Raw genomic sequence first — 65,844 nt, forward strand, 5'->3', positions numbered from 1 at the left:
GACTTCCACTACAACCTGCCGTTTCTGAACGTCGCCAGCTACATCCTGAAGGGGTCCGATCCGGGGCTGGGGCGTGCGCAGGATAACTTTCAGCTGACGATGAACCTGGACAACCTGAACATCTCGAACAACAGCCAGCAGGAGCAGGCCGCACCGACGTCACCGACCGCCATCCCGGGGCCGAAGATAGCGCCAGGGGCTGGGGGCGCGCCGCGCAAGATCAACAACATGATCCTGAACCATCTGAAGACGATCGTGGATAACTTCGACAGCCTGAACAACAACATCAACGGTCAGTATGGAATGGATCACCTCGCATCACCTCATATCCGACTTAGCGAACGAATTCTTTTTCTGAACTGCTCCAATTTCTCCAGATAAGAACAGCTACGGCAGCGGTGGTCCTCCAAACAACAATAACAACAACAATAACAACAACAACAATAACAACACCAACACCAACAACAACAACAACTGCCAGCCAGAAGATACGCACCCACCGTCGTCGCCCGAGGTGCCAACGATTGCGGCTGCGGGGTCGACGCACCACCAGCTGAACAACCAGTATGTGGAGAAGAACAACCTGGAGTCATTCCGGTCGCGGCTGGACGAGCGCATCACCAACCTGCAGCTCAGCATGAGCGAGATCTACCTGATGCGGTTGAACCTGAGCCTGCTGGACTTCCCCAACGAGATACCGAACACGCTGCTCAACAACCATGCCCAGCACAGCCACACCGTGGACGACAACACGCCCAACATGAACTGCAGCTCCTCGCAGAACAACATCAAGCTTATCAAAAGGTATACCGACGCAAGGAGGGGGCTCTGCTTTCGGGTGGTGGCACTCCACCTCACTCTTCGCCTCCAGGTTCAGAATCTCACTCACACCCCGCGGGCTACTGCATCTGAAATCGTTCCTTTCTCTTTACATCACACCCCGGCACCCGATAACCCAAATCCAACCTCAAACACCGCTCAAACAGAAGCTTCAAGGAGTCGCTGTACGAGAAGGAGAAGAACATCAACCGACTGATCATGTATTTCACGATATGGCGCGAAATGCTGCTGAAGGCGGAATTTGTAAGCATACCACCGCGATGTGTCCGCGCAGCGTGACTAATCCCCGGCGAACTCCGGATCCGTGTGCCAGTTCCGAAAATGAACTAACAAAACCACATCACAGCTGGGTGCTACTCGGGAGCTGGGACTCACACGCGTCGACCTCGTCGACATAACCCGATGTCGGTGTTGGCCTCCCAATGTCTCTAGCTTTCCTCTCGCCACCTGCTGCTCTATGACGATTGCGTGCGAAAAGTCTATAAAATCCGGCGTTGCGAAAGTGGCTTAGAATGGGCTAACCTACGGCTTTTTCGGTAACAACTACATCTGGTAACCTCTGTTAGACGCTGGTGCGCTGGTGCTATGTAGGGGCTGCTTCGGAAAGCTCTTGCTGACCATACCTTTATTGCCTCTCATTAACTCTGTTTATAAACAAAGATACATCGATATATTTATCTTGAACCTCTCATGTAACACATTGTGAAGCAGATATTTTCATCTAACCATTTTCAAACTATTGTTCGGTACAGGTGCGTTGTAAACTCCGCTTATCAACACTCTCCGGTTGCTTTGCTACTAGGTCCGTGCAAATGGTCTCTGCTTTAGTACGGGTTTTCGCTCTGCATTATTTACTTGTTTCCTTTTGTTCTGCCTTTCGTTCGTTTTAATAATACATCCATCTTCACCATCTGTATTTACATGTTTTTTTTTATAAGTGTGTGTATGTGTGTCTCTGAGTGTGTGTGTCTATGTATGTGGCACATGTCTGACGTTCGTATTTTCTGCAGGGCGAGAGTCGGAAGTACAAACTGAACAATAATTCCAAAAGTAACCTCGACCAGCCGCCATCTTGCCTGCAGGGCGGGAGCGCGGCGACGGCCGTCAGCGGCGGTAGCGAGGGAAGCCGCGGGCCTGCCGGAGGCGGGGGTGGAAGTAGTAGCAGCAGCAGCGCCATGTCCCCACCGGCACCGATCGGCCTGTCCTCCTCCTGCTCCTCGTCGACGGTGACGGCGGCTGCGCCCTCCGCGACGGTCCAGATGTGCAGTTCGCCCGGCTTGGGTGGGGCGGCGCCCGGTACCATCGCCTCCACCTCCGCCACCGCCACCAGCGTCGGCTCGTCCACCCAGTCGCCCACCGGGGCCACCATCATCGACTGTGATATTGCCGGCGGGGGACCGGACGGTGCGGGGCAGGCGGTGGTGGGCAACGCCGGCGAACCGGACAACTGCATCCGCCGGTACCAGAACGTCTTTCAGTCGATAGCCAGCAAAATGTCGGACGGGCACGGGGGGCTGGTGGGGCACGCGGGGATTGCCGCGCAGCTCGCGTCCGCCTTCCCCGCCACCGCCGTCCCCGGCAGCAGTAGCGGCCCGCGCCGGAACTCGCGCAAGCGCACGCAGCAGCAGCTGATGGCGCCCGACGCGACCGATCCGGAGCTGGCGCCGATGCTGATGGCGAAACAACCGATGCTCGCCCCGCCACTGAACTGCGGCGGTTCGGGCGGCGGCAGCTCGCTCACGCTGTACGAAGAGTATGAGCAGGCGAAGCAGGAGCAGGAAAACCAAAGATACCACGCGAAGGAGCCGGACGTACCGATCAACCTGAGCAAGCGGAAACCGTCGCGCGACAGCCCGTCGCTGTTGCCGCCGCTCGAGCTCCCCAATGGAACGAAGCTGGGCGGCGGAGGTGGTGGTGGTGGCGGTGGAGGCGTTGGGTCGTTCGGGCCCGGCGGGCTGTTCGGTGCGTGCGAAGCGGACGACATCAGCCACAGGCTGGAGCTGATGGGCGCGGGAGGGGTTGCGCTGCTGGATAAGGACTGCTCCGACAAGTACTTCCTGCACAAATCGAAGCGCGACCGGTTGGAGCTCGACCCGAATCACCTCTTCGACTATGGCGCACAGGACCCCGGGATGGGGGCGAAGCATCCGAAGCTCAGCATCTACCATCAGTCGCCCAGCCCGCACCATAGCAGTCCGGACGACAAGCAGGGCTTGCTGGGAGACGCATCCAGCTATTCGATACCGCCGGAGTTCTTCCTCAAGACCGGTGCTGGTGGTGGTGGTGGTGGTGGTGGTGGCGGCGGTGGCAGTGGTGGAGGCTCTGGTGGAGGTACCCCGGTCCTATCGCCTTTCAATAGCACCTCCATGCTGGACAACATGAACCGGCACCTCATTCAGCGCCAGCAGTCGCTCGCGGTTGGTGGTGGTGGCGGCAGCGGTGGTGGTGGCGGAGGCGGCGGCAGTGGGAGCAGCAAGAAGGACAAGGGCATGGGGTCGCTGGGAGCGCTCGAGCTCGGGGCGGACATTGGCAGCAGTCGCAGCCGGTCGTCGAGTACCGAGAAGAACCACATCAAGCGACCGATGAACGCGTTCATGGTGTGGGCGAAGGACGAGCGGCGCAAGATCCTGAAGGCCTGCCCGGACATGCACAATTCCAACATCTCGAAGATACTGGGCGCCCGCTGGAAGGCGATGACCAACCTCGAGAAGCAGCCGTACTACGAGGAGCAGGCGAAGCTCTCCAAGCAGCACATGGAGAAGCACCCGGACTACCGGTATCGGCCGCGCCCGAAGCGCACCTGCATCATCGACGGCAAGAAGATGCGCATCTCGGAGTACAAGTGCTTGATGAAGAACCGCCGGCAGGAGATCCGGCAGTTCTGGACGCGCGACTACGACAGCGGCACCGACCAGAAGTGTTCGCTCAAGGACGGCGCGAAGGTGATCAAGAACGAGGCCATGTGAAACCGAACCTTCGCCGGCCCGGCACATCATCAGCAATAGCGCACTTAGAGCGCACCGTGCCGACTGCTGGTCGCTTCCTGCAAGCGTTTTTCTCACCTGCTTTCCCAGACGAACCTGCTCATAATCGTGTAACGTGTATTCCGACGTGTAGATGTTAAATGCTTCCATGGTTCATCAGTTGAATGTAGAAATAAAGCAAAATTATACATGCATACAGTAACCACCACAGAGTCTGAGTCTATGTTTTCGCTCTTAGCTGAGGTATCACATCCATCTAGCCTTTTTATTATTCCAAAAGTAAACAACTACATGTCTTCCAAATTATGCAAGGTTCACTGCAGTCAGTTCGGCTCACGACATCCAGAACGCCACACGACAGGGAGGTTGCGATTTCCATGACATCCCAAAGAGCTCTATCTGGAATATACAAAAGGAAGTGCTGAAAAACACGCACTATGTGTGCACTTACCCTTCCTGCTGTCCATGGGACGCCGACAGCTGTGTCGATAGCTCTGCTTCGCCGACTTCAGCCTATCCTAGTGTAGTCGTCTTAGGCATCCGGTTTGGCTCGAATAGTTCCTCTTAGTTCTCAACCGTCCATCACATTCATCCGTATCCATCCACTCACACAACGGCAAAAACCCAATAGCATACCTGATCAACAACGTCTTTTAATTTTAGTATTGCCACGCCGACCAGGCGATCCTCGCGTGCGAAGCAGTAGTCCTTAACGCATATGTGTAGCTCGAAGAATTCCAGCTGTTCCTCGTTGCCGATAATGCTGCGGGGGTGGGGAGAGGATTGTTTGAGCAAGACATCGCAGCACGGGGGCCATTGCAGACGGTATACTCACAAGTGGAAGGTGTCGTTATACTTCGGCGACCAGTTGTTCGATTTCGACTTGGTAGCGAACTTTCGTTTCCTATCGTTGAGGTGTGGTCCAATCAGGTTAACCTCGATGAATGGCCGGAACATGCCGGACGGGACGGTCCATTTGAGATCGTTGGCAGCGATTACTGTGTGGTGCAATAAACAGGGTGGGGGTTAGATTGTCTATACGAGGTTCACTAACGCCAACTTACCCTTGACGGATATTTTCTGCTCTCCGTTCTCCGGATTCGATGAGACGTCTATCTGAATGGATACTTCTCCAACGGACGCATCATCATGGCTAACCCCTTCTGCGAGGTTGGGAAAGGAAGAGAAAACATTCGAGCGATAAACAACGACGTTCCACTAGTTTCAAAGTTCTTGGATCATACCTTCGGAGGCACCTTGCCCGGAGACGAACGACTTGATGAGCGTGTCCGTCGTTTGCGTGTACAAGCTCAGCGCGTACTTGAGACTTTGCAGCTCTGGTGACTTCTCCAGGAATGGCATCTTCAGCCCATTGCCGCCGGCGTGGAAGTATTGCTGGATGGTGCCAAGGGCAACCTCCAACACCGCACACTGCTTTGGTGACAGATTTTTCTCCATCTGTTGGAAGATAGGGGGCAATAAAAGGATTTTTGTGAGACAATCTTGTCCACACACAGACGCAAACACTAGCGATACTAACCTCCTTGGAAATGTCCATGACACCGCTGAGCACATTCTTCGCGTCCTGCTTGCCGGACATGTGATTCTTGATGAGACGCGACATATCCTCGATTTTGGCATTCGCTGCCAGATTCTTGGCATTGTCGGTGAGATGCTTGAACACCATCTGAGGAAGGAATGGCATATGGGAGCTCGTTCAAGGACATGTAAGAGAAGAACTTACCGTTCGATCGGTCATCGGAGGAAGCACAATCGTTTTCTCCAACGTTCGAATTACTATCTTCCATAGTTCTTTTAGCAGTCTTTTCAATACGGTCTTTTCACAAGACTGAGCGTACATCGACAGCGAACCGTCCAACAGGTCCATCAGGGGGCGCAGCACCTCGTCTGCCTCGATTGCGATCAGGTTCGCATCGTCCGCCGGCGGCGCGTGGAACAACGAGCTCTGCTGTTTCACCTGCTGAAGCAGATCGCCCAGCTCCCGAACACTGCCCGTAATTCGCGGTTCCAGACTGCATGGAAAGGGAGAGCATAGGATAGGTATGGTACCGAAGGTGGGAAACGTCATCCGCTAGCTCACCTCTTTGCGAACTGCGTCGCCAGGTCGTCCAGCGCGGTGTTTAGGTTCTGCTGCAGCTCCTTCAGAATGTTGGCCGCATCCTCCTCCAGCTTGTCTCCGCCCATCGACTCGAACATCTTCTCAAGCTGCACCCGGAGCTGCTGGATGTTGTTCATAAGAATGCACGCCTGGTGGAACGGGTGGTTAGGGGTAGCGAGGGTGGGGAAAAAGAACGAACAGAAAACAGTTAAGCAACGGCAAGTGGCAACGGCAGATCCGTGCTAAGTGGGTGTATCGGTAAGTGGCTTACTGTTCGCTCCTCATGCATAATATCGGGGAACTCCGATTTGACGATATCAACGTACGCAAGCAGTACTTTAACAATGGTCTTAGCAAAACGTCGCATGTAACGCTTCCAGATTTCTGGATCGGGACAGTCGAGTTTGCTCACCACATCGAAGCACTGTGTTAGCTGCGTAAAGACATCGACGACCGAGTTTGAGAAGAGAGCATGCTCACTACTTTTTTGGAACTGAAAATAGAAACGGTTACACGAGAGTGGCATGAGTAAGGTGTGCACACGCACGATCGACCATGTCGGCGGTCCAGTACCCCATCTTTCTTGTCACGCTTGAACGCGCCGTGCAAGTACTCCAACGACACGTCATCGTTCTCGTTCAGCCACTGCATGACGAACGGCTCGAACCAGGCCGGGTACTCCGGCACGGCACCCTTGTACGGTGGCACCTCCTTGACGTAGTTCGTATACAGCCATTTCACCTTGAAATGCAGATTCATGTACGCGGACGACTTGCACAGCCGGTGCTGCTCGTGCTCCTCCAAGGCGTACTTCATGTCGACGGCGAACAGGCTCCACATGGTCGCTGCAGACACCTGGCAAGCGGAGGCAACGGGTACGGGATTGTAAAAGAACGTTAATGGTACGCGACGAGCAACCGTTTTGCCCACACTCCACACAACCACACATCTGACCCACCTGCCCGATGTTAAGCTCTTGCGGGAATTGATTAAGTACAGCGCTATAACTATTTTTATCTTCCTCAATAACTGATACAATTAAAGCTATTAGCTTGTGCCAGAAATCAACGTTCTCTAGTTTTGGTCCGTGGTCTTCGCCCTCACGTTTGGCTTCATTTGGGTCAACCTGTAGGAAGTAACAGACGAATGGAAGAAGGTTAGTGGAACCTCGCTACCAACCAACGGGGAGATGTGTGCCGCACCTGAAACTCTCGATTATACAATTCGTAACAGTTCTCGAATAAAAATTGATAGGTTGATCGCAGACAAGCCTTAACACAATCCTTCACCACTGTGCTTGCTCTAGGTGGGCTGGAGAGTTCTTGAACCTGTAAAGGCAGTTTGAAGTCGGTTAGATAAGATCCTGATGTGGCCGTACCACAGATGTATGGAGGATTGCGTACTTTCATACGGAAAAAGGTAATACTGGTTAACAAATCTACTGTAGATTTTAGATCCATTAGCTTCTCCTGGCTGGAAGCGGGGAAATTATTTCTATACATGGACAGGTCGATCCGGAGCGAGTTGTGCAGCTGGTCCAGTAGCTTGACGAACTTTTCTTTCTGCAAGCAAACGAGTGAAACGTGGTGAGAACCGGCCGAGAACGAAACCGCGCCAAAAACTTACGCCAAAGTTACTGGCGGCGAAGCGATCACTAGCCGATACCGCGCTAGAAGCCGTAGTGTGTGCATAGTAGGCGTTGATATTAGCTAATAGTGTACTCATAACAGCCGGTACTCCAGCGCACAGGTACTTCGTAGATAGGCAATGAAAGTGCGTCATGGCTTGATAGATGTTCTCGATGCCGTAGCGCATCGCGAACTCATCCACGATCTCTTCCGGCGTCTCGTCGAAGTAAATCTTCCACCCATCGTCGCCCTTGGTCTGGGGAAGATTTACCTGCAAATGGATGGATGCGTACGGGTTAGGGACACGTCCAGTGTAGGAAAAGACGTGTGACCGGCTCACTTACCGCGCCTAGTGCCTCCTCGCACAAGTAGTGGAACACATTCTCGTGCAGGCAGGTGTACTGCACATGGTACGGTGCCACCTTCTCCTCGCCCTTAATCTCTACGGAGATGTGCAAGCGGATCGCCCCGGACACGGCCGATTTGTCCGTACGCTTCTCCAGGTTGTACCATACGTCCATCTCGCCGGAAAGCGTTCGCACCTCAATGATTGTCTGTCCGAGAAAGTCGTCCGACTCTCGCGTTAACTTCTGTCGCAGTTTTGATTTGAGATCGTTATCCTCGTCCCACACGCGCACCTTTATGCGATCGGACGAGTTGTGGCACTCGCTGTTACGGAATGACAAAGAATGCGGGAATGACGCCATCGACCCTGTTTCGAGCTACGCCATACGGTCGATACTTACAAGTTGAATTTTTCATTCCACACCGGGTTCAGCTCCTGTGGCATCGTGCGGGTGCGCTTTTTCACCTTGCTCACCTGCACCGTTACGTACGGATCGCTGGTGCCACTCTTATCCTTGGCTATCAACCCCTGAGCGCAGATGACCGTGATGGCTATCTTCGCCGACCACTTGCTCGTCCCATCCAGCACGCTCTGCTTCACCGCCTTCATGTGCCCGGCGTGGCTCTTCTCCTCCACGGCAAACACCTTCCTGTGAAGGTGGAATAAGCCGCGGTAAGCATTAATCGATGAGGTTGGCGTTACCGATGACAGATGCCCATTTCACCAATTACTTCTGTAAGAGCCTACGACCTACCTTATTAGCTCAAATATTTCTGGACGATCGCGTTCCCGCTGCTTCATACGCTCCTTCATTGCGGCTATCACCGAGTTGGCCTTGTCTTCGGCGCCATGTTTCGAGCTCTTTTCGGAAGCACCAGCAAAGCACACTAGAACAAGCAGAGAAAGCAACGGCTCAGTACCAATCCGTCCAATCCGAATCGTCCACTCGCTGGTTTTTCCGTCAACCTACTCTGCAAACAATCTGCATTGAGCAGGTCCTTGCACTTTTCGTGACACTTGACCGCACACTCCGTACACCGGACGCCCTGCCGTGCGATGCCCCACAGCAACCCCTCACACTCGTAGCAGTACGTCGGCGAGGTCGCCGTCCAGAGAACAAAGTTGTGCGGTGTGGTCGAAGAGATGGGATAAATCAGCGCCTGTAGCGCCTTTTTGTACACGTGCATTTTCTGCAAGCGAACAGCGATCATTAGACAAAACATGACCTGATGACAGGTGCGACAGAACGCAACAAAAAACCCGAAACGGGACTTACCAACTCCTCGTCGTTCAGGGTCGCTCGCGGCACGGCAGAAGTCAGACCAGCGTTACGCTTCGTCGCAGCCATGGTCTGCGCCATGGGGCGGAAGAAAAAGACATAATGTGTTAGTACACCGACTCACAGCACGGTTGGCGGTTTAACGAACAGCATATCAAAAACTTCGTGCGGTGTTAACGTGTACAAGATTGTACTCAGACGTGCAGATTCATACAGAAAAGATTCAAAACTAAAAACTAAACAGAGTACTTAAAGAGAACACTTACTTTGAGGACCTGTTGGAACGTTGGAAGAACATTTGTTTGTATGGCGAGGAAGATTTTTGTTTTACGGCGGAAATGACGACGGGGCGGGCGTACAGTAACGGATCGGTGGACAGTGGTCGATTTTTTTATGTTGTTTGATTGTTTGATGATGTTTGGTGGTGGGTTTGTTTTTTTTTCAATCCAATTTTTATGATGCCGCAGTCAAAAGGATACACACACATAAACACACACACACACACACACATACACAGAGACGGAACATTTAGATAGAAGTACGGAGCGGCCAGGATTATGGAAGGACACCGGAAGAGAAAAGAGAGAGAAAGGTTTGTACGATGCAGTATAAATATTGGAAATCAAAGTGAACTGTCGCGTGTGTAGTAACTCCTTCCCGACTAGCACTAATCGATGTTGTTCATCACTTAACGCACGGTAACGCTTCTCGATCGATCTCGAACACGTTACCGATTGGTTAATGGCATCGATTAATGCAGGTCGGGTTTAGGAACCTCGAACCCAGCACAACAGCTCGGTGATATAGTAGACAGCAAAGGGAACGAGTCAAACCAGGGACATTCACCCTTCCGCTCTGACCGACCGCGCACACTTACCAGCTCGGAGACAAGCGGGATGGATTTTCTCCTCGGTCGAATGTCGGGCATACTGTCGATGTTGCTGTAGAAGGTGTTATCGCCCAGTCTGCAAAAAAAAAAGGAACAGCACAAACCAAGGGTAACAAAAGGCCCGGAACTTCTTCAGCGCCTTGCCAACACCTACCCATTGTTCCGTCCGCTATCGACCGTACCGTTACGCTTCTGTAGGAAAACAGGATTGGCAGGATTAATTGTGGTTGGGTGCTCGTCGCATCCGTTCTTGCGCATTATGGTTGAAGCGGCGCGTATTGCGCGCGATAATGTGAACTAGGCTACGGTTACTTGCATTTGCGTCTCGCAATAGTACGGTAAGTAATGTTTTGAAGAGGTTTCAACTTCGAATGCTAACAGTTGAGAGGGGGTCGGGGGCGGGGGGGGGGTTCGGGATGAGATAATATACGGTTCTGAACTGAACACCAGTCTCTACAGACAGTACCGAACCAGCAATAATGGTCTAGCTAAAGGAGATGGAACTTAACAGAGATAACTATTCTTACCTCTACAAACTCTCCGAAACTGATTCCGACCAAAATAACAGATATTAACACATAAACAAAACATAAAGTATTCCCTCACACACCAGGTACAGCAATAAATGTATAGAGATAGTGTTAAGACAGTTGTTTAATTGGTGATCATAAAGTACGCACAACACACGAGAAGTTTCATGGCTCGCACAACCCAACGAAGGAATACGGAAACAAAACAGTACAGAAGAGTGGCAAAGGTAAACGCAGTACGTAATTTTAAGTTGTGTTCTTGTTTGTATGTTTTTGGGGTTAATTTTTTGTTTGTTTGTTAGTTTTCTTTTCAGGCTTATTCTGGTTTACTTTGATTTAGGATTGTTTTTTTTTGTTGCTCGTTTTGTTTTTCTCTTTTTGTTTTTCTTTTTCTGTTTGTTTCTGTTTGCTTAACACAAATCAAACTCAACAGCGCCGAAATACCAATCTCATAGCATAGTAAACTTTTTCCCACCGAAAACGGATGCCTCAGTGGCGTCATTTACCTCGGGCTCCTCGTTCTTGCCACTTACGTCCACCTTTTTGAACAGACCGGGCTCGTCGTCGAAGGACTCACCGACTTCGACCACTTTCTGTTTCTCTTCGATACGCTTCTCCTTGAGCGTTTTCAGCAGCTTCCACTTGCTGCCACCTTCGCCATCTGGTAAACGGTGATGTTTGTTGGAGAGAGTTAGTGTGATGCTATGATTAGTGAGACGCGTGCTCCGCTTACCCTCACTCCCCTGAGTGCGAAAGAGGCTTTGCCGTCTCTGCTGGGATGCCGGCTCGGCGTCCCTCTCCGATGCCACTGGTGTCTCCGGCTGGGTACCGTTGGTGCCGTACGGGGCGTCCTCAGCGGTAGCGCCATTGTAGCCGAGTTCACCGTCCGCAACGTAGCCGAACGATTCCTCCACGCCCAGCTCGTTCATCGGACTCTGCTGCGGCATGGTTGGACTGACCTCGTACGAGCCACCGTGAGTCTCCCTCGGTGGAGACGGCTGTTGCCCGGCGTACGGCTGGTTCGGTCCCGCCCCATTCGTGTGCATGTCGAATGCGGGCTCGTGGAACGCCGGCTCAGTGCCGGGGGTAACATCTGCGGGCGAACAAATTTGCTCTAAATTAGGCAGTGGGTTCAGAACTAGAACTAGCTGCAGGCAGGCGACTTGGTCGCAGTTCGTGGCAAAACTCACCTTTGTCGGCACCGGGTGAAAGCTCCGGTAGCTGCGCCTGCGTGGAGTCGAGGTGCGCCGGGGCGGCGGAGGCGGCGGTCTGCGTCGGCTGAGGTTCCACCTCGTCCACCGACGCCTTCGACGAGTCGAGGCTGAACGAGCTCTTCATCGACGCGAAGAAGGACTTGGACTTCGCACCGATCGTGCCATCGCTGCTCTCCTGATGGGTGAGGTTTTTGTTCACCTTGTTGAAGAAGCTACCCAGGTTGACGGTGGTCGCCTGGAAGAACCCACCCTTTTGGTCACCCGCCTGACTGCTCGGTGGCTGCTGTGGAGGCGGTTTCGCCGCCCCAGTCGTCGCTGGCAGGACTGGCTTAGTCGGCGGAGGTTGACTGACAGCTTGACTGCTCGCTGGCGTTGTGGAGACAACACTCACGGTGGTCGATGACGCTTGTGAGGTGGTTCTTGCAAAGTGAGCTGGCTCTTTGTCGGAAACCGCAGCCGTGACGGTAGGCTTCGCGTTCGATGTTGACACCGTTGCTGTAGGTGGTGCTACTGCTGGCACAGTCGATGGTGCCGGTTTACCAGAGGCTACCACCACCTTCACACTGGCCGAAGTAGTGACCGTAGTCACCGCCGTCAGTGTTGTTGGGGCTAGGGGAGCCGTCGCTTCCGCGATCGGTTTACCCTCAGCAAGAGCGGTTAGGGTAGGCGTCGGGGTGGCCAGGATGGCTGGCAGCGTCGACAACTTTCCGGTGAGTGACGGTGCCATCGAGTCTTTGGGTGGATGGTCGGTGCTAGCCAGCATCGGCTGGCTGAAGGCGATGCTGTCCGACGCCTCGCTGATACCGGACGAGTTCATCGACATGTGCAGAAAGGAGGAGCAGTCGGAGTTGTCCGGCATGTTGGAGATGGCTGACATAGTGGAAAAGTCGGGCAGACTGACCGGCGCCTCGCCGGCCGGCACCGTCAGGGGCAGCTGAGAGAACAGTGCCAGGCTGTCGCTCGTGTCGGCGAACCCAGAGTCGGTAATGTCCAACGACGGGAAGAACAGCGTGTCGCTGAGCGTGGGTATGCTAGACTTTCGCGACAGGCTGTCGTATATTGCTTGCATTTCGGGTGAATCGGTTATGGACGTCTGGCCGGGCAGCGGCTGGAACGTCGGTGGACTGGTCGACGGCTCGGCCACGCTCGACCGGCGGCTAATGATGGCCTGGATGATAGCTGCCGTGTCTGTGGTGTCTGAAACGGTCGACTTAACGACCACCTCGCTAACGCTCGCCTTACGAGAGGATGACGTGACGACCGTCTCCGAGCATACGATACCGGCCCCAGAGTGCTTACGCACATGCATCGTCTCGACGACGCTGGTCGTTGGCGGTAGGCTCTGAGATGCAACGCACGTCGTCATCTCCAGCGCTTCGGTTATGTTAGGCCGCAGGCTCGGATGCAGCGGGTTCCCGTTGGTCAACCCTACCAAGTTGCTGCAGGCGAACGTTGAAGGAATCGTTGTTTTCGGCTCTTCCACCGTCGTCGTGGTGGGTTGTTTCACCGCCGAGGCACGCTGATTGGCGGCCTCCACATAGGCTGCCTCAGCCGCTGCGTAGTGGTTGACCAGAAGCGCCGACTCGTGGTAGTCCACCGGCAGTGGCGCTTGTTTCCCTTGCGATGGCACTTTGTTGAGCTCTGCTACGGTGTTCGCTTCCGTGTGGCCAACTAACTCGCCAGCAACCATCATGCCCGCCGCTTGTAGCCCAAAGGGTGAGAACTCGCTCAACTTCTTCGGCGACGTACCCTCCTCGTTGACCAGACCGGCATCCAGCGTACTGGCGTTGAGATTCAACCGGAAGTCGCTCTCGGATGCGCTGTCCTGGATCGTGATGGTCCCGTTCTCGACCGTCAGTAGATCGTCCTTGGTGAGCGTCGCAATACCCTCGGGCAAATACTTGGGATGCAGATCCTTCTTGGGGCTCACACGGGGCGCCTGCTTATGACGCGCCAACAACAGCTCAGCCGTCTTCACCGGGTGCACCACCTGCTGCAGGTCGTCGTCGAAAACGTCCATCAGCTCGCTGCAGTTCTTCGCCATAAAGCACCGCACCTTGTCCATCTCTTCGCTGCTGAGCGACGCCACGTCCTCTTCGCTCATGATCTTGTTGATCAGCTCGCGTACCTCCTCGCTTTGCATCTTCTCGATGCGCTCGGCCGAGAAGCGCTTCGACTTGGGCGTGCCGAACTCGAGCTCGATCTGCTTGGCGTGGTTGAGGAAGGAGGTACGCAGCTGCTCCTCGATTATCGCCGCACTGTCCGCCGGCTCGATGTTACGCAGCAGACCCCGGTCGGCTTCGCCCGCGGACAGGAACGGATTCGTCGATATCCGTGTCGGTTCTGGTTTCTGCAGCGTCGCACCCACACCTCCAGACTCTAGCTGCGGCTTGTGCAGGTGCGCTCCGGCCTGCGGTATCAGCTTCACAAACTGCTCTTGCAGCACCTCCGGCACGGAGGCGAGGTTTCGCTGCAGCATCAGAAATTCGTTCTCGTAAGGCATCTGAGCCTGCTGTTGCTGCAGCTGCAGTCGTTGCTGCTCCAGGACGTGCTTGCCATCGTACATGGCGTGCTGACCGACGTGCTGCAGCTGCATTCCCGCGTGATACATATGGGCCGAGCTGACCAGCTGTTGGTGGAAGAGGTTTTCCTGGTGCTGCGCCTCCTGCTGCAGCTGGTGCCTATGCATGAACTCCTCCTGCTCCTCCTGCAGCGGTATCATGCCGCTGTTCAGCAGCGCCTCGTTAATCCGGTCCCGGTACTCGAGGTCCTTGCGAAGGCGCGACTGCTCCTGCAGCGAGAACTCGTGGTGCTTCGCGTAGTCCGGTATCATATCGAGGTAGGCCTTCCGATTTTCCTCCATAAACTGCAGGTTTTGCACGATGCGCTGCTGTGATATGTTGAGCGACTGCAGCTTGAACACCTTCTCGGACATTTTCGTGTACTCCTCGTTCAACAGGTTCAGCGCGGCCCAGGCAAACTTCAGCTCCGTATCTAGCAGGTCGATATTGGTCGCGATCTTGTCGGTGTAGTCGTTGATAATGAAGTCCTGGTGCAGATGGTGCAGGTCCTTCAAGCCCTGGTTGCTGTACATCTCCTGCGACTGCTTGCTCCACAGGAACGCCGCCATCACCTCGTTCTCGTCCATGATGCTGCTGCTGCTGTTGCTGGGGCTGCTAGGACGCTCACTTCTTACTGGATCAGTAGTTCGCTCTTTATAAGCTTCCCACACCTCCGTCACATATTTCACGAAAACACTGCTCTGGAAGCGCTGTATGCTCACTGATAGTTTTTGCACCACTTCCCACACCTACGCGATATGATGTTCGACGGGGTGCCAGTTTTATGTTTCATTATAACTGTACTCCTACGCCAAAGATTTGATAGATGTTAGCTTAACTGCAAAGTGAAGGACGCTGAACGGGTGCCAGTGTAGCCTCGGGCTGCAAATTTCTCGCTTCGCGTTGATAGATGCTGCTGCCCATTGATCGATGAGTGTTTCACCAATTCTTGCAACAAGCTACTTTACGGTCTTTTGAGCTTGAACTTCCTAAAACTTCATAAATCGGTGCACTTGACGATGAGGTTTATTTCGACCATAACAAAACAAACTTTCAGCAATCAGGTTGCAGCACATGACGCAGAGTTCTTGCAGAATATGCTTCTTCTTTGCAGGCACGCTCCTGTCTTCAGCGCTTCAATTTCACTGAGGTACATGTGACACTTGGTAACGACCGTTTCTGCCGCATTCTGCGGGAGGAGAAATCTAAGGGTGGTACTACACCCATGACTCCGTACTCCCGCAACACTATTTCTTCAGGGCGACGAGACAATCCGTCACAAGGACAACTCAGAAAGCCAGCCTAGGAATCGATCTGACGGCAAAATCGAATACTTTCATCTCAAGCGCTAGTCTGCCTGCCGAAACCTTCGTCAAAAAACTGTTTTTAGCCAGTTTGAAGTAGCAACTTTTCTGTTGGTACGATGCTACGTTGTTCTCCATCTTATTTCCCCCCCATCATTGCCCCAATCCCAGCGGAGGTTTTAATCTCGCAGCAAACAGGACACTCTTATAAGCGCTCTTTTGTCTGCTACCTTTATCTCTCTTATCGTGCCCGCACTCTCAGCCCGTCGAGTCAGTAGTAGTCGGAATCTATTTTCGTCCTGACGTTTTCTCCATGCACCGTAACTCAATATACTTTTTTTAAGGATTCCTCAATATTCCACTCTCTCTCTCTCTCACCTACAGCATCTCTCTCGCTTCATCGATCACTCCTTCTCGCATCATCTCGCATTGTTAGGTGCATGGTTTTTTTGTTTTTCATTACGCCCTACGCACACTCCATTTGTCTATAACCTCATTTAAATTCTAGTGCATATATTCTCCAATTCTCACTGTTTGTAGTCCACTAAAGGACACTATTGACTGTCCTTCAAGCGCTATATGAGCTTTTGGACTCTCCCTCTCACACACACACACTTTTTCTCAGTAGCTCTTTTTTAAGTACCCTATCTCCCTCTCTCACTCTCTCCTACTCTGTAAGCCAACGTTAGCAGTCACGCTCCTTCTTATCGAAGAAAAACGGAGGTAAGCACACGCGAAACTAAACTGGAAATAACGAGAAACAGATTACCAAACACCATGCGTACTGATGGCCCCCATGGGTGCTACGTTCGCTGTTAAAAATATGGTAAATTGCTTGAGCGGTTATCGAACGACACCACAAAAAACGGCAATGAATCTCCTCAGAATTTAGAGCACGTCCTATCTGCACTGCTGGGGAAGTAAGGCCCGTGCCAAGGTTCTAATCGGAGCGTAGGTGCTGGGGAATGTGTGGAGTATCCCCGTTTCCTGAAGGGTAGCCTGACAGCGCGTAAGGTAGACAGTCTGGTCAACGCCATCACGCCACCACCATCCTCGTAGGACGTGTACCTTCAAGACTTCCGCGGGAGTTCCTCCGCCAAACCCGAGCCAAAACGGGTAGCATATGTGTGCCCTTTATCAGAACACATACAAACGCACACAAACACACACATAAGAATGCACAAGAAGGGTATCACCAGTAGGCACTACGCTTTGTAACCGTGACACCCACGGTGGCAGTTACCGAGCAGACTACACCGACGTGTTGGACTCGGAGAGGTAGCGATACATCGCCGCCAGCTCACGGGGAACGTAAATTATGCACTGATATTTGCACCTCCGCGTTCAGTACAAACACCAAATAGTCTGTCTCGTGGCAGACGAGGCGGTGTACACGGCTATACGCCAAAACGGAGCAAAAAAGGGGGCCTGGTTGTGCCCCCAAGTGGCACTTGCCAGCACGATGCCACTGAACCTGGAGCAAACGCCAGCACTCACGCCAAATCCTTCGCACCGGAGGCAGACCTCGGGAAAGCTTTCCCGAGCGTTCGCCAACGTTCGACTGAGCTCGCCGACCGAACCGAGCGTGCTGGTTCTTTGCGTCGTGCGGTGTGGGATGAAAAACTTGCGCTTAAAGCTATCCCCGTCGCCCCGTGCGCTCTACCCCCGTTTGTACTTGCGTGCTTCCGTGTGTTGCGGAGTTTCCAGCCACCCCAAAAAAGCCGTCCCATCAACGGAGCTGCTCCGTCAACGCTGATTCTTGCAAAGAGACGGGAGGGAAAATCAATTTTTTCAACGCAAGCGCAACACCATCAACAGGTCATGAAGGATGGGAAAAATAGTCCAAGAACTGAAGGTCTTGGAGACGGAAAGAGAGCGAGAGAGAGTGAGACCGGAGAAGGACGGCAGGAGGGCAATGAAGTACACACTGGGATGCCTTCAAATCAGATAACATCAGACAAAACGTCCAGTAATCTATATTTCATAAACATTGCTCGACCGAACGGTGTATCAGCTCAGCTCAATAAACTCGCCATCTTCGTGCAGTGTTCGATGTTCCCGCAAAACACGTTTGCCATTATGCCAGTTGATTTAATTAAAACCATGAAGGCACAAACATCAACGACGGTTCATTTGCCGTTACACCCGCATAGGATTGAACGTTTTGTGAGACTGATGATATAAAATATGAACAACCTCCTCCTCCAAATGACATCCTCTTTTATCAAATAAATTCTGAGCACTTAAACATGCACAGGCACTCAGTTTAGTTGGCTGGTTTAACAAGCCGTTAAGCTTCCTTTAAACATTGGCTGCGATATGTAAACTCTTTCCATTACGTTGCTATTCGTTAGACAGTATCTAACAGAAGAAATGTCAGTAAATGTCACAACAAACGTTGGAGGGATGGATGTGCAGGTTCTTGGATGTAATATAAGATACTAGTTTAGAACATTTTACGATATTCAGAAGTTGACAATTGACAGATTTCAATAAATTTGGGGGCTTACCTTGACACATATCTTCCATTTATATTGAGCAGAGTACTAGAGGCCTGTTATAAAATGCAAGCTCAAATTAAACGATAGTGCTCGCAGTTAGTAATCGCGTGGGTGGATCTACTCAGCAGTGATGATTAATACAAACAACATCGACAGAATCGGATGGGGTTATCTGCGTTATGATATGGCATACGGCGGAGCATCCGAAGTTGAAACCTCTGTTACATACACCGTCCACCAGCTCTCAAGAGATTCACCTCGTAATGTAATGTTAAAGAATGAAAGGCTCGTCCATTTCCTGGACCAAAGCGCATACTCACGTTTATGATCTGGTCGTAGGCCCACAGCCATTTGTCGCGGGCGTTGAAGTTCTCGCGCTTACCCTGCTGTTGCGTGATGTCCTTCGAGATGTCCGTGACGATGGCACCGTCGCCGGGAGCGCCAGTGCCGGGTGTAAGGCCAGCCCCGCCGGCCCCGTTCGCTCCGCTCCCGGTGACGCCGTTCAGCTGGTCCAGCTTGTCCGCCTTCACGTCGTAGCCGTGCTCGAGCAGGGCGTTGGTACTGGCAGAGGCACCGGGCAGTACGCCACTGCCGGCCGTGCCGTTCGTCGACTGCTGCTGCTGTTGACCCTGCTGCTGCTGCTGGCCCGGTTGCTGCCCCTGTTGCTGTCCCTGTTGCTGCTGTTGCTGCTGCTGCTGCTGCTGCTGCTGTTGCTGCTTGGCAGCGTTTGCCTGCTCCAGCTCCTCCAGCTCCTCGTCGAAGCACTCCTCCCGTTCGTCGAAGAAGTGGAGCTGCTTCTTGGAGATGCCATCGGAGCCGTGGCCAACTTTCGGCAGCTTCTTGGACGAGTGCGTGCTGGAGGTATCCATCGGTAGGTGGTCATCGTCGGGGTAGTGGTCGTCGTCGTACGTGCCACCGAACGATTCGCTCACGTCATCCATCAGATCGTAGGGCGCCCGGTCGTTGCGGTGCTGATCGTACGAACTCCGACGCGGTTCATCGCCCGCTCCGGTGCCACCGTACGCGTCCTTCTGGTGCGCCTGATCCGTGGAAGCCATCAGGAACGAGTCCGCATGGTCGTCGTAGTACATGTTCTCCGCCACCCGGTCGGGGGATCTCCGGAGTGACGGCTTTTTGTCCGGGCTTGCCAGATAGTTGCTCGACGACGACTTGTGCGACGAACCGCCACTGCTCGGCACCGGCTTGGGCAGCAGCTTCGGTGTGGTAGTGGTCGTCGTGGTCCCGTACCCACCGACGCTACTAGACGCCGCGCTGCTCCCGTAGGCACCTCCCATCGAGCTGGTGTAGACGCTGCCGCCACTAGAGGACGCCACCGAGCCCGTGCAGGCGGTCACATGATTCATGGCGTCGTAGCCCTGGTAGGCGCTGTCGTACGCCGACTGCTGCTTGCTGGCGGTACTGTAGTCGCTCCGGCTGCTCGAGCCCCCACTACTCGACACCGGTGTGCTGCTGCGGCTTCGGCTCTTCAGCGCCGTCACGCGGTCGTTCATCAGCGTCGGCCGCTTGCTCGACATTTCACCCGGGCCGGCGTCATACAGACCGCCGGAGGATGTGTACCCCTGCAGGTCCTTCCCGTAGCCATTCTGCAGCGAAGATGGACCGCCCAGCTCGTCCCTACCACCACTCGTCGCACCACCGCTGCTGCTGCTGGTCGGATACAGCTGCGGCTTGTAGGGATAGCCGAGCGATTCATGACCACCACCACCACTGCTCGGGGGCTGAATCACCGGCAGCTGCTTTTTCGTGCCGGTTGTCGCCGATTTGCCCAGTTCGCCGTTCAGCAGCATCAGTGCGCCCACGTTGGTGCTGTTGTTGTTGTCCAGCTGGTCGCTGTAGATGGGATTGTGATTGCAAAACGCATTACTACCGGACTGTCCGGACCCGCCGCCGCTATAGGGGGACTGTTTCCTGCCGCTACTCCCACCGTACGACATGCTGTGCGTGGAGTTCGAGTCGCTGTACGCGTCGTGCCTGCCAGCAGGCAACAGCCGCCTATCGGTAGTCGCCCCGCTACCGTACTCGTCCAGCTCCGGATAGTAAGTCAACGCCTGCTGGCCCGACGACAGCTGGTGATTCTGCTGCTGCTGCTGCTGGTGCTGCTGCGAGGTCGCGTCGTTGTATGGCGCTTCCGCCACCAGCGAGAAGTTCCGGTATGCTGCGTTAACGTCCGCTGCGATAAAAGACATCGACTGGGATGATCTGGGATGGTTAGCAATGTTCTGAATTTTCGGCAGTTTCTTGATCTTTCTACTCGACAGCGTGATCGATGAGGTCATGAAAAAGTCACTGTAGCAGTAATCGTCCGTATCGTCGTCGTTCACGTAGAACGACGAGGTGGTGATAAAGTTCTCCTTGTTCTGGGACAGATCGCAAAAGTAGTTGATCGAGTTGCCGAAAATGTTCGAGTTCAGCCGCTTGAGGCTGTCGTCGTCGATCGGACCGGAAATGCTCTTTCTCGCCTGGGGGGGCACCGCCGACGCCGGAGAAACCCGGTTTTTTGGGGAAGAGAGGAGTGCGTGTTTTTTTTTTGTGCGCGCGTACGTGTGTGTGTGTTTGTGTGTGTGTGTGTTGCATGTTTGTGTATGTGTGTGTGTGTGTGTCAAAAACACCGAATTTGGCCGCAGCATCGGGTGACACGGGTACACGTCGGTTTCGGGTTTGCGGTGTTTTTGGTTAGTTTTGTTTGGTTTTTGTTTTTTGTTTTCATTTTATTTCGGTTTTCGGTTTTTGGTTGACGTTTGTTTTTGTTTTTGTTTTTTTTTTTTGGTTTTGTTTTTTGTTGTTTGAAAGGAAGAGATATTAATAGTATGTTATTAAAATAGAGACAAAAAAGAGAGATTTAATTTGACAGTTTTGCAGATAGAGTTTGGCTGAGGTAGAAGAAGAATGGAAGAAAGAGAGGCACAGAGTTTACACAAAAAGAGGATATGAAACGCAAGACATAGCAAACATATCCGAAGCAGCAGCAACACGCAATAGTAAGGGAAAAACTGTTTCTGTCTAGTGTTTTTTTTTTCTGTTTTCTTTTTTTTTGGAGTACATGCGTTTGTTCTCTTTCTCTCTCTCTCACACACTTCTTCTTGGCGGGGGGGGGGAGGGTTTCGCTTCTTACTTGGCATTTGACAACATTTCGGGGTGGGGGTGGGTGGGAGGGTTTTTTTTCGCAGCAGGTCCCGGACCCCTGTTCGATTACTATATGAGCGAGTACGTTAGTACGTTAGTATCCACCGAACAACAAACAAACAAACAACAGCACAAACAAAAAGAACGGGGATGGAGAGCAAGAACATCCCGTGTCCTCGGAGACGCGATCGTGATCGACTTAGTCATCGGTAACGCACCGACGCACAAGCGAGCGAGAAGAAAGCGAGGAACATCAGCGTTATAGTCGTGCGCGAGCGTCGCAGATACCCGGCAACGGGCAAGAGAGGAAGTACTGGGTGCGGCATATCTGGAACTCTTGCGATAAGTCATCCAAAACTGTGAGAGACAACTAGGAGGAATTGCATACACTTCACACACTGCGCGAACCAACCGGCCTTTGGGGTTAAAATGGCTGCCTAATGCCTAATGTATGCACTCTAGAGCTACTGACACCGGGTGATTGTTCAGACCGACGGACCACGTACGGCTGTGTGCGTTTGACAAAACAACAACAAAAAAACAACTAAACTTGTTGACTGCTATCTGGTTGATGAGTACACAGCATCTCTTAGTAGCTAACTGCACGCGTGACTAGGTTTCCCCTAATTGGTTCTTAGTGTTTCGTATGTCCACAACTTAAAAATGGTAACAGAGATGATAAATGTACGACAAATGGGCGTGATACAGACAGACAGAGAGAGACAGAGAGACAGAGAGAGAGAGAGAGAGGGAGAAAGAGAAAGGTGTTACAAAAAAAAGGAGTGTGTACGAGAACAAACGAAACAGCTCCAAAACAAAAAACTGCCCAATGCAATGGGTTAATGATGATGCACAGACGTTGCACAGGCTCAAATGATACTTAGAGGCACGCACGCACGATTAGTACTGGTAGTAGTCACTGTGGTACTGCTCACCTCGGGTTCGGTACTCCTCGTCGGTCGAACGACAAGCGATGAGTGACGGACCCGGGTGTCTACGGTTCACCTACGCCTACGCTCTAACCAGATTTCTAACCTACATCCTATCCCCTCGGAACCAGGCCTGTGCCAGGCCGAACCCCCCCAGGTAGGGTAGGAAGACGGTGTCAACCTCTCCAGCACGAGATGCTACATCAACATCCGCCTCCTTCCCGGGCCATCCATTACCCCCCCCCCTTCCTTCCCATCCTCCTTTGCTGGATGTACTCTAGAAAAGCGCCTGTTCTCAGCGGGCGGGCAACAGACATACCACTGACTTTAACTGCGGCACTTGCGCTCACTGCCATTATGAGTGTTAAGTGATTTCTCTAGCTTTTTCCTTCAGATCAGGCTCTGCGTACGTTCTGGTGCACCTCCTGCCGTACATCCTGCGTTTTCCTTATTCCTATCTCGCTAGTTTTCTTTATTGCAAATGCGTGATATCGATGGCGACAAGAAGATGTATAAATCATTGGCTGTGAGGGGGGCCGCACTTGTGTGGCTCGGTGTGTGATTGCTAGTTTATTATGTGATAAGGTGTGAACAGGCCTAGGAAAATGGATTAGTATGTTAAATGGATTCTGTAATGCCTTTGCGTTTGGGGGGTCGAACGAGTTGATGCTGCTGTAGCGAGAAGCGGATGGAGGAAACGCAAAACGCAAAACAAATCATAATAAAAGAAGCAAGTAGTATACAGCGTGCGCCAAAAACTAGTGGAGTTGTGGATGCCTTGCGAAATGGCTTGATGAGGATAAAGAGAGATTGAGGGAGAGAGAGAGAGAGATAGAGAGAGAGAGCGATAGAGAGAAGGTGGAATGGCAGGGTTGGAACAGAGGAGTAGAGAAAGAAGGTGGCGGAGAAAACGGGCAATAGGTTCGGGATGGGGGGGGGGGGGGGGGCTTGGTGCTCACCTTGACGGACAGATCGATGTTGAAGTTGTCGAGCAGCGGTGGCTGCTGCGGTCCGACGCTTTTGAGGTTCCGCTGCGGGATCGGCAGCTTCCGGACGGTGGGGGACTTCAGCCGGAAGTCGGCACTGCCGTGCACGGACGAGCTCTTCTGCGGCTGGGGCAGCTGGCGCTTGCCGTTGCGTGTCGGATTGGGCAGCTTCCGGCCGGTTCGCATGCCGACGCCGTTCGGAAGTGACGACCCGTTGGTTACGTCCGGCTGGCTGCCTCCGCCGGTGGTCGGGAGATAGGCCGGCCCGGGTCGATAGAGGCCGCCGCCACCACCGTCGTAGTCGTAGCCGAGGTCGTGTCCACCGCCAACCGTATCGCTTGGGCCGCAATCGAACATGCCCATCTTGCCCTTCAGCCCGGCCAGCGTTCCGGTGAGTCCGGTCGCCGTCGCCGTCGAGTCGCCCGGTCGACCCCAGTAGCTGCCGGCGCCCGTGTCCATGGCTGCCTTGGCCGTGCTCGAGCCGTTCATCAATTCGCTGCCACCACCGCCAACGCCGCCACCAGTCGCCGACGGGTCATAACCTCCCCCCAGCTGGTGGTGATGATTCATGTTCACTTCGAAGCCTTGCGGTAAGAGTTTCTCTGTGTGTATCTCGAGCTTGCCAGTCTTCCAGTAGTACCCGTGCGTGAATCCATCGTTCATGTACGCCTTGCTTTCGTAGAACTTATCATCCATAGCTGGTGGAGAGACAAGATAAGACGTGTGTACGTGTGTATGTGTGTATGTGTGCAAAAAGAGGGGGTATTAGTAATGGCTAACCATTTCAGGCGACTTAAATGTAAATCTTTCTCCGTCGACTAGACACTCCGGAGACATTGGGGCAATCACTTGGTGCGGGGAATCACATCTCTGGTGTAGAAATAAACGTTGACGATTGCATATTGCGGGAAGGTAATTTGATTGATTGTAGCCCCGAGCCGGCTCCAGGATCTATTTACAGCCCGCAATTGGGTTTATGCCGTTCAGTACCCTCACACACGCTAGTTCCCTGAGCCTGAATAGCTTCCCACTCTCCTGCATTCGTATCCAGCTTCCTTGAATCGTAAAACCCCACAACTGGCTGGCCCAGTTTTGAACAGCTGACACCTGGATATGGGATTCGCACTCGAGTCGCTTCTCAGCTGTCAGTTGTTGTTGCAGGTCCGTGACGGGATGGACACCATGGGATGCATCCTAGCGACGGCAAGGGCTGATGAAATATAGGGTCAGACCTCACCTACGACGACCCTTGGAATCACTTAGAAGCCTGGACAGTGCATTGTTGAAGTAGAACCAACTACCCTGGGTATTTTTAAAGGTCCTCAACCTACCAAATCCAAACCATATTTACACTTTGCACTTAATAGCCACAGTCCCGGAACAAACTGTAGTCTGAAGCCACTCGGTGCTCAAGGATTTGGGGCAAGCCGTAGTCCCGTAGCCACTGGGGTTTGTAGGGGGGATGCAATCTCAGGCTAAACACATGGATTTGGTGCAGCAAAATGGGGCACGATTATGAATGATTAAATTGGCACACGCTCTTGACCGCCAACTGGGGGCTCTCGCAGCGAAGCGATGCTGGAAAGCTTCAGTGTGTGCCACCGAAGGGGACAAAGACGGAATTTATAACAACATCCATTAAACACTATTTTTAGCACAACATTTCTATTTATACGGTACACTTTCTCTGTGTGCGCATGTACCGTGACACCGCCTGCGTGAGTTTGTGTGTGCCCGTCCTCCGCTCGGTCACCCATTGCTTATTCATGTCCTCCGGAACCCCCCCACCCCGGGCCCTGTCAGGAAAAGCGAGGGGCCAACTTTTCGATGGGGGAAAAAGCTTTGCCCCGGACGTCGCTGTTGGGATGAAACGCACCAACTAATTAGCTGCCATCGACGCTCGGAGGATTGCATTTTTGCGACGTGGGATTGAGGTTGATTTCACCGACGACTCCAACGAAGCCACGCTTGGGTCACGTTGCGGACCCCATGTTCGCGGTGGAATCGGTGCACAAAACCCGCACTGGCTTCGGTGCCCCATCATTGGGGTTTTCGGTTTACAGCACGGATGAAAAGATTGCAATACGCACACATGCAGCCCGCTCACAAACCCAGTGAAGCCCGCGGTACGTGTGTGGGCACCTATAGAGAGTGGACGCGGAGGCGGGAGGTACTTCTCCGTTGCAAAATTTGCATTCAGATGAACGAACGCGACTCCTCACGGTATGAGTGTTTTGCCAATTCAGCTGGGCAGGTCGATTTATTGTTGTTGGACGATTGTTCGGTTGATTGCGAAGCTGGAGTTGTACACCACGGCACCACTGTAGCCAACCATCAAAACCCTTCCAGGCTGATGCGGTATGCCTGCATACAGTCGACTTCCCCCCTTCCACATGTATCGATTGCGTCCGTTAAACAACCGATTACGTGCTCGAACAGCTATCGGGCCAATGAGGAGGGGAGGGGAGGGGGGGGGGACTACTTTTGGAGCTTCCCGGAGACTGGAGAGTCGCAGAGCTCCGGAGCTCGCTTTAACGCGCACCACCTGGCCACCTGGATGTGTGCTGAGGATACGGCAAGATTAGTCACTAGGGCGTATCGATGCAAAAGGGGGATCGCTGCACTGCACCCTGCCGAATGGGGTCCGTCCAAAACTGGACTTCCCCCCCCCCCCTCCCTCCCTCGGCCGTCTCTCTGTTCCTTCATCTACTCCTGAACACACTCCTTGCCACCTTGCGAACCTTGCACCTGAGCCTACGCCATTGCTCCTGCTCCACCTGGTGTCGCACGTCACGCTCCACGGACCTCGATGGTGAACGCAAGAATATAGCACCGTACACCAGAGATGGACACCAGGCACACACCAGATTCCTGCAAAATTCCAACCCGTTTTCTTACTTCGTAAACACCAATCAGCGATATTTTATCGATGGCAAACATCGCAAACCAGCGCTAGCCCGTCGAACTGGTGACAGATCGACATTTTTAACCACTGTGTGCGCCCTGTGTGTGTGTGGGGGAGTTTTTATTATTTTCGTTGCTTTTCCCTATTTTTTCGCTTCGCACGGTGGCAGAACTGTTTTTCTCGCGCCACTTTCTGCGCCTGCCCGGGCCAGGCGCTGGTGACGTTTTGTTTTGTACGTCCGCGTCCCGCCGCTGGTCTCCGGGCGCCCGATATAGGCTTGGGCAACCCCCGTCGACTACCACTACGCGCGACGGCCCACCAGAAAAGGGCTTCCCAACGGCGAGTTTTGAAAGCTCTAGCGACACACATGCCAGGCGGTGCCTGACTTTCGCGTCACGTTCGAGTCAACGAGTTTTTTGAACGTCTAACGGGTAACGTCTAAGGTCCTTTCAGGCATGTTGACAGCATGCTGCAGACAAAAGACCATCCACAGATATGCCATCTCGAAACCGTACCCTTAACAAACAAACAGTATACACTAGGATTCAAGTAGTAAGAATTTAAGATTTCTTGTGTGCCCTATTGTGTTTCAACATCGCCCAACAGTGAGAGCTGCCAAATTGGATAGTTTGGAACATTCCAACTTTGGAACGTCACTTTTACTTTCAACTGCTGCTAAAAGGCAAATATTCCCTACGTTTAACAGTATAAAATCATGCGTTATTTATATGCTTTACTTTTATGACATCTTTTATAATGCTGATTGATTGCAGAACTAGTAAAGCGTCTAAAGTAGCAGTGGTGGAAAAGCCACAACGTGAGGGTCAACTTCTAAACGGCAGCAGCTGTTGTAGGTACCCTGTACTGCACTCAGAGCTATTAACTGAGCAATCAATTCGAATCAACATTTCAAAAAGATAACCTTCTTCAAAAAGAATAGTTACTACTAATAAGTTGATGTTGAAAGATTATTGTAAACTTATAAATGAATTTGTCCATGTTTTAAAACAAAGCAGGTTCTAAGAAACCCCAATTTTGATCGAGGGTATTTTTTTCTTGTTGCTTACGAGTTGGAACAATAAAAAATCATAAAAAAAAATACTTAAATAGATACGTACAGTTGGTGTTACATTGACATTGAAAAAAAAACAATTTCCAATCATACGCAATTAACTAGTACCGGGAAACATCAAAGGTACACGCAAGATTAAACTGAAAATGTTTAGTGCTAGTTTCGTATGTGGATGTTCTCATTTTCAGCCACAACTATTGCTTTAAAAACTGAAAGTTTTGGTTATTACTGTTATGCTTTGTATCAGTTTCTACATAACCATCAAATAGAGCTTAGCTTTTCGTACGAGGCTTCATTTTTTAAGAACTTAAATTCATATAACACTATTATTCAACGAGGCACGAAAGTATTACATACTATTCAAAGGAATTGGATAAAAAGTTAAAAGCGTGAAATCAGAAGCTGCTTATGTACTAAAGCTAGACAAATAGCATGATAGAGCAAATGGATGCTTTTGCTTTGTGTATGTATCAGTGATAAAATCAATTAGTTTTCTTTGAAATCAAAGCAATTGAGTTCATAAACATACGAAACAAAACATAAGATAGTGTGCACAGTGTAGTAAATATTTCATGTACAATCCTGTTCTTTTCGTTGAATGAGGTCAAACTTATAAAATAAAAAAGCGAAATTACATTGTTGCTAACATTTGACGTTGGCGCTAACCTTCAACTACAACGACCACTCGATTACTGATCCTGCAGCGCGTTTCGTTTCGGACGAAGTAAAACGCACTAGACCTTTACTAATAAAATCATCGGCTTATATTTTAGTAATAACTTATAACACATCAATTACACAGTTGTCATTTTTATTACATTTAGACTTTTTTCCTTCGTTTCCTTCTTGAGCTATACGAGACACTGTTGAAATTACATTCAAGACTTTTTTTTTCTTTTACTTCAATATTCCACCGTCGTCACGCGCTTAGACATACGTTTTTTTTTTGTTTATTCTCTCTGAAGACATATTCAGTGCTTGTTGCAGTCGTGAGCAGTCGAGTTTGATGAGTTCATTTCAGTTTTTGTTCGCAGCGTCCTATCGAATTTCGTTTCAGTGTTTCGCCTTTCGAGAGTGTACTGCAGCGATTGTGTTCTTTTCTTTTCTCTTCCTCGCGTGTGACTGGTTTGAATTCATCCGTTGCGCCCGTTTTCGCGCCCCCGAGGTGGGGGAATTGATTAGTATGCATGCACAAATGTCTAAGATATTCCGTATGCAGAGTGCCGATATCGCTAACTGATTAATATCCTTGCTCCTGGATCTTTTTGTTCGTTTCTCGCTGGTACCACACCTAATTACTCGCTTCCCGGAGCCTTCCGCTCCCTATTCTGCTCCACTTCTCTCCTCACCTCCACCCACTCCAGTTACCATTCGTTTACTCCTTTTTTTTTGCTTGCATTTGTTTACAGTTAATCAAAAGCGATGTATGACGTTTTCTTAAAAACATGATATTTTGCTTCCTTGCTTGACATTATTTTCGTTTCGTTTGTCGTACGCGCTCCCTTGACATAGTTTCACATGGTGTATTAGACAGATGGTTGGTTGCGTTTTTTTTAAAGGTTTTTTTTTATACTTTTTGTTTTGTATTCACTCCATATACGGATTACTTCTGTTTCTTGTTTGTTTTTGTATTTGTATTCCCGCCCCACAATTTTCCCCTGGCTCACAACATGAATATCCCATACAATATTTTTTTTTGTTTGTATTTTTTGTTTGTTATGAATGTCTGCGTATGTCTCCTGCCCCGTCTCGCTTCAAAACCATACTGGTAGCTTACCATCTATACATAGATTATTTTTTTTTGTTTCGCACTACATTTTAATTTCCCTCCCATAACTCCCCCCTCGCGCTTGTCTCACGTCAAACGGATCACTCCGCGGACATGATACTGTGCACCTGCTCAAGCTTGAAAGCCAACCGCTGCTTCTGGGAGAATTCATCTTCCTCGAGGGTGACAGTCAGTTGCTCGTTGTATTTTACCGCGTACTGATAAAGCTCATGTAGGGCGCAGTTGGTATTAAATTCGGTCAAGTGCAACTGAAACAAGACAAAAAAACACACAGAGAAAGAACAGTAAATGCATTGTCCGTGCGCATCTGCACCATCGACTATCGAGCGCGCTTCAACATACCCTAGATTCTTCGGCGAGCATCGCATTCATATCCTGGTCGGAGATGGCGGACATCTCCCGGATATCGTTGTAGTAACGCTCGACCCACTCGCGATACGATGGAATATCCTTAGCGTACAAAAGCTTTGAGCTGGGCGAATCTTTCCCTGTGGAGGCGGACGAAAGAAAAAAACAAACCAAAAGAACATCAGTACCGGAAACGGGTTCGAAACACACCGAGCGCCCGCATTACTTACCTAGCCTATGATCCGACGTAGAACACGAATCCATGAAGGTTTGAGCCACAACCGAAAGGCAAGAGTCCACGATGTTGGACTTATGAATATCGAATACGAAATTAGGATTTTTTATGAGATTCACCCAGAAACTGTTGGGAAGAGAAGGAAAGAAAAGAAATTGATATTTGAAAAAAATGTAAGTGCATCCGAAAATCATGCCCCGGGTTTTGGCATTGAGTTCCCCGAGCTTAAAGAGGTTTACCCTAAATAGAAACAAACTAAATTGAATGCGACAAAATGATTCTTCGACACAATATGTTGCTATATGTTGATTTTTGATGATATATCATTAAATCTCATTAAGAATAATAATTCAGTTTTATAACTATCTATAAAAAGGTTTAAATATGTTGAAATTATTCAGCACTTTAAAAAGCAGATATAGAACCAATTCAAATGCTACTAGAGATTCGCTTTATAGGGCGCTCAATTTTTATAAAAAAGGCATAATAAAGTTCAAAAACTTATTTGCACCTTATTTGATTTTTTTTGTTAGGACCTGAATGAACCTGAATGAATTAAAGTTAATTGCATTTCGACTCATGATACATGCCACGTTAACTCGCTAAGCGTTCGATCACTTACCGCAACGGTAAACTGTTACTCTTCCAGGTATGCACAACCTCCGGATCGGTAATTCCATGTAAAAGCGCTTGATCGTCTAGAAAATCAAACATGTACTTTATTGCTAGGGGCAGTGCGGAGCCGCGGTGAGCCGTGCTGAAGATGGTTTCGAACAGATCGTCGACGAACTTTTGCAACGTGCCCTACGGAGGGGAGAGATGAAGAAGAAAAACCAGGCGGTTGGAAGTGTGTTAACGAAATGGTGGGGGATGTGACCCTCGCGTTGTTGAACCCTACCTTGGTGGCTAGCAGCCGAGTGAGATAGATCTCGGAAACCATCTTGTTCACCCGCTCGCCTTCCTTGGAGCCGTCGCTATCGTGGTGCTTCACCAGGTGCCAGTACTTGAGGCTGTTCTCCTGCAGGTCGACGTTCATGGGGCTGCCGGCGCGACTGAACGGGGGCGACGGTGACACGAACTTGGATATGTTTAGCGTTTCGTACTTGGGGATCTTCTCCGAGTACTTCTCGCCGAGCAGCGTGATATTGTAGATGGAGCTCTCCTTCGGCACCAGGCTGAGGCAGGATCCCTCGCTGACGCGGTAGTGGTGCAGCGTGTTCAGCTTCTTCCACTCGCCGTCGGTCTTGGACGAGGCGTCCTCGTCGTACAGGATGAGGCGCCCGGTGGCGCCGGTGCGCCACTCGAGGTCGAGGTCCTCCTTGCGCGGCCGCTGGCTCCACGGGATCGCCTTGTAGATCGTGTCGAGGCACTTCTCCTTCACCTGGCCGATGCTATCGCAGTCGAGCACCTTCACCGGAATGTTTTCTGTATTTGTTGGAATCATCTCGATATTATTGCACAGGATCGGCGGCTGGGTGATGCTCGCGTACACCGTGATCACCTTGAACTCGATCATCTGCCGGATCAGCTTTTCCTCGCTCAGCGAGTAGCGCGCCTCGTGCGTGATCGCGTCCACCGGACCCTTGTCGATCTGGCCCTTGACCGCGCGGAACAGCATGTACAGCGGCTCGCCGGCGCACTCCTTCAGAAACTTGTACAGCAGGAAGGTGAACCACGCCGACAGCATCTTCTCCGCGACCGACTCGGTGCGGCGCAGCAGCAGCTTCGGGTGCGACTTCCCGTCGATGCACTTCTCGATCAGCTCGGCCAGCAGCGTCTTCAGGATGTCGGTGCAGTACTCGAGCTTGCTCTGCAGCGTCACCATGATCAGCGACGCGACGTTCACGCGCTCACGCATCGAAAAGTAGCGATTGCTCTCGAGCGTCCGAATGAAGAGCAGCAGGAACGTTTTGTTCATCACCAGCTGGCCAAACAGGCGCAGGCCCTTCTCCTTGCGCAGCAGCTCCGGCTTCTCCCACTGCAGCACCACGTGGTCGTCGTGGTTCGGGAAGAGAATCTTCATCGCGTACGTGCGATAGTCGAGATAGGGGATACCGCCGGACGTGATGTCGCCGCCGAGGTCCGTCATCTCCGTCTGCAGCTCGGCGAACGCCTCCTTGCACTCCGCCGCCACCCGCAGCTCGAGGATGTCCATCTGCTCCTGCATGTTCTTCAGCACGCGGTTGTTCTCGCTAGTCTTCTTCCGGTACGCCACGACGAGCGCGACGAAGATCGAAAGGAACACCGCAATGCCGACGACCACGAACCACGTGATCGTATTGCTGCTGAAGCTGGTCAGAATGCCTGCCGACGAGTACACCATGTAGCCGATGTCAAACTGCAGCGAGTTGCCGACCAGCACCTTCACGTGCACCTTCTTCGCGTCCGGATCCATCGGCGGACGGCAGGTGACCTGCTGGCGCGACAGCGACGTGATGTTGCACACCGCATTGTCGCCGATCTTCACCACCACGTCGCTCTCCTTGCACGCCCGATCCAGATTCTTGCCGTTGATCGTCAGGTACTCGCTGTTGAAGAGCTTCACCTCGTCGAACTTCTGGTACGTCGGGTTCGGGTACAGCTCGAAGTAGGTGTTCCTCTTGGACGAAAGGTTGCGCACGCTCATCACGTCGTTCATGATGAAGCCGTACTCGAGCTTGAGCGGTTCGTCCGAGTTCCGGAACGGATCGTCGTCCTGCAGGTCAATCTTGGGCGAGTAGCACTCCATCAGCTGCGGATTGATGGTGATGCACTCGTTCAGCGAGATCTGCCCGTCGTAATACACGTAGATCTGCGGTCGCTGTATTGAGCCAAAGTTTCGCCCGTGCACCGCCATTTTAATGCCACCGGCCGGAATACCTAAGAACAAAAAACATTGGGTTTTCGTCGATGTGAATCGTGTGCATTTATCTGATAAAATAAGTCAAATTATAGAACGTAACTTAACACAAAAATGTTGATATTATGTCTTTAAGCAGTGGATTAAGATGAGATTATGAAAAAAAATTAAATGTTTTCACATTTTTCCGTACGTTTAAATACTGCACGGAAAACAAAATATGCGGAGACACAAGAGAAATATAGGTTTTTTAAACGACACCTCCTTGGAAGATGAAAATAAACCAGGAAGATTCACAAAACGAAAAGTACACAGCGAATCATGTTTCGAGAAGAGAACATCATCAAAACTGATTGTGGGAAGAAACATTTTAAGTACGCTAAACTCGCGTTTCAACATATCAGTATATAAAACATTGTTTTCGTAAAATAAGTTCCTATTTTTGATGAAAAATAATATTTAATTATTTGATATAAATATTCTTATTTAAGCAATCAAGAGGTATATATATCAAACACAATCAAGAAGAAAATATTTATCAGAATTGTTTTAATAATAAGACCATCCTGCAACCCAGAACTCAGAAACAAAAATATAAAAATTTAATCTTATCAGTTTCATGATACGATTATTTTCTCTTCTTTTTTTAAACAGGCTTTCGAACTTTGCTGCAGTGCATAATGGGAGAATGTTTTTCAAAGATAATGAATCTCTAATCTATCGAGCTGATTCTTGAGAATAAGCAGGTCATCAAAACAGCCTCCTAGCACATGCGCTTTATTTACGTTAAAAAAATAAACATCTTCCAGATTTCAGCGTATTAAAACCGGATTTCCCAGAATATGAGATTTCTCAGTAAAAAGGCGCTCGCGTGTACCAGTTCCTAGAGAATATATAAACTAAAATTGTTTCTTTCTCAACCCAGTGATTTAACGATTTAAACGATTCAAACGATTGAAAAACAAACGGCATCCTCAATTACCTTTTGCCGTTTTGCTCTGCCCGATGTCACCGGAAGTGACGTACTCGATGTACGGGTTCGGCACGTACTCGAACAGGTCGCCGTTGAGCTCGCGCACCCCGTTGTCGAACACCATCTTCAGCTTGCCCTGCATCTGGTTGGGCACGGCGGTGGTCCGGCAAGTTGCCTCCCGGTCGTTGGTGCTGAGGATCTCGCACGGGTGCTGATCGAGCAGCGCCCGCACGCGGCTGCCCGTGTTGAGGTACTTGCCGATAATCTTGATCGTGGTGCCGCCCGCGATCGGTCCGTGCTTTGGCTCGAAGTTCTCGATTTCCGGATCGACGAACTCGAAGTCGTTCGCCGACTCGCCGCGGAAGTCGGAAATCTGCACCACGACGCGCCCGGACCGATGGGTCTTGACGCCCGGCCCGTCCACGCTGCACACGATCTCCTTCGTCTGCACGTACAGCTCCCGGAACGGCATGCAGTCGATGCCGGCGATCTTGATGCCGCCGTACACGTCCTCGAACTTCTTGCCCAGGTTGATGCCGCGGATGGTGATGTTGGTGCCGCCCTCCCACGGGCCCGTTTTCGGATCGAACGAGTGGATCTCCGGGTTCGGGCACGTCTGCTGGTTGTTCAGCCAGTCGGTCTTGTTTTGGCCCTCCACCTTTCCAGAGATGCCGCACTGGTCCTCCACCTCGCACGTATTGGACGACGAACACCAACCGCACTTGTACTTCTCATCCAGCGCCAGGCACACGCCGCAGCTGTCCGACATGTCCCGACAGCGGTAAATGACAACTGTATAAGGAGAAACAAAGATTTAGCACATCCAAAAAGCAGCCACACAACGGCATACGTACCGTGTATGTTGTTCGGATTGTCCAGCGGCTTCGAGCCACCCCAGATGACCGCGAAGGTCGCGTTCAGCTTGGGTGTCTTGGCGGTGTAGGTGAACTCCATCGCGTCGCAGTAGATGGTGTCGCCGAGCAGCTGCGCGTTGACGCTCGTCACGCGGCCCTCGACGTTGAACTGGCACACAAAGCGCGTCTGCACGATGAACTGGCCGATGATGTGCACCTTCACCTTGACCGACTTCTTCGAGCCGGCCGGCACCAGGATCTCCGAGCCGTCGCCGGTCACGTTGATCGTCGGGCAGAAGCCGGGCCCGGAGCGGTAGCTCGGTCCGATGCGGCTGATGCCGGTCACCAGGATGTCATTGCGGCAGTTCTCCGCGGTGTCGTGCGTGCACCGGTGCGCCTCCACGCACCAGTCACACGGGAACTTGGACGAAACGCACTGTGTGCACGACAAGTGGGTGCTGCAGTCGAAGAAGGTGAACGTCGTCGATACGATGTCCGGTCCTTGGGATGTCTTGATCGAGAGCGTTGCATTGAAGTGGTCTGTATACAAACGAAACGACACAAACATTAGGTGTGACGAAACAAGAAATAGGAACGAGAAAACTCTACGAAAAAGCATGAGATGTTGACGGTTTTGTTGGAAATATGTTACATTGGTGTGGGACTTTGTCCACCTGAGATGATTTGCCTAATCTTAATAATATGCTGACAATAATCAGTAATTAATTATTATGTGTTTTCCTTAAAACTTAAAGTAGAAGTAAACCTTTATTTGTACACAGTTTTCATAATGAAAACACTATCAAAAGCGCATAACTGCTTTTTTTCTTAATAGGTAATCTGAGAGGAGTTATTAAATATGTTTAAACCGACAAAGCAAAGTTGAATTGTTCCGAACAGAATCAAGCGCATCCCAAACAGTTATGGTGATTTTAACCACAAATTCAGAGTCAAAATACGATGAGACAATTTCAAAACTAATTCACATGAAACTACAATGGGTCTTGTAATTATTTTTAGTAATATACTGACAATATCCATTGGATTCATTAATGTTATCAAAACATAACCAACATTAAAGTCGAGGTAAATCAGCAATTGCAAAACGATTTCGAAATCTATAAAAAGACTATCGAAACTTATTTTAAACCATTATATTGATAGTTAAGTAAAAGTTTGGATGCCATTAAAAAAGGGGTTTTAATCAGAAACAATCACGAATTTTGTAAGAGTACAAAAATACGATATAATATAATAAAGATTGTCATTCAAAACATGACCAATTTATCACTCCCAATTTTGATTGAGAGCAAACAAATCATTGTAAGCCATTGTAACATTGTTATTAAAAAGTAACACAGTTTATGGATGTTTGTAAAAAATATCGTAGCGGGTACTCACTCTCTCCGTAGCCAATTTGTGGGAGCAGATCGGTCCGTGGTGTTGTGCAGTTGACGCCGTTGCGCTTCTTGGTCGCGTTCGTGATGATGGGCTTCTCCATGCTGGCGAAGGTGAAGGCACACACGAGCGGTTCCTTCAGATTCGGTAGGTTTTCGATGATGAGCTCGAGCGTGCGGGCGGTGGTGCGCTGCAGCTGGTGCGGCGTAACGCTCGTGATGGTGGTACACTTGCCCGACTTGTAGCTGAGCCACGAGAGCGGATCCTTCGAGCTGTCCTGGCACTCGTACTTCCGGCTGCACTTGTTCTCGAGCGAGCACCAGCCGCAGAACGGGTCCTTCGCCGACAAGCAGGCGTGGCAGGTGGTGTAGACCGAGCAGTCGTAGATGCGGATCTTGAACAGCTTGTACTTGGACATCAAGTACAGGTCGTCGTGCTCCGGGTCGAGGTACATGTCCGGCTGGATCGGCGAGCCGAGATCGACGTTCATCATCGCGTACTGCATGGCGGAGGTGGACGACTCCATGACGATCTTCTTCAGCTGGCCCGTCTCGGTGCCGATGAACACGACCGTGAAGTTGGACGTGGCCGTCACCGCCACCGAGGTCATGCGCTCCTCGGACAGTATGACGGCGAGCGAGGCTACCGCCTGCTCCCCACCGAGCGGCGAGTTCACGTCCAGCCCGCAGAAGTCCTCGCCGATCGTCTGCAGCTTGGTCGCGATGCACGCCATATTCTGCGAGATGTAGTCGAGCCCGCGCAGACCCTCCCCGTTGTAGCACTTCTTGATGTTGTGCATGAACTTCTTGCGGATCGCCTTCAGCGAGTACACGCACAGCGCCGACCGGTTGACGGTGGTCGCATCGAACACGGCGAACAGTACGTCGTCGTTCGGCGTGATCTCGAGGCTCTGGGCCAGCTCGTGGCCCGGTTTGCCCACGTACGCGGCGCTCACCGTCTTGAACTTGGTGCCGTCCTTGCTCGTGCAGTCGACCGGGATCTCCGTGTACGAGTGGTAGTGCGAGTCGTCCTGGCAGATGCGCACCAGCTTCGTGATGCGCTCCTTCGAAGCGTAGTGTGAGCTGCTCTTGTACTGCGTCGTGAGGAAGTACGAGAACCGCTCCGAGCTGAAGCCGTACACGTAGTTGATGATGTACGTTTCGCGCGCGTAGTTGTTGACGAAGACGCGCGTGCCGGTTGTGACGGCGCTCGCCGCCAGCTGGAACAGCCGGTCGCGGGCGAGACTACGCGACGACACCGCCGGTATCTCGCTGCGGTACGGCGAGTTGCCGGTGAACGTGACCGCCACGTACAGCACGTTGTTCTCCGTCGACGCGGACGGCAGTGGCGGGCCGGGCGCAATGAACGCGACCGTGCTGGCGTTCGCCGTGTTCGCCACCACCGCCTCCAGCACCTCCTGGTCGACGATGCTGATGTTGTGCAGGTTGCGTATGTGGCAGATGCCCTGGAACAGCGAGCCGCACACGATCAGGTTCTTCGCGTTGCTGTCGATCAGCAGCACCTTGTTTACGTTGTCCATCGGCTGCTTGACGGCGCCACCCGGACACTCCAGGATCGTACACTCGTACGAGTCATTCTGCGGCCCGGTCGTGACGGCCGTCAGGATGTTCAGATCATTTGATATCTGATATAGTTTGTTCACCGCTCCGACGTAGACCTGCGAAACGAAGGAAAGCGAGTCGGGATAATGTGTTAGAAGACCTCTCCTCCTTCGTTCTGAGCTGGATGTTGACATGTTGACGGTTACTTACACTTCCAGTGCTTCGGTCCACCGCCAGGTGGTTGAGTGTAGAATTAAAAACTATTTGACTAACTAGTCGACTGCTAAGGTCTGTGGCATTGTGGTTTCCCTTCGATGGGAAATTATGATTGGCCTGCGGTTGGACACAGAGTACGCCGATGAGGATGATGAGGATGATGCCGTAGCTCTGGAACCGCTCCATTACTATGATGCTCTGCAACGAAACGAAACCAACCCGAGCGTTAGTGGGCGATGCGATTATGATGCGGTTTGCAACAACATTTGCTAAAGCTGGCTTTTGGGGTAAAACCTGGAAACCGGACGGAAATCAACCACTGTACTTTGCTGTGCTGTGTGTGTGTGTGTGCGTGTGTCCGATGTAAGCATTGACATTTACATAGGAAAGTTTGCTACCAGGCAAGATGTACCGACGATGACATCGCCCCGTCAGGGTTTCCTTCCAATTTTCCACCAGAGAAGCCTGAAGGGAGCCAGTCCTTTGCCGGGTTACGTTGGGGTGGTGGTTGCTGTAAAGTTTCCCATTACAAATGTGTTTGGTTCTTTCGGGAGCCGTTCTTCGCCGTTCCTTCCTGTCACTGTCGTGCCTTTCGCCGGACGCCGGGGCATGCTCTAAGGACACGGCACCGAGCACACAGGCGACACCAAATGTCACCGTTACTGAAGTGAAGCACAAAAGTTACCAGTCGCCAGTGCTTTGTCCATCGGTAGGACTTCCTGCGCCCTTTTGCTGACACTCTTCTTTCGGCTGAGCACTGGCAGCGCTCGGGAAAAGCGGCTAACCCTACGCCCCGGCTTCGCGGGGAGAGAGAACGAACGAGCGAAAGTAACTGCTTTTCCCTCCCTGAGAGCCAAAAGTGCGCCTAGTAACGAACTCCTGCCCTTATTTCCCCCTTACCTTTCCAACCCAAGCCCACAAAAACCCACATTTGAGATTGCACATCTCGCGAGCAAGGGCTGTGTGTGTGTGTGTGTACGAGTGTGCGCCCGGTACACGCATGCGCACATAGGGTGTTCCACAGGCTCGCAGGCATTACTGTCGAGTCGCTCCTGGACAGGAAGGACACTTACATTACATCCTCCACCCACCCCGTTGCAAACTTTTCCGACCCAGAGAGAAGAGAACACACACAATCCAAAAATAACGAGAAAAAAAAACGACCAACCCCGGCTGGAAAAACGGGAGGAAGCCCGTGTTAAGAGTTCGCCAAACCCCGTTGCAACAATTGTTTGCACGACGGCAAAGATTTCGGGGCGTAAGGCTAAAGATTGCCACCGTCATCATCATCATCACCTCCGGAGAGCACACTCCTTGGCTCCTCGGAAGGGCTAGGCAGAGTTTTCCCATTTTCTTTTTTATCCCAATCTTGCTACGCTCTCGCCCCTTCAGTTAATATTACATCTCATCGCGAAATAATGGCAATTACGGACCCGGCTACTAAGTTTTTCGTTGCAATGTTGGTGGCCATTGGGGTGGCATAGAATTTTGCGGAGAAAAGGCATTGTAAGCTTACAAGTTCTGCCCTTAAAACAACAACTAGATAGGATGATGCATTTGAAGATAAAAGCTTTACAACAAATTGTAACTTAACTTAAGAGAATGTAGATTTAAGATTGAATTATTTTAGTTTCACACAAACGACTACTATTGCTTTTCAATATAGGTTTTCTAAACTTGACAACCGAAATATAAGAGCAATTGTGAAAAGAAATATTTATAAGTCGACAAAAGTTGAAGAAGACGACATTGTATGCTTCTGTAACACCTTTGCAAACGAAATGTGTAAGAAATATTTCAGCATCGACAATTTCTACCACAAACCCAAAACTGATGTAGTAAGCGAAGTCAAAAAATGTCAAGCAAGATTTAAGATTGACTTGACGAAATAGCACAAAATGGGATCACCGAATGACAGGAAGCTAACTGTTTCCAATAAACCACCTGCATACTTATTTGAAGTAACGAAAAGTAACCACATTGTTATCGTTGGTAAATATAAATCACTTAGGACTGGAAAGGTAAACCGATAATCCAACGGTACAAACTCCTTCCGCCTTGAAAACTCTTCTCATAAAAGCTTTGGTGTTGGTCTGACGCACAGTTCAAAGTTTCCGTCGACTACTCCACTATCACTGACCGTTCTGGCGACTGGTTGTGCTACTGAAAGGATGAACTGCAGCCACCGGGTATCGAAGCTATCGACGAGGTAACCTTGGGAATGCCGTTAAAGAAAATCTCTCCTCCTACGGCTGCAACGTGTGATGACTTTCCGGCAGAGAAGCGACGGATTAAGTACCGCCTGCAAGCGCATTCAAATGGTTTTAATGCAAGCCCACCCATCCAGAAGTCCACTCGCGTCGATTGTTGCGATGCACATCGCGTATGCTGTTGTATATAATCCGAGACGATTAAAACCGTTCGGGGAAACCATTATCAAGAAAGCGGGAGAGGACGAGGCGAGCCCATTCGTTTAACCCCCATCATTGTTGTAAAGAGCCAGCAAATGGATGCGTTTGCATACGCCTTATTAGCACCCTGGCTGCAAACAACATTTTCTGCAGGAGTAATTGCACGTTGGCCAGCAGCGCAAGGATTTAAAGTCCTCTAGCGACAAGTCGTTATAATTTGAACTAAAAGCTCTTTTCCAAATGGACTTCCACACAAAGAATTTGCCACAAAGATGATTGATATAGAAAGGCATAAATGTTCCATTATGATTTTAGATAAGATCATCTGCACCATACTTAACAGATTACATAGACTAATTACTTTAATAAATGAATAATTTTGCTACAATTTTAGTTGATCATCCCGTATACAAATTCGAAAGAATTTTGTCAAAAAGTAGCTCTACCAAAAACAGAAGATGCCATTTCATTTAATTTTTGCAACTGATGCTTCAATGAAATGCTTACACATAAAGCATAACAAAGTTTCAACATTGAATTTGTTTTTAGTTTTTAGATGCCGAAATCTAAATTTTTGCTTTGTTTTGGTTTTGCGTATTTAAAGTCCTCTAAAACGACCCGTTATATTTTTATCAAAAAGCTCTTTTCCAAATGGACTTCCAATATCACAAAACCAACACATAGACTAAGGACTCTATTAGTGGATAATTTTGCTACAATTGGGAAATTAAGGACCGTCCCTTTAATTGCCAACATGATAGCTATAGCGAAATTAAAAGACGCCTTCCTTCTATTATTTTAATGCAATTGACGCTCCAAGCAATGTTTTTACATAAAACATGAATCATGTAACAAAGGTTGAAATCGTAATCGTTTCAAATCATCTTTGAATTTGCTCGTTTTTCTTTGTTTTGGTTTTGAGGAGCGTATCGCGCAATCATCGGCAAAATTAAGGTACTTAAAATAGCAGCTCGAGTCACACAGAAGGTGACATCACGAAGTGGGAAGCAGATGACTCAGGTTGAAACACTTGCCCCACAGGAATGTTCCCGACGGAACACGCCTGATAAGGGGACTCTTGTTTGGTTACCATATCAGATCGATGTGTAAACAGCACCGGACGGTAGGGAATTTGGTGGAACATGACAACACACCTACGGTTGGGTTGTAAAAAGTTTAAACCTTTACGCATGCATGGAAGAGCAAACTTCTAGAATAAACCCGTTGTTGCGAATCAAATTCCTTGGCAAATTCCATACGAAAACACTCGCATATGCTGGGATGATCTTCTGTGCGTTAACCGCTTAATCCCTCACCCCCTTCTGTGGCCAGGGTTTCTTTTGTCAATCGATTGCACCTAACAGCCGTTTCCGCATTAGTCGAGTTAATATTTGTCCATCTTTGACAGTTCAGCATGCGGTTCGTGCCGGTGCCAAGGTCTTTTGCTGCTGTCTTTTCATTTCCCGTTTGCTTCTTTCGCCTCCAGACTCCACAGTGTGTTCAATTGAATATTAACCAGCATCGCAGCTGCATCGCCCTTCGCCCGAGATGCTTCCGAGGGTGGTTTGGGTCAGAGGGAGGGAGGGTCCCTGTAAACTGGGCATATGAGTAACAGAAAAAAAGACCCCCAACACACAGCAGTGGAAGCAATCTTGAGGCCGTTGCGCGGGCCGTTTTGCGTGGGCAGAAGCGCAAATGGATGCTGGGGCGATGCAAGTGCAATCGTATCTTGTGTCCGGTCGGCGTGTGTGGACGGATGGCATTATCAGCGCACTATTGCGGCTGCATTATCAGCTCCTCCCCACACCTCCTCCGCGGCCAGCGACGCCGTTTGTGAAGATTATGTTCGGCTGGGAAACGGTTCGGTTGATGGTCGATCACGCATCCCCTCGCCCGTTCTCGTGGTTGATCGTGACCAAAGGGGGGGGTTTTGTTGTTCGTGTTTCGCGGTTCATTGTTGATTGTTGAGCGGCTTGTGTCATCTCCGGGAAGAGGGGTTTTGCTGACTTTCCCGCCGTTCCGTCCACCACACCGTCCGTCCACCCAACGTAATGCTGCCATTTCGATTGCTTTCGCCATCCAGCCAAAACCAAGGGACTGATTCTCTTCCAGAAAAAAAAACAATGTCGCCCTACTACTATTTCAATGTGGATGAAGAAATCCATTATTAGAGAAGAAGGGCAACTAATTGTAAACTTCAGCTCTTGCTAGAACCGAGTGGGAGGGGGACCAGCTGCATGCTGAAGTTGCACTTGCACCGTGCGATAACATGCTTGTGAAGTAAATAGAGTCCAAAGATACGCGCACATACACAAACACACACTCACGAGCAATCGGATTGCTTGCAACGCGGAAGGATTATCGTATCGGATGCACTTCCGGTAGCCGCGTGGGTGGGTACAAGAATGATGGTGGGGGAGGGGACAGTTTACTTGGTTACAGAGAAATCACCAACTGTAACCTCTATCCTGGCTGGACGAGAATGCACGTTTAATAAGCGTTTTTTCTTGTTTCGCCCATTGACCAGCGACGTGAAAGTTCATGTCGCCGCTTTGTCGTGCGTGGTTCGGTTTTAATTTTCCACCAAGTTTTTGTCCATCTTATTATAACAGGGGAACGTTTGCTCTTGCTTGCTTTGCTCGCTAGGACTGCGACGGGTTACAGCGACCTCCACTCGCGCTGATTCGGGCTGATCACGCCTTTTTCACGCCATTTGTTGTGCCACCTCCTCCCCCATGTGTGTGATGCACACACTATATGTGCGACTGGAATGCGAGGGATGGCAACGTCCATCATGGTTTCGTCATGCGATGTAACATTGTTCTCCATAGCGCACACACTTTCCACGGCTACAGTTTTCTTCGTCTTTTTCCGGTTTTGTGGGTTTCGGTCCCGATTTTACCCCTCGCTTGCTAACACTGGGTGCTGCACAATCTGCTTATCTCCGGGGGAACACCTCCGTTTAGGAGTCGGACTGCCTGTTTTTACTTCCACTGCCATTCGTTCCTTTCCACATTTTACCATTATTCGATCGAGCTACAAATCTTACCAATCGAATATCGAACAGACGCGCGGCCTGCGATATTACTATGTTGAACCCCGCGACGACCATGGCGGTGTGTGCATTACCTCTCCCTACCCCCCGTATTTTTTCCCTCCTCTGTGCCCTTCCTCGCTTTCTCTGTCGCTTGCTCGCTCGCTCTGTTGCGTGGTAGTACGAACCTCAAAACCATATGCAGCTTCGGTGCTATCCCGTCATTCTTGGAGCTCCCTGCCACGGCCAACGGCACAGTTTTCCGGCACCGCGCACCGGGACACTTCGATTTTCCACCACACAACCCGCGCGCGCCCCCGCCGTCCGACGGGCCACTCCGATTGGGCCAGTAACAAACCGTTGTTCCCGTGCGTTCTGTTTCGATTCCGAATTTCCGTTTGCGTTCGCCGTGCGTTGCTTTCACCTTTTTGCTTTTGCGCTCTCCGTTTCCTTGCTCCTCGACGGAACACGGGAACGCTTTTGAAAGCACCCGTGATGGCCGCGGCTCTGGCTGGTTCGATTTCTGTGTTCGCAAAGCGTTCCAGCGTTCGACGACGACGACGACGATGGTGAGAGCGTTCAGCTTCCCTCTTCTCACAGCGAGTTTGTTGTATGTGTGTGTGTGAGAAAGTGTGTACGTATCGTTACTCGCGATGCTGATGGTTCCGAGATGGTTTCCCCCTGGAGTTGTATACAAAGAAATGTAGCCAAACACGCACACACACACAACACAGTAGATGTGCTCTCGTCGTTTTAGTACAGTTATGTTCTCATCACTTCACCAGCTCTTCTCACTCGTTCGCATCTCTGCTACTGCACCCCGAAGAAAACTCACTCGAGAAGCTTTCCAGCGCACACAGTATAACACACACACACTCACACGCCACCGAAGCGAAGCTGCACAGTCTTTAGGTGGAGGCTCCGGTACGGGCCCTGGACCAACCCTGCCTTTTAGCTGCGTGTGGTTATTCTGACTTCGATTTCCCCCAACATTTTCCTGCACCCTTTTTACGCTGCCGCGCTGCAACAAATCCCTTTCTTCTCCATAATATGGGCGAAACCCGTCTCATATACCCACACCCACACGCACGTACACACCTATGGACCTATGCAACAAACGGTATACAAACGACGGGAACGGCGTGAAAAATCGCTACATCTCGCAGCGCAGGGAGGAAAACAGATTCGTGGGTCAAAGAGTCTCGTTTTCGCTGCCCACGCACAAACCGTTGCCTGCAAGGGGGAAATTTTGATTCGCACGAATCGGTGACATATTTACCTGTGATTTTCCTACTGAATTTATGATTTTACAATTAACCTACACTTAACATAGCTTAAAACTTGGACTCTCATTTTGCCTTCGCCCTCTTGTTGATTCCTTTTTTGCTCTCCGATCGTACTGCCCGTGCGCTGGCCATCTATTTGACGGGCCCAGGGTGTCGTGTGAACCGTGAAATGCGCCCGCATGACGGAACGCACCTTGATGCGATTTATGCCGACGGGTTCGGTGCTCCAGCTGACTGCTACTGGAGAAAAATGTTACCATTGCTTAAGGTTTTCTTTCGCGCAGAGCACTCGTAATGGCAAATTTGATTACTTTTACATTCATTTACATATTTATACATATTACTCTGGCACAATGTATTCACAGCAATGGTAAATTTCAAACGAGCTACCCGGTATACGCAGACGGTTCATTGTCGTAAAGTCGGCTGCCCCGCTCCAGACATTCGAGCGTGCGAGTCTAAACGCAACCAGCGTCAGCCAGTGCAGTGCTCATTTACGGCAGTAGTGTAAATTTGGTGAAGATTTGATTTAATGGCTCTGATACACGCAAGGTAAACAAAATGTGCAGCAGCATAAACAAACCGCCGTTTAGGTGATAATTCGACTTGCAGCAGGCGCATCCGGTACGGGGGGATTCCGTCCAGCTGTGGGTATTTTACTGGCTGTCCGCTCGGCGTACCAAAGCACGGTCGAAAACATTTCCTTTCCGCATGACTGATTTTCACGTTTAATTTGCATTCGATTAGAAGACAGCGCCGTGCTAGGCAGTGTGTGAATCAAAGGAATGCGTATGGCGAACCCGCGTCGGCCTTCCGTTGCGATTTCGCATCGGATGCATTGTGACCGTAAAGAGCAGAAAATCCTGCGATTCGAATGCCGTCGAAAGTCCGCTGCACTGTTGCAATATTGTGTTCCAACCGACACGGAAGATCGGTTGCAATTTGAAGCGCCCCAACGATCAACTCCAAATACGGTCCGTTTTTTACTGGCAACCTGCGGTTATTGAATGCCTTCAAAACTGGAATCACAAAAGCCAGTCGCAGCGCTAATGGCGTTTTTTAATCCATGTTTCCGAGCCCGTTTGGTGTCTTTTGACGACGCTACAAAAATCATTGTTGGGACTCGGTTGATAGCGGCCAATTTTGAAATTCAATGTCGCCGACGGCGTGTAACTTTCTTGCGAGTCTCATGTGCACATGCGTCGAATATTCTGTTGTCGGAGTAAAGAGACGCCAAACTAGCCGACACACAAGGGATGTCCTATGTGTGATAGTAATAGCCGTAGAGTTACACCTTAACGCCAAGGAATGTTTCATTCTTGACTGGCCAACCTCGAACTTCTGTTTGCGAAGCTACACAATCATTTTCCCAACTGATATATGCATGAATATGAACTATGTAACCCTTTTGAGCAACGACCATGCACAGATGGCTCCTCTTGAAAAATACTAATGTTTGCTAAAGCAATACCACCAATGGGGGTGTAATACAAGAAACAAATCAAGAGAGAGCCTCATCTGCGCAAAATGGTAGAAAAAAAACAATCATGGCTTTGAAATAGAAGAAAAGAAAATTCCAAAAACCCTCCTTGCACCTCTTGCAGCTTCGGTCGGGTGTGGAAAATGCGCCAGCATCGGCCACCGGATGTAGTAAGTAGGCAACTTCTGGCGGGGCCACCGCTTCACCATGCCCCAACCCTGTCCCTCGCCGCGGTGGTAGGCGGGGGATGAAACACGAAAACGCGAAAAATACGACTGGTACATACATGAAGTGGGTTTTCACATGAACGTTCGTAGAACAGCGTTCCCAAACACGAGGAACCAAAACCGCGGCGGCCTAACGACACAACCATGTTCATACGATTCTATTCCGCTCTCTTTTTCTTTTTCCCGCAGCATGGAATACAAAAACGAAGGTAACCGAAGATGCGTTTGATATTTCTTGTTCGATCCAAACCCCCTTCCGGCACAGCCCTCCTTTTTTTTATTATTATTCGTCCCGTTCTGCGATTTGTTTGCTTTCCGTTTCCGATCTGCGCCTACGATTAATAATTGCGTTTTGAATGGATGTTTCCAACCCGCGAAATCCACGGTGAACATAAACTGGTTTGCGGGGGGATTGGGGAACATTATGGGTGATATAGGTATTTGTGTTAACGGTTTTGTGAGCTTCATTTCGAATGGGATTGCCTTTTCCACCGTACTGACTAATGTTTCTTTTAACCCCCTCCCCACGGAAACCCATTTCCACGCACCCGGCCAACGCAGGTCACAGTGGTGTGAACCAACTGGGAGGTATATTCGTTGGCGGTAGACCTCTGCCCGACTCCACACGCCAACGCATCGTGGAGCTTGCCCACGCCGGTGCCCGACCATGTGATATTTCGCGAATCCTGCAGGTCTCCAATGGGTGCGTTAGCAAAATCCTCGGCAGGTAAGGCAGCCCCGAATGCTCACACAAGCACAAGGAACGCACGGTTGATTCTTATACTATTTTCTGTTGTCCCTCGCAGGTACTACGAAACTGGTAGTATCCGGCCGAGGGCGATCGGCGGTTCGAAACCGCGCGTTGCCACGCCGGAGGTGGTGAACAAGATTTCACAGTTCAAAAACAACTGCCCAAACATCTTCGCCTGGGAAATTCGTGATAAGCTGCTGAATGAGCGCATCTGCACACCGGAGAACATACCGAGCGTAAGTGTTAACTCGTCTGCATATCGTGACAGTGACGGATGTTCAATCATTACCCTTCAGGTTTCCTCCATCAACCGAGTGCTACGCAATCTGGCGGCCCAGAAGGAGTTCAGCAAAAAGCCGCACGCGCAAGACACGCTCAGCGACGATGTGGTCGGCAGCTACCTGCCGGGCAAGTCGCTCAACGAGTCCTCGTTCATCCACTACAAGTACGGCGAGGGATGCCGGGCGTCGATGCAGCAGGGTGCCGAGTCGGTGCTGCGAATCAATGACAACTACCGGGCGGCGAATACGTCTGCGGTTGCGTCCGAGCCGGACGTGAAACCACTGGGGACGGACGAGCCGGCGGTGAAGCATCAGTTTGGCGGGAAGCAGCACTGCTTTGCCAGCCTTGATCCGGCCACTTCCGGTCCGAAGCAGCCGCCCGGCTTCGTCGACAGCGACACGGAGCGGCTCAGTTTGAAGCGCAAGTTGCAGCGCAACCGGACCTCGTTCACTGTTGACCAGATTGAATTTCTCGAAAAGGAGTTCGAGCGCACCCATTACCCGGACGTGTTTTCACGCGAGCGACTGTCTTCCAAAACGAATTTACCGGAGGCTAGAATTCAGGTAAGACACACGGGTGATTAGGCAATCAAATTCTCTAGGCTTCTTTACCAAAGTGAAATCGGGTTAATTTTCCTTTTTTGTTTCGTTAGTCATGAAAACTACTAGAAAGTTGCAACACAGGTCTTTTAGACAGCCGATGGAGCAAATATCTAGAAGTGTAGTGTGTGCCCTTCTTATAACTGAGCCTATCAAATTACAACGATGTTGATTTGTGGATTATTAAAACTTAACATAACATTAGGGTAAAATATCGCCGAACTAGTTGCCACAGAAAATTACTAATAGAACTGCTGGTTTGCACAATACTGATCATATTTAGTTCGGTTCACCATATGATTTTATTTAAACACGATTTTGAGCAGACCTGATGTTACATTACTTTCATGCACGAAAAATTACATTACCTAATTCGGGAAATTCCTCCAGCAAATGTACCGAACCTCATGGACTGTAATCGTCCCTGTGGTTTTCTTTTTGGGTGAATTTCAATTAGCAGTTCCTTTATGAGTGTTGTTTATTTTTGCTCTATTGTTGTATCCCAAAACTGTTGAATCATATCATCATATCATATCATCATAAGCTAACTGTTACAGTATACAAGCTCTTTTGGTTCCTAGGGTTGAATTGTATATTGGTTGCTATTTAGTTTCCTGGGTTTTTTTCATACGGGTGGCTTCAATTTCGGCAGTCCTATCCTTAACGGATTGCACGTCCTTACAAAGTTTTCTTTCCCAATAAGCAAATGTTTTATTTTCTATTTTTTTAAACATTTCTGGTTCCTTTTGTTATTGAAGAGGGTTTTTGATAGGCGGCTGCTCTAGCTTTTGGCAATCCGAGTTATCCGAGAAGGAGCTGGTTTCGCTCGCATGATTTTAAAGAATTGCCATCTACTTTTCCCGTGTTTAATGTAGCTGTTGATTTGCCACCAGTACGGATTCTACTTTTTTATGAAACTATTTTTCGTGATATTAAGCCAGGATTAGGTTGGTTACATGGTGCATTTTTCGTAGTATGATCGGTGTTTTGGCATCGTACTTCAAAAAGACTATGTGCTCTAGTGTGCATTTGGACTTTATTACTCCTTCGTCGTCTATTAAGGGCCTAATTTCCCATGGTTTGCTTTTAGTCATTCAATGTATTTTACTTGTATAGCTAGTGATCGCTTTATACGATTCCAATTGGGACATTATTCGGTGTCAATCACACTACAGTCTCTTGTTAAAGTTCAAAGTACCCGTAAGTAATTGTGAGAAAAAGAAAGGGGGCAGATCAGTTTTAATGCGCTTGCTGTAAAGTTACTATGAGACGTTCTTCTCTCTGATTGCTGATTTGATATCCTCTTCGACAGGTCTGGTTCTCGAATCGTCGTGCCAAATGGAGAAGGGAGGAGAAGCAGCGCTCGCAGGCAGTGTCCGAGGGCTCGTCGTCGGCAGCAACGGCAGCGGCGGCCGCGGCAGCCGCCGCAGCAGCAGCAGCCGCCGCCGCCGCTGTCCAGAACGCATCCATATCGTCCTGCTCGCTGAACCTGTCCACCGGTCCGCTGGTGACGCACGTCTACGACTCGAACATGTGCGTGGAAGACTCGAACTCGAACTACCTGAGCAAAACGTACCCGCTGGAGCCTTCGTTCCAGAACCTGGACGCGCTCAAGTCACCGCCCGGCACCGGTAGCCATCCGTCCGCCCCGCAGGCGCAGCTCTCGCCGGCCTCCATGTCCTTCAAGATGTCCTTCCCGAACGCCGGCCAGTCGAGCGCGGGTGGTGGCGGACCGAACGGTGGCAGCGCTGGCGGCGGTGGCGGTGGCGGTAGCGGTGGCGGTAGCGTACCGGACGCGTCCTCCGCCAGCCTGATGGGCGGTGTGGCGCTTGGCAACAACTCCAGCTTCTCCCACGTATCTACCTCAGACGACAAGTCGCTGTACAATCACTTCGCCTACTCGGCCGCCGCCAACATGCACCACAGCTACTCAGCGGCCGCGGCGGCCGCCGTCGACCAGTCCTACAACGGGATGTACCTGAAGAACCAGCTCTACAACATCCCGACCAACGCCGGCGTCCTCAGCTTCCAGTCGACGCTCGAGTGGAACAAAAGTTAATGGCACGGGGCCGCATTCGAGTCGGCTCCATCATTCGTCTCCAGCGGGGAGAAATATTAAAAATGCACCTTAATGCGCACCGTGACACGAGAGCGAGAGAACGTATGTATGTGCGCGTCCGTGTGTGTTTATGTGCGTGGCCAGGACGATAGATTTCACGACTGGGTGGTCATGCGTTGTAGCTTGGACCTTCGTTCACAGAACCAATGGATCACAGCTTCATGCATACCAACTACTCGCACACATACACACACTTCCACACACACATACGAACCTCCTCACGAGATGATTGATTAGTGACAAAAATTTAAAAACAAGTTGAAGGATTCCGCCCTGATGCGCCCCGAATATATATAAAATAATATATACAGTCGACACTTACAAAACATTCGCATTGAAAAGTACGAGCGAAAAGTACGGAACCGATACCTGGTAGCGGTAGTTTTAACACGGACGGAACGGCGGAAGTGAACAGATATCATTCGCAGGTAGAATTTCGTTCAAACACACATACAGACCGACAGACGCTAGAGAGGGTGATTAAAACGTGATCAGTAAGCATTGCTAACAGTAACAAAAAAAAAAAAACAAAACAAACAAACAAACAAACAAAAATATGATGGTTGTTCTCATGTTTGAAGTATTTGAGTATTAAGTATTTTTATACGCATAAAGAAATGAAACACGCAAACTGCTGTGGCGCATTTACGCCACGGGCGGCAAAACACTAGAGATGAAAAGTAAAACAAATAAGCAAAAAACAAGAAGATACAAACCGACACATCAAACAAGTAGGATGTGTGCAAGGTTAGTAGGTTAATATTAGGTGGATCCTATAAACCCATTAAATAAATTTGCGTAAACGAAAAACGAAAATAGTGTGGAGCGAAGCGAGTGGAATGTTTAAACAAAAAGGCAGGCACAAAACCGACGTATTAACTACTTCAAAACGGAATGTACAATAAAACAAAACCCAATAGTGAATTCCTATCATTATTCCTGGCGCCAGGCGCCCCACTGTAATTGAGCCACATGCGTTTTCCAGTTTATTTTACCGTTTCTCGTGGGTGAGGTTGATTTCTTTCTTGCAGCAAAACGCAAGTGAAAAAATGCGGGATCGCGGACACGATGATTTCATGTTCTCAGATTTGATTCTCCTCTGAGCATCTATATTTAAATATATATATATATTTATAAGTTTATGTGTACACATACATAAAGACATATGTGTGACATAATGCAGCGGGGATCTGGTTTGTTGTTTTGTTTTGTATGCTTTTTGTTTTATTCTTATATAATTCATGCTGTTAATCAATTCACACATCAAGTCCCGTTTGTTTGTTTTCATTTTTCTTATGTTTTTCCTTCCTTCCTTTTCTGCGCTCCATTGTTCCGCTTTTTGTTAGTTGTTTTTGTGTGTTTGCATTATTTAGTCTTAAAAGTTTGCGGGGTGGTTTGAAAGAAGAAAAATATTTCCATCTGGTAAAGTCTGCATTTTACGAATGTGTATGTATGTGTGTGTGTGTGTGTGTCTGTGTGTACGTGTGTACGTGTGTTGAAAAGATGATTCTGTGTTTTGTTTGAATGTGTGTTTGTGTGTCTGTCTGGTTGATTGCATAGCGAAAGTGCATCGCCCTCCCCTCCCCTCCCCTGCTATCCTTTCTTTCTCCTCAAACTATCTCTAAAATGCTCCACCAAAATGATCGCTTCCGTTTCCGCCGTGTGCCTTCGCTGCTACTCTAGGCTTCCCTGTTTCCCCCCTACCACCACGGCTGGACGGCTCCCCTGCCGCCCCCCAGCCGGCCCCCATCGGCGGGCTGGTGTAGCGGTGTGGGTGTTTCGGGCCGCCGGGTCTAGTCTCATCCCTTCAGCACGTTTTCACTCTTGAGGAAGTCGTCGGTGAGGTCGAGCCCGTTGCGCGGCCCCGGACTGTGGGCGAATGGATGGCACTCGTCGTTGGCTTGCTGCTGCTGCTGCTGCTGCTGCTGGTGTTGCTGGTGTTCGCGCATGGCCGCGCGCAAATGTTCGCCGGTCGGGTCGAACTGAACGCAGGAAGAGTCGGCACCGGGGCGCGTCGAGTCGTCACCACCGCACCGACCGCCGTGACCGCCGAGCCCGTGCGGGTTGTGGTGCCCGCCGAGCATGCTGCCGAGCGGTAGACCGCCGCCCCCGCCCGCTCCACCGCCGACCGATCCCGCCCCGCCACCGGACCCGCCCATGCTGCCGATGCACGCGTTCGACGAGACGACCGCCTGGGCCTGGGACACGGCGAGCCGGAGGGCCGCCTCGGCCTGGGAGCGCAGGATCGCCTCCGCCTGCTGGATCCGGATCGCCGTCTCGGAGCTGGCCGCCGGGCAGTGGTTCGGCCCGAGCGACGACTCTGCGGACGGCGGAACGGGAAATTTCGCTCGGTTAGCTAGTGAGTATTTCGAGTCGTTAAATGTGAGCATATTACTTTTCTTCTTCAACGGACCGAGGTTCGTGCTGCTGTTACCGTGGTGGTGGTGGTGGTGGTGGTGATGGTGCAGCTCACCCCCGCCCACACCAGCGCTCCCCGACGAGCCGATCACACCGCCGCCACCACCTCCAACGCCACCGCCGACGCCACCGCCGACGCCACCACCGCCGCCACCGCCGCCGGCCGCTTGGGCGAGCGAGTTGTGCTTGAACGACTGGCCGATGCGCATCGCGGTCGCCAGGTTCACCACGGCCGCCTGCACCGCCGACGGCGTCCCGTCCGCCGGCAGCATCAGGTCCGGCTCGAACTTCGGCTCCTGGATCATCATCATGCGCGAAAATTGACTATTGTTGTTCTCCATCGCGTTACCGCCACCGCCGCCACCGCCTCCGCAAATGCCGCTGACGCCACTCGCTCCACTGCCACCGTTCGTGCCACTCCCGAGGATGCCGTTGCCGCCATTGCTTCCGTTACCGCCGACGACGCCACCGAACGACAAGCCGTGCGTGTTGGGCAGACGGTGGCCATCGAATATCGACGCCCCACCACCACCACCCGTGCCACCCGTTCCGCCCGAGCCACCTCCTCCGCCCCCGCCGGACGTTCCGCCGGATCCGCCGCCGCCGCCACCACCGCTGGCGCCGGTACTATCACCATTCTTCTCCGAGCCCATGGTCGAGGAGTTTTCCGAGTAGTTGAGCGGCGAAATGCTGTTGTGCGTCAGCTCCTTCACCGTCACCATCGGATTGGTAAGCCCGGACACCATGCCCACCATACCGCCCACCCCTCCGCCACCGCCGGAAGCACCACCGCCACCGGCACCGCCGGCCGATTCCTTTTCCCGCTGCTCCACCACCGCCTTCGTGAACATGTACTGCGCGGCGAACTGATGCTTCGGGTCCATCTTCATGTGCTCGATGTGCGTGATGAGTCCTACGAATGAACGAGAGCAATGAACCCCGCCCCATTGCGTTGCGGACGCCCGCCTGTGTACGATGGCCACACTTACCCGACTCGTGCGTGAACACGGCCTGGCACACCGAGCACGGCCACATCTGCAGGTTCGAGCGGAAGGATGGGGTGCGCGGGTGCGTCAGCAGATGCTTCCGCAGGCAGCCCTCGTTGACGTAGTGCTTCCCGCACATCGGACACGGATGGTTCGCCACCCGGCGTTTCACTGTGCGAGAGACCACAAAACAAACGTTAGCGATATGCGGTGATAACAAGATATAAAACCATTGAAGAGATGCGAAACACATAACGCAACGTTTGACAAAGTACGCGATGGAATTAGCATCACACCCAACTGAACCCGTGTAACTTGTCATTGCGAACGAGCAAATCCAATCTTTTATTCGCATTGTAGCAATAAAACAAAGCTTCCGGGCAACCAGCTGTCGGAATACAGTCAGAAAATAAAGCATCCGTACACGCGCCATCTTTTACTTTAAACCTGGTTATCTTAGCAAATACAGGACCTACAACAACGATTTGAACGGAATGCTGTAGACTAAACTTTATTCTTTTTAATGAGTACTTAACTTTTCGAAAAAGATACTTGTGGGTCGCTTTGATTCTAAGAAACGCAGAAAAAGGCTCTACATTTATGGCCAAAAAAGGGTTCGTACTTTATGAGCATTTTGCTATTTTTTGTGCCAAAACATTCAACAAGAGATCTAAATAAGATCATTTCTACCAGGTTTTTTTTTCTCAAATTATGTTGGAATTTTATCTCGTCTTTAATAACATTTTCATAGAGGTTTACTAAGATCAAGTTAATGTCCAGTTGATGGAAAATCTAAGCATCTCTCAGCTAATGTTTTCTAAGCTTCAATTCGGCAGACTTTGGGACTATCGTCAACAATTTGGCACTAAAAAGCAGTATTTCCTCTGGTAGCCTCAAAATGTACGGTTTCGTCGCATTTTTCATCCTGATCATATCATTCAAGATCTAGACAATCTATTCGCTATGTTTAAAACCCTTAAGTGTGGGCACTGATAGCGACAAATCATAGGAAGGGCCATAGAAGGCTTGGATCAGAGAAGTTTATGGAAGTTAACAGATAGAAAGCTTCATGACTTCTCGAGCAATCACTCTTTCATATTTATTTAACAACCACGAAAGACATCTTTTTGGTGAGTTGATTTTACATTTGAAAGGTATAAGACAGGTCCAGAGCCTAAGCATTAGACTTGTCGTAGAATTAAGCAATTTCCCAAGCTCAGCTCTCTCCAAAAGATATAAACAAAACGAGTTCTCTGATGGTTGCCCTTATTTAGCAAGTCTTACTGGCCATTTATGTTAAAAGATTATATTTAGTTGACTACAGCACTCCTCTAGAACCTAGATTACTAGAAATAAAGGTTGCTTTGAAACTTTGTGTTATAAGATCTCAAAAAACAGGAGTTCTTCGTCAAGAGGATACTTTTTTGTCATTAATTTGGAACCTTTTTCTGCATTTCTTTTAAAACAAAGAAACCTACAAGTAAATTTCCCGAGATATTAACTACTCATGGCATACAACACAAGTTTATCTGTAATACGCCGTTTAAATGTTTGTCCCATGCCATATATTCACAGAGCTTACCAGGCTTCAAGCCTAAAGCCTGTAGTTAAAGTTGATTACTGTACCGACTATTATCGATCGTTCAAACGTAGGGAGTAGTGTATCTACCTAGACACACCCTCTTTTCTAAGTTGATGATAAATCAGTTTAATACAAGATTGAACGAATATCTGTAAACACAGTTTTAATTTGTTTCTTTCTTTCAAAAAACTATTGTTAACAAATTCACCCGCAATGTGGAAAATATGAAATTGGGAAGAACACTTGCTCTATTATCAGGTTCAGAACCCTTTTTGTACATAATGTTCTTATTATTGACTGATTTAATTTAAACCGCATCAACGGTTGGGTGTATCGCAATAAAAAATTAAATTTTCATACATTTTTAAGATTTGAATAAAAACAAAAGGTTAAGAGATTCAGAATAATCAACACCACTTAAATGTTGAGTTCTAGTTAAACACATGAAAAAACTTACGAAATTTTCGTTTACAAGGCTCAGTTAACTTTTAATAGTTAGCGTTAAGTAAAAGATGCTATCATTAAAAATCAGGTGTGTAGAAAAGCTTAAGTGGTGTTTTTTGTTTCTATTATTGTTCTAAAAGTTAGTCGCGTTAAGCCCATTTGGTTCACATCATTATACAAACTAATGATAATTTTTACTCATTTGTAAACAAGCTTAAAACAGTAGTATGAACATGGAACAGTTCTCATGTAAGTACAGCACATTAAAAAATTAGCCACTGTTCTTATAGGGTTCTTCTTCTTATTAAATATAGTAATTTTCACTCACCAGCAACCTCCTTGTGCGTATACTTGATGTGCTCGTTCAGCGCCTCGACGCCGAGGAAAATCTTGCTGCAGACATTGCAGGTGACGCTGTTGGAGTTGCTGATAAGGGCGGCGTGTTGTTGCAGTACGCCCAAATGAAGCTGCAACTCCTGTTTGATCGTTCGGAGGAAAGCAATTTGATGTTGTAAGGGGAGGAGAGATAGAGGGCGATTGAGAAAAATATGTAATAAGAACCAGGACTTAGGTCCTATGATGTGATTACGAATTACGTTAGAGGAAGGCTCATGATGGAAAGGGACACTTGCCATTCCTAGTGGATGTGGCGAACGTATGTGGCGAAGGTACGTACCTTGGAGGTGTGCGTCCGTAAGCTGGACTCGGTCGCAAAGCCCTTGCCGCAGAGATTGCAGTGGAACGGGCGACTCTTGGCGCGCTCAACCTGGGCATCGTGGTTGCGCAGATGCTGTTGCAAGTTAGAAAGCTGTATGAAAGCGCGACCACAGTCCGGCAGATGGCACTTGTAGGGGCGCTCGCCTGATCGAAGATGGTTGATTGGTTCGTTGGATTAAACGTTGGTTGGGAAATGGCTTCCGATTTCCGAAAGGGGTTCGTGCACACGTGCAGGAAAATTGTTATATGGTCTTATTAGGCACAGAAAACTGCATCAGCTGTTCTACAAGGCCAACGGACGAACTCCAGAAGGATTCAGATGAACTCCAGAAGGAGTCGGACGAACTCCAGAAGGAGTCGGACGAACTCCGGAAGGATTCGGACGAACTCCAGAAGAAGTCGTACGAACTCCAGAAGGCCTACCATCGACAGGAGCTGTTTTCTGTGCTTATGTCAATATGCAAAAAGTCATTTAATAATACGGTCGCGAATCACTATAGAATGCCTTGCGTGATGTACTTGCTGAAAACACTGGTTACAAGTGGTAGTACAATAAATTCTGTGCGTTCTCCGGAGTCCAAGATCCAGGGACCCGGACGTTAGTTTAATGCTAGTTTACCTGGACTGGTTGTGACTGGTTATCACTCAGTACGACATCTTTGTGAGGGTAAACATGCCTGTCTAAAACTGCGATCCAACCCTAGCTTTGTGAGCTCATCGGAGGGTCTCGACTTCCTGAAACGAACCGCCGGCTTGCGTACTACTTACCACCCTTTGGGAGACACTGGACTGGCACTGGTAGGTGCTAAGGTAAGCTACCCCACATATAGGCATATCGTCCAGCAGCTCACGTCTCATCCCAATGTCACTGAAAGTCAGATCAGGATCTCCGAACGATCCTCCAAAATGGGGGAAGGGGAGGACTAGTCCGTACTGGAAGAGAGCGAGTCCGAGCCATACTAACCTAAGGGACCCTTGAGGCGCGCGCTCCCGGGCAGGGCGTGGAGATTGTTGCATTTCTGTTTCGCTTATGCCCAGCGCGATGCTAGAGCGAGGATCGCCACCCCGCGAAACGTTACCGGTATGCAGGCGCGTGTGCTGCTGCACGTGGGAAAGCTGCTTGAACTTCCGATCACAGTAGGAACATTTGTAGGGCTTCTCGCCCGTGTGCACGCGGATGTGCTGCACCAGCTGGTGGTTGGAGGAAAAGCTCTTCAAGCACTGCTGACACTGGTGCGGTTTGTTTTCTGGCGCCGCTAGCTGTGGCAGCAGGTTCTGGACCGACAGGATATCGCCGGTGCAGTTGAGCTCGGCCGCCGCCCCTGGCACCGCGCACAGGTCCCGGACGTGCTGTATCTGCATTCTGACTCTGCGAAGCGAAACCACCGGCACATTCCGGGTTGGGGAGAACGGAAAAGAGCAGACAGAAACGGAGAGGTACCGGGAGCAAGCTCCTGGATAATTAAATGGGTTCTACTCGACACGTTGCTTATAGGACTTATATATATGGCTAAGGGATCATCATCGACGAAGGTTTGAAAAGAAAAACCCGGTAGGCGGACCGCAGGAAAAACCGTTCTTCTGAAGGCTGTTTTCGTTAGTTCCTGTTCGTTCTGGTTTTTGGGGGAAAATATCTTGTCGTCGCTAAGGTCGTGCAATTTGCGCGTGATCAATTCCGAAATCCGAAGTGCGAAGAGGCGCCTAAGGTGGCGGACCGTTGGTGACGCACAGACAACGCAACAACGTCAAGGCGGGGTTTCTTTTTTTGTTTTACCGCACCCAAAGGAAATTCGCGCGTCACAAATGTGTTCCAACCATTTCCACAAGCAATCAAAAACAACCGTTTTGCAAAGCAACTCGAACTACTTCAACTCTATTTCGCGGGAACCTCAAATATCCGGTCCGTCTGGGGGTAAGGGGTGTCGACTTCCGTTAGGCGAAAGTCAGTGCGACGTACGTTTGGGGCGTTTTCTTCGCGTATATACTCCCATTCGCGTTCTTCTTCTTCTTGTTCTTCTTCCTTGTTCTTCTTCTTCTTCTTGGTAGGCAATTGTCTTCAGGAGCTTCAGGAAACGTTTTGCGTAGGGAACCAATCAGGGAGCGTTGTGCGCTTTACTATCCACCAAGGCAACAGTCGACTGGATGCCGAGGAGATGAAACGCAAGATACAGTCCCCTCCCTCCCTCCCCTCCCCGCCGCGTCAAGAAAATATCCTTTTCTTCCCCACCCCTCCAAAAAACGGCAACCAAAAGACGACGACGACGACGGCCGTGATTTGTTTAAAAGGCTAATTGGAAAATGGTTCGTTGTTTAATAGTAAGTGCGTCGACGTGTGCGCTCTAGTGCGCACCCGCTCGCACACCCGGGGGCGAAAGTTTATCACCCCCTCCCGGAAGTGCAGCCCGAAAGGATGTCTCCCTCCCCCATTCCCTCCTACACCCCCTCCCGTCGCCGACCGTCGAAGGCGGGGCGCTAAGAAACTTATCCTATCCGGGAAAGATGCTGCCGCCAGGCGAGCAAAAAAAAAAAGGGGGCGGAAGTGTGCGTGCGCGTTTGTGGCTTCCCAAAATCTGCTCCCGAGTCCTTCGGAAGCAGGTTAGCGTCCCTACTAAAAACCAAAAATAAAAAAATAAACGAACTCCTTCCGGCAAATGGGTAAAATGGCGCCATCTATTTCCGGGGCAACATTCTTGCGCCTCCCGCACCGGAAGCTGCGAAGGCACGCCGACTCCGTGGTGGATGCTGTTCGCGGGCGCGATGTGCGCGTCAAAACCCCACCTACAAACACACATACACGCGCACACACACACGCAACAAACATACACAGGCGCACAGGAAGGCCCGGCGGTTTCGGGAAAACTACCAGCGAAATATAGCTGACACTATTAAACAACTAACGCGACTGTTAAACCCCTTTCGCGGCGGTTGGCACGCGTCGACTCCCGGGGTAGCTGCCGCTTCTTGCGCAAGACGAGTCCGTAAGACGTTCCAAAAAGGGAAGAAAGTGCAGCGAAACGAAGCTCAAGGAAAGGAAAACCCTATGCTGAACATCTTAACAAGCGAGCGAACTCGCACTTTTGGCTTTGTACAGCAAACCAAAGTAAAAAAACTCTTCACACCCAATCTTCACCGCCATCTTGTGAGACTGTCTCAACTGATCGCTGTTGAATTGTTCATTGTTCACTGTGTTCGCGTGCCGCGGGAGTTGAGTCGCAGTCGTTTTCTCTTCTTCTTTGCTCCCGGTTGCAAGAAAATTCGCCCGGTTTTCTTCTTCCGCTTTTGTTTTTGTTTCGCTGCTTCCGTTGAGACTGTCTTTTCTCTAAGATTTTTTGGATTTGCTTGTTGTTGTTGTTGGTTGTTGTTGTTGTTGTTGTTGTTGTTGTTGTTGTTGATGTGGTTGTTGTTTCCTCACCTCGACAGCGTTCGATTGCTTCTTCGGTCGTTTGAATATTTTGCAAAACGGCAATACTAATCAGGACCCGCCCCGGGGCCACTAGTTTCCTCATCAAGTTTGTTCGGAGGGTTTGAAACGCAAAAAACATATCCTGTCGGCTTTGTGTGTCTGGAACGTTGTGAACCAGGGACGTGCTACACTACCTCTGTGAGATTTGAGACTTTAAAATGGATTCAATCGAGAACATGCTTTTTTGTGTGTGTTTTTTTCTGTTTTCTCTTTTCTTTTTTTCTTTTTTTTTTTGGTTTGCTTTGGTTTAGGTTCTGCGTTTGATTTTGGCTTTTTTTTTTACTCTTCCTCTCTTTTTGGCTTTTTTTCTTCTTTTTCTTCTTCTCTCTTATGTTTTTTCTTCTTTATCTTCTTTTTCTTCTTCTGCTCCTTTGATTTTCTTTGCTTTTCGAATCAATCAATTTTGTTTGGTTGCTGCTCTCGTGATTTTTTTTTTTTTTACTTTTGCTTCAGTGCACGGTGCGTTGTGCGGTTTACGGAATAATGTGACTGATCGAGCGCGTGGCTTGCTGTGTCGGCGTGCTCTTGCTATTTGGTCCTAATTGTGTGTGTGTATTTTTTTCTCTTATGTTTACTGCCAATTTTATACTTTTACTACTAACTTTTTATGTATTTTTGGTTCTGTTTTGTTTTCTTAGCATTTGCCGCTGTTTGTGGTTGTGCGTGAGTGCCTTCCACTTCGGTTTTCCACTCCTGGGCGGGATATTGTGGTGCGATAAATTGAAGTGTTATTTTCACGTTTTCTTTTCACCTTGTTTTATCTTTCTTTTACGTGCAGTTGTTAACTATTTCGCTCGATCTAGTGTGGATTCTTTCATGAGACATTTTTTTTTTGCAACCAGAAATGGCGCTTTATGATAAAACTTTCGTTTTGAAGATTTTTCTTCTTTTTGAATTTTAAATGTAATACCGATCGAGCCTCAAAAAAGCACCGTCCCTCCCGGCCGAACGGGTTCGAAGTGGTGGAAGCACTCCGCACACACACGCACGGGCGGCAAACGCACGGACACGAACGCGACGCACATGTAAGCGCACACGCACTGCACACACCCACGCACATGCACACGCACGAACGCACGCACGCACACTCACACACACACACGCACACACGCGGGTCACTAGGGGGTGAAGCCACACTCGACGCAACGGACGCCAGCCAACGGACGTTGTTCTTCCGCACGAAGTTAGCGAAGAAATGAGCCGACGTCTTCGGCATCTGGCCTCCGTTGGCGGCGTTTTCCTTCCCTGGCGGGCGATGGCCGTACACTTGCTTTCCCAGCATCCTTCGCCGCAACCGTCTTCGGGCGGCCGTCGTCGGGTTTCCCGGCCACCCGCGTTCTCCAGCATCCCACGTTTTCCCCTTCGCCCGAACCCGCACCCTGCTGACGGGTGCGCGCGCGTGTGTGTATGTGTGTGAAAAGAAATTCATACATGTGACGAAAGTTGTTTAATAATTGCATCACAACTAACTCCGGCCGGCCCGCAAAGTAACTGCAGCAGAAGGAAAAGCGGTTCAAACGGCACGCGGAAGGATGCAGGTGCGGGAGGAAAACCAAACCACCCTCCCTCTCTCCTCCCCTCGTTGTTTTGTCCTTCCAACCAGAGCACCCCGTTGCGTACGAACCCTTGTTCCCTTCGCCCCGCCGATCGCGTGGATTTAATCACCGGATGTTTTCTGGGCGAGCCAATTTTCCCGACTTTACAATCTACTGGTTTTTAGCCTAAACAGCTCATTTTTTATTGTATTCGGATTTTCGAAACGAACGGAACTTGTTCTCCGTTTTGTTTTAGTAACGGTCCCTTTTTCGGGCTTTGCTACCGACCGAAAATTCCCCCATGTTGAGGGTGAGTCTGAAGCCAACCCCCAGCGGTCATTGACTCGGAACCGAACCCCGATCTCGGCTAGGTGGAAAATGGCTGGACAGTGTCCGTGCCTGCGTGTTGCGATGGAAGCGGCGGTGGCGATAAATATTTCCGTCTGCTTTCGGCCACACTCGACAGCGTTTTCCGTACGATCATCGATTGATCCTTAACCTCCCCGGCAAGAAGCCGGTTTCTACATCTGTCCTAAGTAAATGGTGGGGGAAGGACAGGAAAATTAACAAAATCACCGACTTTTACCTGGACAGAACATCCAGAATCAAATGTGCATCTCGCCAGAGAACAGTTGATTACATTATTGCTATAAGGTAACTTGCATCTTGGTACAAGAAAAAACCTTAAAAATCGTGAACTGCTTACTGTTGATGTTATTTATTCAGCTCGGATAAGCCACATTCCTCCATCATTCCTGGTCATCGTTTAGTGCAAGGTTTTCTTACAATGACTATGAGCTGCCAATTTAAATCCGTTTGTTACTGTAACAGTATTACAACACTTCAATGGTTTAACATTGCGTTGCAAAGCAGCCATGATTTTATTATATTTTGAAGCTTTTCAAACAACAAATTTTTACAATCATCATTTTATCTCAACATTTGTGAATCTCACATAAGAACAAAACGGAATAGGATGTTTATAAGAAAATGGTTTCTTAAACCATATTAGACATGAAAACATTATAAATGCATTTCTTTTAATTAATAATTTAAATATCACCAATTTCCAATCACCCAGTTTGCTCCTATTGGTTGCTTATTTAGCCACAAACAAGTGCTTTAACGATTTTGACTGTTCAAATGTTTTCATAATATCATTAGCAAGTGTTCTTTGGTTTTTTTCGACGAAAATATAAACTTAAAAACCTTAGTTACTATTCTGAGTACGAAAAGTGGCTTCAATGGTGATAATGTTGTCAGCAATTGTCACGGTTACAATACTGGCAGCATTTTGAGTCAAATAATTGATCGAAGCTATCGGATAAGTCATCCCAAAGTGGTGGTTATAGTTCAATAAAATCCTAGCTCTAAGACGAAATCAATAAAATAGCGTTATTTGTTCTAGTATGTAAGTTAAACCTTCCCACTCTGTAATATAAAAGCACCATAATTCATAGTTTCTAAACATGTTGTATTAGTATGTTGGATTCCTTACGAATTGAAAAGGAATGTCTGCAAAATGTTTTGGTCTAGGAGTAACTTCAAAAATAAATTACAGTCGAACCATATTCAGTCTTTTCAACATTTTCTGTATTACCACCACTATTAGTACTCGATACCACAACTATAGGAACCTTTCCACAAAAAAATAATAGAAATAAAAGGTTTTTATCGTGTATTTTTCATGGTGTATGATGAAAGAAGATGTTTTTTCAGAAGAATAATGTTGTTTCGATCATTATTTGTGTAAATATGTAATACATTGTGTTCTTGACGATTATAAATTACATTATATTTTAAGTTAGATGACTAAATGTGCCCCTTTTGGTTCGATTGACTTCAATATTATTGCATTTTGTACACTTTCAAACATTTTTCTAGAACATTTCTCGATTTGCTACAGCCTTTATGAGACTGAAGCAAGCCAAAGCAATGATCAATTATTATTTTCATTAGACACTAAATTTAATGTCCATTCCAAAAAGGACTTCCATACATCTAAGACAGCCACTCTTTCCATCACAAAAAAACGGGTTGGACGATCACATCGACATATACATTGAGATATTTTTAATACGCTTCTTCTGCATTTCCGAAAAGGGTTCCAAGAATTTTCATTTAATCAAATTTTCATTAGACCTCAAATAATATCGATTTACCATAGTTGGCACTAAAATTCTTTGCAAAGTGTTATAAATGATATCTTCACATGAAAATGTGGTTCAATTTGAAAACATTCGATGTAAAATTGACTAGAAATAACGCGATCTTTGAGATGAAATTGAATGTAATCAATTTTCAATTCAAACATTAGTTGAATTGAAATACAGGAGTGGCCTTGCTTCGGTATAGAAAACGAGGTGCATGGTGGAAAACTGCATTTTTGAGCCGGTCTCGGACCAACACCCCCTTAGGCCTGGACCGCCCAGCGGGGTGGTGACTCGTTCCCAATCGGTTCGTTTCCCATATATTACGCTTTTTATTTGTCCTCCGGGGGCTACTGTTTTTTACGGCGTCCGGTCCGGGAGCGATCCGGCGCCTCTCGGTTACTTACGCCGTTTCGCAGAATCCATGGGCGGACGACGCCAGCACGTCGAAGCGCTGCGGCCAAATTTAGCGCACACATTAAATAAAAAATAGCTAAACAACCAACCCCAAAGTGAGGGTGCGTGCACTGACAGCTGTGGTGGAAGAGAAGTGGGTTGAAAAGGGAGACAGGAGGGGGTACTGCATTTTACAACGTTGCCGTTTAGATGCATTCGAACTGCCCGGCGTCGTCGTCGTCGTCGTCGTCGTTGTCTTTATGGGGACGTTTCTACACAACAGTTACGATTTTCCCTGCAGATGGCTGGCACCTATGCCTTGCTTCCATTCTAACCGCAGGAGGGGGGGATGGTTAAAATAGTAGCCAAGACACCTTCTCACCCCCACCCGCCACCTCCTTTTTGCTCATTTATCTCACATGCACGCACACAGACGTGCGTTGCATCGGACTGCATTCGACCAGAGACTTTGGAGTAATATACACCAGAAGGCATATTAATCTATACATAGACCCTGCAGGCATAAACAAGAGCAGAACAAGAGCACAGTTGCTCCCTTCACCTCCCCCCACCCTCCCCACACAGCCACCCACTAGCGACTCGTTCGTTTTCCACCCCCAAAGGCGTACGGTGTAAGTAATTGCGACAAATATTGCATTGCAGGCACAAGTGACGAAAACAAAACGCGTACACAACAAGGCCTAGGAAAATGGATGGAAAACACGCCGAGCGCTTGCGGTCAGCCGCCTGGGTGTTCCCTCAATAAGATCGAGCGTTTTGCGATTCTTTATATACGTGGCTTGAGTTTGCCGAGCGGTTGGAGCAGGACCTCCAACCCGTGAACATTTGCTTCAGACACCCAAGCTGAGGTAAATGTAGAGAAACAATCAAACAAGGTAAAAAAATGCTCCCGTAGAATAAGCTGATTCATTTAAATTATAACATCTTCTAGTGAAAGATCAATTTATTGTATCTTAAAAAATACCGTTTTACTATTGTCTTTGTTTTGGAATTTGTTTTGTATGCAGTGCAGAATATGTTTTTAGTGCAGTCTTGTAAGTGAAGATGATATTTTATTAAAATTCATTTGAAACATCTGAGAGAACATTTCTTTTTGAAATTGTTTTTGATTATTCTTTTTTCAGCGACGATGCTGCTTTATGAGACTTCCAACGGACATAGAACAAGACGTTAAGCCATATTTTAATGATAGAATATACCCTCTATAACTTAAATAAAATTACGTTTTTAATATCCATTGTCCTGTTAGTTAGTACAAATAAAAATATTGAAAATCGTTTCGCAACGTCAGGTACAAAACAAATTTGATTGATTGGAAATTATTCTACAATTATTATAAATTATTTAAAACAGGTATTCTAGCAGACAACAGGTAATGCACCATATAGCAATGTTGTATGGAAACAATCGAACATAAGCCCAAACCCAAACAGTTTGAAACGAAAATAAGGAATGCCAATTGGTACAACTCGTTTTTCAGCCGGGATGAGAGGAAAATTACTAACTTAAAAAGTAATTACAGAGTGTCCAAACAATGATGAATCGCTTTTCCTTCAAACGATGTACAACTAAAATTTTCATTCATTCCTTTGTTTAGGAACACAGGTTATTTTTCGTAGATTTGATGGTGTTTTGCAAAACAGCAGCGTTTGTAAAGTCAGTTTTGGTCATGAATAAAAGAAACCACAGGCGTTCTAGCGGCTCAAGCTGTTATAATTTGAAGCCCATAAAACATACACATCATACATTATGTCCTTTGAAAAAATATAAAATTTCAATAAACATTGAACCAAAAAAGCATTAAAATTTAGATTAAACTACAATTTACCTGAATGTTATTTCATTCAAATGTTTTTTATTTGACTGATTTCATGCGATAGCATCAATAACTATTGAAGAAAATGCATGATATCATTTTTTATGACGAAAACTGACAAATAATTTAATAAAATAACGTTTCACCCGTTTTAAACTGGAAAAGTATTTTTTAGTTTTAGTTTGAAAAAAAAAGTTAAAACAATTTCAAGTGTTATTTCTGTGTTTTGATATGTGCAAAATACTACTTTTTCCAATACATATACATATGTCCATCACTGATAATTTTCCTCAATTGTATAAAATCTTTAAACTGATCACTCAAATACACGTTAGTGCATCATTTTTTTTCATTATAACTCCAACAAAAGCACGAAAAGGCTACGTTTAGTGACGTTTTCTTCATCAGAACATATCATATTTTTTTGTTCAGTTGCATCATTCTCTGATTCTCTTTTTTACCTATCTTTAAATGGACTAGGTAAACGTCTAAAATGTAGATACTTTTACTCTGGTTATGGAAAATGGTAACCCCAGTGAATGGCCCTTAAAGTAGGAAAGTCCGTGGCACGAAGCATTTTCACGCGGACTGTGGTGAGGAAAGGAAATGGAGTCCAGCGGTGCACGCAGCATCTATCTGCGTGCGGATGCAAAAAGGTGCATCATCGCCGATCGATGAAAGA

At 49.2% G+C, this 65,844-nt stretch overlaps 5 protein-coding genes across 6 annotated transcripts in view; 2 read left to right on the forward strand and 3 right to left on the reverse strand.

The window, feature by feature from the left end:
* Positions 1-3,946, forward strand: part of LOC131290931 (uncharacterized) — a 4,192-nt gene extending 246 nt beyond the window's left edge. The window contains exons 1-5 of the mRNA XM_058320119.1: positions 1-292; positions 378-804; positions 987-1,083; positions 1,851-2,059; positions 2,171-3,946. The exon at positions 1-292 is cut by the window's left edge and continues 246 nt beyond it. Of these exons, the coding sequence (XP_058176102.1) occupies positions 1-292; positions 378-804; positions 987-1,083; positions 1,851-2,059; positions 2,171-3,806 (2,661 nt within the window). The 3' untranslated portion in view covers positions 3,807-3,946. The remainder of the gene's footprint in view (positions 293-377; positions 805-986; positions 1,084-1,850; positions 2,060-2,170) is intronic.
* A 484-nt stretch (positions 3,947-4,430) lies between these two features.
* LOC131291079 (uncharacterized) lies at positions 4,431-14,977 on the reverse strand. The gene is made up of 25 exons (XM_058320267.1): positions 14,276-14,977; positions 11,806-14,239; positions 11,340-11,708; positions 11,122-11,276; positions 10,240-10,277; positions 10,074-10,161; positions 9,463-9,471; positions 9,194-9,268; positions 8,888-9,107; positions 8,672-8,804; positions 8,318-8,566; positions 7,916-8,240; positions 7,570-7,842; positions 7,347-7,505; positions 7,146-7,271; positions 6,902-7,069; positions 6,517-6,798; positions 6,215-6,436; positions 5,926-6,092; positions 5,569-5,857; positions 5,350-5,511; positions 5,069-5,282; positions 4,889-4,987; positions 4,660-4,822; positions 4,431-4,587 (listed from the first exon to the last, which is right to left on the reverse strand). Exons 1-25 carry the CDS (start codon positions 14,975-14,977, stop codon positions 4,431-4,433), a joined length of 7,278 nt encoding a protein of 2,425 aa, XP_058176250.1.
* Positions 14,978-27,994: 13,017 nt separating this feature from the next.
* LOC131290851 (plexin-A2) lies at positions 27,995-44,876 on the reverse strand. 2 transcript variants are annotated; one of them, XM_058320034.1, is made up of 11 exons: positions 44,170-44,310; positions 37,440-37,643; positions 35,671-37,345; positions 34,270-34,809; positions 33,425-34,207; positions 30,707-32,462; positions 30,502-30,655; positions 30,226-30,407; positions 29,599-29,729; positions 29,363-29,508; positions 27,995-29,268 (listed from the first exon to the last, which is right to left on the reverse strand). In XM_058320034.1, exons 2-11 carry the CDS (start codon positions 37,629-37,631, stop codon positions 29,101-29,103), a joined length of 5,727 nt encoding a protein of 1,908 aa, XP_058176017.1. In that variant the 5' UTR covers positions 37,632-37,643; positions 44,170-44,310; the 3' UTR covers positions 27,995-29,100. The 2 variants fall into 2 exon arrangements, with proteins under 2 accessions (XP_058176017.1, XP_058176018.1); XM_058320035.1 differs by lacking the exons at positions 37,440-37,643; positions 44,170-44,310 and adding an exon at positions 44,865-44,876 and having other exon boundaries at positions 30,502-32,462; positions 35,671-36,280.
* On the forward strand, positions 44,709-49,574 carry LOC131290852 (paired box protein Pax-6-like). Its single transcript, XM_058320037.1, has 6 exons — positions 44,709-44,728; positions 46,073-46,092; positions 46,445-46,610; positions 46,690-46,870; positions 46,931-47,479; positions 48,828-49,574. Exons 1-6 carry the CDS (start codon positions 44,709-44,711, stop codon positions 49,572-49,574), a joined length of 1,683 nt encoding a protein of 560 aa, XP_058176020.1.
* A 1,781-nt stretch (positions 49,575-51,355) lies between these two features.
* LOC131290894 (uncharacterized) lies at positions 51,356-59,422 on the reverse strand. Its single transcript, XM_058320079.1, has 8 exons — positions 59,379-59,422; positions 56,861-57,150; positions 55,741-55,925; positions 55,393-55,540; positions 53,042-53,209; positions 52,855-52,965; positions 52,227-52,818; positions 51,356-52,085 (listed from the first exon to the last, which is right to left on the reverse strand). Exons 1-8 carry the CDS (start codon positions 59,420-59,422, stop codon positions 51,434-51,436), a joined length of 2,190 nt encoding a protein of 729 aa, XP_058176062.1. The 3' UTR covers positions 51,356-51,433.
* Between the last annotated feature and the right edge of the window lie 6,422 nt (positions 59,423-65,844).

This window comes from Anopheles ziemanni, chromosome X (assembly GCF_943734765.1).
Source record: "Anopheles ziemanni chromosome X, idAnoZiCoDA_A2_x.2, whole genome shotgun sequence".
Classification (NCBI taxonomy): Eukaryota; Metazoa; Arthropoda; class Insecta; order Diptera; family Culicidae; genus Anopheles; species Anopheles ziemanni.

Excerpts from the sequence above, each read along its gene's own strand:
- LOC131291079 (XM_058320267.1), bottom strand. The coding sequence starts at position 14,977 with ATGGACGAGAACGAGGTGATGGCGGCGTTCCTGTGGAGCAAGCAGTCG. Across the intron at positions 11,277-11,339 it reads GGGGAGTGAGGGTAAGCGGA|ATGGCGAAGGTGGCAGCAAG; the intron begins GCACGCGTCTCA and ends ACCGTTTACCAG. Across the intron at positions 4,588-4,659 it reads TATAACGACACCTTCCACTT|CATTATCGGCAACGAGGAAC; the intron begins GTGAGTATACCG and ends CCACCCCCGCAG.
- LOC131290851 (XM_058320034.1), bottom strand. The coding sequence starts at position 37,631 with ATGGAGCGGTTCCAGAGCTACGGCATCATCCTCATCATCCTCATCGGC. Across the intron at positions 37,346-37,439 it reads TGGACCGAAGCACTGGAAGT|GTCTACGTCGGAGCGGTGAA; the intron begins GTAAGTAACCGT and ends TTCGTTTCGCAG. Across the intron at positions 32,463-33,424 it reads GCAGAGCAAAACGGCAAAAG|GTATTCCGGCCGGTGGCATT; the intron begins GTAATTGAGGAT and ends TTTTGTTCTTAG.
- LOC131290852 (XM_058320037.1), top strand. The coding sequence starts at position 44,709 with ATGGCTCTGATACACGCAAG. Across the intron at positions 44,729-46,072 it reads ATGGCTCTGATACACGCAAG|CATGGAATACAAAAACGAAG; the intron begins GTAAACAAAATG and ends TTTTTCCCGCAG. Across the intron at positions 46,093-46,444 it reads CATGGAATACAAAAACGAAG|GTCACAGTGGTGTGAACCAA; the intron begins GTAACCGAAGAT and ends CGGCCAACGCAG.
- LOC131290894 (XM_058320079.1), bottom strand. The coding sequence starts at position 59,422 with ATGTTCTCGATTGAATCCATTTTAAAGTCTCAAATCTCACAGAG. Across the intron at positions 57,151-59,378 it reads AAGTCTCAAATCTCACAGAG|AGTCAGAATGCAGATACAGC; the intron begins GTAGTGTAGCAC and ends TTCGCTTCGCAG. Across the intron at positions 55,926-56,860 it reads GCACACGCGCCTGCATACCG|GCGAGCGCCCCTACAAGTGC; the intron begins GTAACGTTTCGC and ends ATCTTCGATCAG.